General features: G+C 47.0%; 2 protein-coding genes across 2 annotated transcripts; one reads left to right on the top strand and one right to left on the bottom strand.

Annotated features, from left to right (window-relative positions):
• Window positions 1-2,156: 2,156 nt before the first annotated feature.
• Window positions 2,157-44,870, top strand: LOC311099405 (neurocan core protein-like; the record flags this gene model as incomplete). The annotated part of the gene is made up of 17 exons (XM_084140103.1): window positions 2,157-2,163; window positions 4,610-4,681; window positions 5,400-5,825; window positions 7,833-8,007; window positions 8,189-8,316; window positions 8,429-8,722; window positions 14,833-15,858; window positions 22,092-22,270; window positions 22,433-23,200; window positions 29,008-29,656; window positions 29,866-29,979; window positions 30,073-30,186; window positions 35,142-35,300; window positions 35,969-36,051; window positions 42,288-42,432; window positions 42,551-42,733; window positions 42,846-44,870. The coding sequence occupies 17 exons, from the start codon at window positions 2,157-2,159 to the stop codon at window positions 43,022-43,024; spliced, it is 4,701 nt and encodes a 1,566-aa protein (XP_083996229.1). The 3' UTR covers window positions 43,025-44,870.
• Window positions 44,871-48,086: 3,216 nt separating this feature from the next.
• LOC311099677 (hyaluronan and proteoglycan link protein 1-like) lies at window positions 48,087-54,997 on the bottom strand (the record flags this gene model as incomplete). The annotated part of the gene is made up of 5 exons (XM_084140396.1): window positions 48,087-48,376; window positions 48,462-48,764; window positions 49,399-49,597; window positions 51,350-51,513; window positions 54,895-54,997. 5 exons carry the CDS (start codon window positions 54,995-54,997, stop codon window positions 48,087-48,089), a joined length of 1,059 nt encoding a protein of 352 aa, XP_083996522.1.
• Window positions 54,998-62,493: the final 7,496 nt, after the last annotated feature.

Raw genomic sequence — 62,493 nt, 5'->3', positions numbered from 1 at the left:
TTCCATTTCTACCGCAATGACCGGATCAGCAGGGAACCTGATAGATAGGGAGCTGGTCTCTGAATGGGGGTTGCCCACCGTGTCACTGCCATTTCCGCTACACGTCACCTCACTGGGCAATAAACCCCATGGATCAGGCACCATTACGTACGTCTCTCCCCATCACCATCACCATTCCCACACTACCGGAGCACCACGAGGAGCTGTCCTTCCACATCGTCACGTCACCCCTTCACCGGATCGTCTTGGGATTGCCCTGGCTCAGACTGCACAACCCCACCACCAATTAAAGCACCAAGAGGATCACAGCCTGGTCCACCTCATGCCGGAAGACCTGCCTGCCGGTGGTTTGTTGTTCCACGTCAGTGGAGAGTCCGGAGTCTGCCCTCCAGCCCAACATTCCACGTGAGTACGCAGATCTCTTAGATGTCTTCTCTTCATTAAAGGCTACGTGTCTCCCTCCTCACTGGCCCTGGGACTGCGCCATTGACCTGCTGGAGGGACACCCCCCCCCCCCCCCCCCCCCCCAAAGAGTCGCATTTACTCCCTTTCCATGGCGGAGACTGAGGGCATGGAGAAGTATGTGGCGGAGACCCTGAGACAGGGGTTCATCAGACGCTCTACCTCTCCTGCCTCCGCCAGCTTCTTCTTCGTGGCCAAAAAAGACGGAGGACTGAGACCATGCATTGACTACAGGAGGCTGAATGCAGTCACCACCAAGTACCTTTACCCCCTCCCTCTGGTTCCGTCGGCCATCGAGCAGCTACGAGGGGCCCGGTACTTTACCAAGTTGGACCTGAGGAGTGCCTACAACCTGATCCGAATGCTGGAAGGAGACGAGTGGAAGACAGCATTCAGCACTACCTCAGGCCACTATGAATACTGCGTCATGCCCTACGGCCTCGCCAACGCACCTTCTGTGTTCCAGTCCTTCTTCAATGACGTGTTCCGGGACATGCTGAGTAGACAGGTGGTGGTGTATATCGACGATATCCTGATCTACTCGGGTACGTTCGAGGAGCACGTCAGGGATGTCCGAGGTATCCTGCTCCACCTCCGGGAACACAGCCTGTTGGTGAAGGGGTAGAAATGCGAATTCCACCAACAGGCCATCTCCTTCCTGGGATACAGGATCAGTCCTCAGGGGGTGTTCATGGAAAGAGCGAAGACGGACGCCGTCAGGTCATGACCAGTTCCCACCACCATCAAGGGCCTACAGAGCTTCCTGGGCTTCGCTAATTTCTACCTGCGTTTTATCAGGTCCTTCAGCTCCATAGCCGCCCCGCTCACCTCTCTCCTTAAGGGTGGGCCTCAGAAGCTGGCCTGGAACCCTGAGGATGACGCTGCCTTCAAGAGGCTGAAGGAGAGGTTCACCACAGCGCCCATCCTAAAACACCCACATCCATATGTCACGTCTCCTCCCGTTGCTCCCCTCCGGCGCTCTGATTCGCCTTGTGTACTGAGCCACCGGTGTGAGCGCACCACCTCGGCAACACCGGAATGGAAAACCAACGCACCCTAATCACCTCCAGCGCACCTGCACCTCATCATATCATCACCACCCCTATTTAGCCCTGGACTGTTCTGGATGATGTTGTGTGTGATTGTTAAGCTTTGTGTCGTTTACTCTATCTTTGTTATTTCTCTTGCTCATTGTTAAGTAAACCTTGACCTTGTTCATTCCTGCGCCTGCATCCTGCCTCTTTGTACACTCAGTACGCGTCACAGTCTACTGTTGTGGAAGAATTAGGGTGAGCTGTTGTAACTTCTCAAGGGTTATGCTCTGTTCTGATCTGTGATGTTAGGCCTTTCATAGACTCCTGGTATGTCGGCACCCTAATACAAGGTCATTGTGTTCTGGAACTGTTGCTTGTATAAATAACTGTTGTGTAACAATATGATTGTATTATTACCTCCCATTATATAAGGGTCATGTGACCATTTACTCTTGGAGCTCCTTCCCTGACTGTGATCAGAGGGGGATCTACCTTGCAGCTGCTTCATTAAAAGATTCACTATTATACAATTACATTATTCTCTACCTTTTAATCTTTGGGTCGAGTTTTCCACAACACCACATAGGCCTACAGTATTTCACTTCCTCAGACTTGGTAAATACTTGTAAAAATGGATTGCATAGCTTTCCCAATAGGGTCATGCAAGGTGAGGCCCCTGGAGTCATACTAGGGGTGTCACGATCGTCTTGACGAGAAGGAGTAGACCAAGGCGCAGCGTGTGAAACGAACATGACTTTAATTAGTAAAGCACAAGTACAAAACAAAAACACGATCGTGAAGTCCACAGTAACACTGACTGAACACGGAACAAAAACCCACAACCCCAAGGTGAAAACAGACAGTATAAATATGGCTCCCAATCAGAGACAACGAGCCAACAGCTGACACTCGTTGCCTCTGATTGGGAGTCACTCATTCAAACAAAGAAATACAACCACATAGAACAACCCAACCAAACAGAACACCACGAAACGAACACACCCTGGCTCAACATACAAAGTCCCGGAGCCAGAGCGTGACAGTACCCCCCCCTAAAGGCGCGGACTGTGACCGCGCCTCAAAACCCCAAACAGGGGAGGGCTGGGTGGGCATTTCTCCTCGGAGGCGGCTCCGGCTCCGGGCTTGACCACCACCCTTCCACAATCCCCCCGTAGTGCCCCCGGTCCGGTCTGACCCCGCTGGCTGGATCTGGACCGGACATAGACGGAGCGGATTGCTCAAACTCCGTAGTGGAGTAGCTGACCTGATCAGGCACCGGACTGACGACGCGCACCCCTGGCTTGGCGCGTGAGGCAGGAACGGACCGGACCTGGCTGACGATACGCACCCTTGGCTTGGTGCGTGGAGCCGGAACGGACCTCACCAGGCTGACGACTCGCATCCTTGGCTTGGTGCGAGTAGCAGGAATGGGCTGGATCAGGCTGACGACTCGCACCCTTGGCTTGGTGCGAGTAGCAGGAACGAGCTGGACCAGGCCGACGACGCACCCCGTAGGCTTGGTGCGTGGAGCAGGAACAGGCCGGGCTGGGCTGGCGACGCACACCGTAGGCTTCGTGCGTGGAGCAGGAACAGGCCGGGCTGGGCTGGCAACGCACACCGTAGGTTTGGTGCGTGGAGCAGGAACAGGCCGGGCAGGGCTGGCGACGCACACCGTAGGTTTGGTGCGTGGAGCAGGGACAGGCCGGGCCGGGCTGACGACGCACCCCGTAGGCTTGGTGCGTGGAGCAGGGACAGGCCGAACAGGGCTGGCAACGCACACCGTAGGCTTCGTGCGTGGAGCAGGAACAGGCCGGACTGGGCTATGGAGACGGATAGGAGACCTGGAGTGAAGAGCTGCCACAACCCGTCCTGGCTGAATGCCTACCTTCACACACTCTGTGTGAGGCATCAGCACAGGACGTACAGGGCTGTGTACCCGTACTGGCATAACAGCACGTGACACTGGCGCAGGATATCCGGGACCGAGGAGAGGCACTGGAGGCCGCGAGCGCTGAGCCGGCACACTCCGTCCTGGCTGCATGCCCACCTTCGCACAACACGTGCGGGGTGCTCGCACAGGACGTACCGGACTATGCCGGACCACTCGCGGCACAGTGCGCATCTCCGCATACCGCGGAACCTGCCCAGTCTCATGCTGCCATGCCTGAGTACGGGGAGTTGGCTCTGCTCTCCATCCAGGCTCCGCCAACCTGCCTTCTGGCCCCCAAAAGCCGGTGGCCTCCTCTCTTAATCTCCCAATCCGCCCTGTGGCAGCCTCCTGCTGCCCAGTCGCCCATGCCGTGTGCCCCCCCCTAAAAAAGTATTGGGGGTGCCTCTCGCCTTTCCGACCACGGCCCGGTTGACGCCGCTTCTCCACTCCTGCCTGGGTCTCCCCCTTCATCGCCTTCCGGTACCGGACGGCCTCCTCCTCGGTAATCTGGCCCCAACCGAGGAGGACATCCACCAGCGTCACCTCCTGCGTGTGTTCCTGGACACGCTGCTTGGTCTTTGTATGGTGGGTTTTTCTGTCACGATCGTCTTGACGAGAAGGAGTAGACCAAGGCGCAGCGTGTGAAACGAACATGACTTTAATTAGTAAAGCACAAGTACAAAACAAAAACACGATCGTGAAGTCCACAGTAACACTGACTGAACACGGAACAAAAACCCACAACCCCAAGGTGAAAACAGACAGTATAAATATGGCTCCCAATCAGAGACAACGAGCCAACAGCTGACACTCGTTGCCTCTGATTGGGAGTCACTCATTCAAACAAAGAAATACAACCACATAGAACAACCCAACCAAACAGAACACCACGAAACGAACACACCCTGGCTCAACATACAAAGTCCCGGAGCCAGAGCGTGACAAGGGGTTTATGCGTGTGTGTGTGTGTACAGATAGAGCTTTCTCTATTCTCTGGGAATGTCTCTCCACTTCCATGAGGCTGAATTTGGCCCTGTGACCACAGAGTCGCTGGTTCAGGCCCCACTCTGGCTTCTCCCCCTTAATCGCTACAGTTTATGCTCAAATAATATATACACTTTATACCGGTATATAATTCATGATCATTTGGATGTAATGAACTCTGTGTGTGTTTGTTCCACAGGTTCTGTTGAGATGTTACATCTCAGGCACCTGCTCTGGCTTGTGCTTCTTTGTTGTGCTTTCGCTGAACAAGGTGAGTCTTGCTGTGTGTGTGTGTGTGTGTGTGTGTATGTGTGTGTGTGTGTGTGTGTTTCACTCTGGATAAGAGTCTAACAAACTGGAAACAGGTCATTAGTTTTACACAGGAAACGGAGAGAGGCATTCACTCAGCTCCATTCATTTTTCTCAATCCTCTAGAAAAGGGTTTCCCAAACTCGGTCCTGCACGTTTTGGTTTTTGCCCCAGCACTACACAGCTGATTCAAATAATAAACTTATCATCAAGCTTTAATTACTTGAATCAGATATGTAGTGCTAGGGCAAAAACCAAAAAACATGCACCCCTGGGAGGCTCCAGGACTGAGTTTGAGAAAGCCCTGCTCTAGACATGCGCGCACACACACACACACTTCCAGTTACCTACATCAGGGGTCAAGTTAATCACACCGTAAGCCATCCGGACCACATACAGCCCTCCACTAAACCCATCCACAAATTAAACCCATGCTCTGTGTATCTGTTTGTTCTGTCATTTGGTGTCCTGAATTAAACCCATCCCCCCTCTGGTGCCTTCTGTCCTGATTTAACTTTCCATGCCCACTCTGTAGTTTACACTATTAACCCCTCACCTTGACCCTCACTCAACCTTACCCCTAGCCCTGACCCCAAAGCTCATGTACTTGCTTTTGATAATATAGGCACTTTTGTCCTTACTAGCATGGCTAGATAGTAACACCCTCTATTTCTCTCTAGATCCATCATGGAGAATGAAGGTAGAGAAGGCTGCCCCCACTAGTGGCTCTCTGGCGGGCAGGGTGGTGCTACCATGCCACTTCTCCATCACCCCCACCTCCTCAAACACCCCCACCACACACACCCCAACACCCAGCCACATCCCCACACTCACCCGTAGCACACAGGGCCCAGAGGACCAGCTGAGGATTAAGTGGACAAAGCTGGAGGGAGATGGGGAGCGTGTGGTGCTGGTGTCCCAGGGAGGAGGGATCAAGGTGGAGCAGGGGTACAAAGGCAGGGTGTCGGTGCCCAACCACCCCCAGGAAGAAGGTGACGCCTCGCTGATCGTTGTGCACCTGAGGGCTAGCGACGCTGGGCTGTACCGCTGCGAGGTCATGCATGGCATGGAGGACACCCAGGATACTGTTCATCTCAATGTCAGCGGTGAGTGGACACACGCATGGTAGCAGACACACAGTAACACAGAAACGCACACAATTTCGCCCATTGGAATGTGCCCATCGGTCCATGCCCTATTGTCATCAGTTACAGGAGTTGTTGGGTAATATAAATATTGTGAAACTCTCTAATGCTACCTGTTTCGTGTCATTCCCACTCAGACATGCTATTCCATAGGGAGCCTTTAGTTCAGGATTCCCCAACTGGCGGCCCGCGGGCCAAATGCTTTTATTTGGCCCCCCAAGTTTTCTGTGCAAATTCATTGTTGGACATGAAAGACTTTAATATGATCCGTTTGGGCTTCTACAAATGATTTGCAATTATGGTCCGGCCCCCCGACCATCCGCACAATAAAAGATCGGCCCTTGGCCATTGATGATCCCTGCTTTAGTTACTATCTGTAGAGGTGCCATGATGTGGTCATGTATCTATGTTATTATGATGTAATAGTGCAGTTAGCTTTCCTGGACAGCAGAGCTGAGCAGCAGGCCAAGTCATCATCACTAGACTGAGGCACTAACTGGCAGACGGTGGTGTTGTAGGTTTCCAGGAGCTGGACTGTTATGTACATCTTGAGACTGACGTTAGTGACTCACCTGCATATATCATTACCCTTTCAGGGCATTACCTGCTCAGATGGCAGGAGATTCAGTCTGGGACTGAGATTGGGATGTGTGAGGCAGAGTAGATGTCTGGCTGGAACTTTTACCAGGTCTGCATACGTAGCTAGCTGATGGAGAAACATTCAGTATAACTATCTGGCGGTGCTGTGTTTCTCTGGTTGTAACACACTACCTCATGCTGGACCTGTGCAGACCTACAGGGCTGGTGTAGGTCATCTGAGGATAAGGTAGAGGTGGACTGCTCTTTGCTCTGCTCTGCCCAGAGACACTCAGAGAGACTTAGACACATTAAAGTACTCCTGAGAGATGAACTTAGATCTCCTGGCGGCCCCCTATCTAGGCGGCCCCCTATCTCCTGAGAGATGAACATAGAAATGTAGCCCTCATCTGACCAAGTCATCAGTAGATTCTACAGGGTAATGTATAGAATACACATGGTATACACCGTCCAAAGAACCTGCAAGTAAGCATTTCGTTGGACGGTGTATACCATGTGTATCCTGTACACACGACTAATAAAACTTAAAACAGTAGCTAGTTAAATCACCATATGTCACAGCATGACAGTCTAGTCACCAATAGCTGTGTCGGAGTAAACAAAACCATGGATTGTGTCCAGGTCTCGCTCTCTCTTTGAGTCTCTCTGGCTTGCATGCCGAGGAACACCTGGCTCTATATCTGTAGTATATAGTTAACTAAGCATACATTCCTGAGTTCCAAATTTGTCCTACCAAACTTTTACAATACATTGCCTTATGTAGCTCATGTTGGGGGGTGGGGGGTTACAGTATACTACTGTGTGACATTCAAGCTGGGTATCTTTCATAAGGAGAAACCCCCTAAATAGGCCAGATTATCACAGAGTCCACATTAGAGATGAACAACGGTCTGTTGATACAATAGTCTCTGTGTGTAGATACAACCACTGTTCACTAGGCTACAAATAGAAACAGACAGCGACAGCTCTATCAGACTATCAACTCTTTTAACGTTTTACTGCATGCCAGTCTATTCAGTGAACTCTACAACTGGAAACAGCCAGTTTCCTAGAGGGAAAAACAATTAACTCTCTTATGAACTTGGAAAATAGGGGTCTGATTGCCCAAGACAAACATTCTCAGATAGTTTCATGATGTCAGCGAGCTAAAGTATCGTAGCGCAGTCTTCTTATCTGTCCTCTCTGCAGTACGATGCTCGTGTTACTAGGTTGTCTCAGTTTTCTTATTGGATCTGGATTACAGTTTTTTCTAAATCGCTTGTAAAAGTGGGCTCGCTGGTTGTGTTCTTTCTGTAACCCTCTCAGTACTAAACACAGGCACTCACCACACAAACACACACACACTGACCTCCTGTCTCTGTCTCTCTCCAGGTGTGGTGTTCCACTACAGGTCTGGTTCCAGCCGCTACACCTTTTCCTTTCCTGGGGCCATTGAAGCGTGTCGCGCTAACGGGGCAACCATCGCTACGGCTGAACAGCTGACTGCCGCCTTCGAGGACGGACTGGACCAGTGTGACGCCGGCTGGATAGCCGACCAGACCGTCAGGTGTGTGTTTGTTTGTGTGTGTGTGCGTGTTACCTAAGCATCACAGCTCTCAACTGATGTGGCTGGTGATGACCAGGGCTGAAACAAAATATGTTTAATACCCATCTCAAGGATACCACTGTCCCTATCAGAGTTTGTAAGGAAGACTACAATTCCCATGCTCCCTCTCTCGTCCCTGTAGATACCCAATCACGAAGCCCCGTCCTGGTTGCATGGGCGATTTGAATCACAGGCCTGGGATCAGGACGTATGGGCTCAGAGACCCTAAAGAGACCTACGACGTCTACTGCTATGTAGACAAACTGCACGGTGAGTGAGTGTGTGTGTGTGCGCATGAGTGAGTTTGAGTATTTGTGTTTCCTGATGGTGAGTTAAAGCGTGTGACTATTTGGGTAAAGTGTGTGTATATCTCCCCCTGTAGGTGAGGTGTTCTATGCTCCTATCCGTTACAAGCTGACCCTTCGCCAGGCTAAGCGTGTGTGTGAGAGGCAGGGGGCAGTGCTCGCCTCCCCTGGTAACCTGTTCGCCGCGTGGCATGGAGGCCTGAATCGCTGTGACTACGGCTGGCTGTCAGACGGGAGCGCCCGCTACCCCATATCCGTCCCCAGGCCCCAGTGTGGAGGAGGACTGCTGGGGGTCCGGACTCTGTACCAATTCCCCGACCAGACTGGCTTCCCCAACCCTATTAACAGACATGGAGCTTTCTGTTTCAAGGGTAAGACTACTGTAATACTATTACCACCACTGTTACTAAAGCTGCTGTCGCTGCTACTATGAAGGCGATGACAATGATCACAATGATGATGATGGGGAGGAAGAGGAAGAGGAGGGGGAGGTGGAGCCAGACATTGAGAAATGGGAGAGAAAAGTAGTGAGAAGGGGGGAGAGAGTATACATGTTCTTAAGGAGGGAGGGGGTAGAAGGGTAGAGAGGAGCTGGTCCTCTATTGTACTAACAGACATTCAGACTTGGCAGGCCGGAGTATCATCAGGGATATTTCTGCACTTTCTCTCAGGCTCAATAAGTTAAGCCCCGTCCTGTGTGAGGATGAACTCTCACCCTGTTTTCACTTCCTGCTGAGGGTTGTCTAAACGGCCAAGCCTGGGGGGACAGATCACATCTAGGAGACAGAGAAAGGGTTGGAGGGTAGAGGGGGGCAGAGAGAGGGAGAGGGGAGGATGAAGAGGATGGTTTACGTGAAACTGTTATTTTACGGTAAAATGATGAATGCTAACTTGAGCAACGTACATAAACTCACAATTATACGTTCATCTTCCGTTGACATGATTTATGTAATAGTTCAAGTTACGGGGTGTTAGGATCTGGCCCACACAGTGTTTAAAGCTTTTAAATGACTTTTATTGTGATACTATGTTGGACACGTCTGTTTGCACAGTGAGCATTTACTTTATATCACATCTGGAAAGACAATGGCCCACTCGCTTCCACTTCTTGCATTACTGTATCACCCCATAATCCCTGCCTTATGCCTAACTGCAATCTCTAACCCATACATCAACTTCCTTTCCCTGCATTACTGCATTCCCCTAACTCCTTCACCTCTCCTTTACTGCTGTCTTTGAGTCTCCTACCTCCTCATCCTCTACCTGCCTTACTGCAGTCTTGAAGAGGGCAACATCCCTTACTTCTCTCTACCTTACTGCAGTCTCCAACCTCTCCTTCCTCTCTCGACCTTACTGCAGTCTCCAACCTCTCCTTCCTCTCTCTACCTTACTGCAGTCTCCAACCTCTCCTTCCTCTCTCTACCTTACTGCAGTCTCCAACCTCTCCTTCCTCTCTACCTTACTGCAGTCTCCAACCTCTCCTTCCTCTCTCTACCTTACTGCAGTCTCCAACCTCTCCTTCCTCTCTCTACCTTACTGCAGTCTCCAACCTCTCCTTCCTCTCTCTACCTTACTGCAGTCTCCAACCTCTCCTTCCTCTCTCTACCTTACTGCAGTCTCCAACCTCTCCTTCCTCTCTCTACCTTACTGCAGTCTCCAACCTCTCCTTCCTCTCTCTACCTTACTGCAGTCTGCAACCTCTCCTTCCTCTCTCTACCTTACTGCAGTCTCCAACCTCTCCTTCCTCTCTCTACCTTACTGCAGTCTCCAACCTCTCCTTCCTCTCTCTACCTTACTGCAGTCTCCAACCTCTCCTTCCTCTCTCTACCTTACTGCAGTCTGCAACCTCTCCATCCTCTCTACCTTACTGCAGTCTCCAACCTCTCCTTCCTCTCTCGACCTTACTGCAGTCTCCAACCTCTCCTTCCTCTCTCTACCTTACTGCAGTCTCCAACCTCTCCTTCCTCTCTACCTTACTGCAGTCTCCAACCTCTCCTTCCTCTCTCTACCTTACTGCAGTCTCCAACCTCTCCTTCCTCTCTACCTTACTGCAGTCTCCAACCTCTCCTTCCTCTCTCTACCTTACTGCAGTCTGCAACCTCTCCTTCCTCTCTCTACCTTACTGCAGTCTCCAACCTCTCCTTCCTCTCGACCTTACTGCAGTCTCCAACCTCTCCTTCCTCTCTCTACCTTACTGCAGTCTCCAACCTCTCCTTCCTCTCTCTACCTTACTGCAGTCTCCAACCTCTCCTTCCTCTCTCTACCTTACTGCAGTCTCCAACCTCTCCATCCTCTCTCTACCTTACTGCAGTCTGCAACCTCTCCTTCCTCTCTCTACCTTACTGCAGTCTCCAACCTCTCCTTCCTCTCTACCTTACTGCAGTCTCCAACCTCTCCTTCCTCTCTCGACCTTACTGCAGTCTCCAACCTCTCCTTCCTCTCTCTACCTTACTGCAGTCTCCAACCTCTCCTTCCTCTCTCTACCTTACTGCAGTCTCCAACCTCTCCTTCCTCTCTCTACCTTACTGCAGTCTCCAACCTCTCCTTCCTCTCTCTACCTTACTGCAGTCTGCAACCTCTCCTTCCTCTCTACCTTACTGCAGTCTCCAACCTCTCCAACCTCCCATTTCTCTTTACCTTACTGCAGTCTGCAACCTCTTCATCCTCTCTCTGCCTTCCAGTTTCCAACTTCTACTGACATAACCCAATGTCTCCCACATGGTTGGTTAAGGCCTATTCTTTCAGGGTCAGGGCTTAAGACTGCATCCTGACTCGAAACATGGCTCTGATTTGGTGGGTCATTAGAAAACGATATCTCTAGGGGGGTCACAGCAGAGACCCAGTTAGGAAACCAAAGCAGTTTATAGTGTGGTGTTGCAAGGGGAATGAGAATGAGTTCTGCAGAGAAACAGCACTCTGTTCAACTCTACCATGCTGAAGAATATCCTCCTGCTCCCTCCTCTCTCTCCTGTCTCTCCCGTTTATGGGCCTGTGTGTGTTTTTTACTAGGGGAAAACCCAACTCACGCTCTCTACACAGCAAGAAACACAGACAGAAACAGGACAGGTCCCTAATGCACTACAGCTGGCCCCTTCCCAGAAAGAGAGTGGAACAAGAGAGAAAGAGGACGGAGAGTAAGAGAGAGTCTGAGAAAGAGAGAGGGAAAGTCTTCGCAGAATAGATTTACACATTTGCGACCCTCTTTTTGCAGACACTAAATAATCTGTTGCAATCTAGTGGTTTCTAAAATACCATTTGATAAAATCCATAACATAATGCACATGAAACGGTAACGTCTACGACCATGTGTAGCTGATTTATACAGCTCCGAACGTATATGTGAGCCGCGTCTTGCATTTAGCCTATAGCGCATGCAGGCTAATGCATAGTGGAGGTGACATGGCTAAAGGGACTTGGCCTGGCCCAGCCAAACACATGACATCAAACCTGGGCTGGAGATGGAGCTAGTTTGGCTGGGCTGTCCAGGTCCCCTCTGAGTTTGAGTGAGCAGGCTAACTCCCCTGAGTGTCTTTGCTCAGAGTCCTGCCAGGTATACACGCCTCCAACACACAGAGAGAGAGGGAGGGATGGAGGGGGATGGAGAGAGAGGGAGAGAAAGAGGTGAAGAGTGGGAGTGAGAGAGAGAGAGCGAGAGGCAGAGAGAGAGAGAGAGGGAAAGAGAAGCGGCCAAAGAAAGGGATGAAACGAGAGAGAGGGAGTGAGGGGGGGAGGGAGAGAGGAGGAGGGGGGATCCCAGCTCCCAGCTCCTTCTATATATGCATTCAACATTTTGAGAGGGGGAGGGGGGCTGAAATGGAATATATACAGTACATTCGGAAAGTATTCAGACCCCTTGACCACATTTTGTTACGTTACAGCCTTATTCTAAAATGTATTAAATAGTTTTTTCCTCATCAATCTACACACAATACCCCATAATGACAAAGCAAAAACTGGTTTTTAGAAATTCTTGCAAATGTATAAAAAAAAAAAAAAGGAAATAATACATTTACATCAGTATTCAGACCCTTTACTCAGTACTTTGTTGAAGCACCTTTGGCAGCGATTACAGCCTCGAGTCTTCTTGGGTATGACGCTACAAGCTTGGCACACCTGTATTTGGGAAAGTTTCTCCCATTCTTCTCTGCAGATCATCTCCCGTGTAGCTCAGTTGGTAGAGCATGGCGTTTGCAACGCCAGGGTTGTGAGTTTCCCACGGGGGACCAGTATGAAAAAAAATTTAATAATAATAATTTATGCACTCACTTAACTGTAAGTCGCTCTGGATAAGAGTGTCTGCTAAATGACTAAAATGTAAATGTAAATCTCAAGCTCTGACAGGTTGGATGGGAGCGTCGCTCACGGCTGTTTTCAGGTCTCTCCAGAGATGTTCGATCGGGTTCAAGTCCGGGCTCTGGCTGGGCCACTCACGGACATTCAGAGACTTGTCCCGAAGCCACTCCTGTGTTGTCTTGGCTGTGTGCTTAGGGTCGTTGTCCTGTTGGAAGGTGAAGCTTCGCCCCAGTCTGAGGTCCTGAGCACTCTGGAGCAGGTTTTCATCAAGGATCTTCCTATACTTTGCTCCCAGTCCCTGCCACTGAAAAACATCCCCACAGCATGATGCTGCCACCACAATGCTTCACCGTACGGATGACGGCAGGTTTCCTCCTGACGGGACGCTTGGTATTCAGGCCAACGAGTTCAATCTTGGTTTCATCAGACCAGAGAATCGTGTTTCTCATGGTCTGTCCTTTAGGTGCATTTTGGCAAACTTCAAGCGGGCTGTCATGTGCCTACTGAGGAGTGGCTTCTGTCTGGCCACTCTACCATAAAAGCCTGATTGGTGGAGTGCTGCAGAGATGGTTGTCCTTCTGGAAGGTTCTCCCATCTCCACAGAGGCTCTCTGGAGCTCTGTCAGAGTGATCATCAGGTTCTTGGTCATCTCCCTGACCAAGGCCCTTCTCCCCTGATTGCCGAGCGGCCGGGCGGCCAGCTCTAGGAAGAGTCTTGGTGGTTCTAAACTTCTTCCATTTAAGAATGATGGAGGCCACTGTGTTCTTGGGGACCCTCAACGCTGTAGACATTTTTTTTGTACCCTTCCCCAGATCTGTGCCTCGACCACAATCTTGTCTCGGAGCTCTACGGACAATTCCTTTAACCTCATGGCTTGGTTTTTGCTCTGGCATGCACTGTCAACTGTGGGACCTTATATAGACAGGTGTGTGCTTTTCCAAATCATGTCCAATCAATTTAATTTACCACAGGTGGACTCCAATCAAGTTGTAGAAACATCTCAAGGATGATCAATGGAAACAATTTCGAGTCTCATAGCAAAGGGTCTGAATACTTATGTAAATAAGGTATTTCTGTTTGTTATTTGTTTATACATTTCCTAAAATGTATAAAAGATTGATGAGGAAAACGTTTATTTAATCAATTCTAGAATAAGGCTGTAACGTAAAAAAGTCAAGGGGTCTGAATACTTTCCGAATGCACTGTACATTAAACATAATTATGACATTACAGTGTGTCAGGAAGGTTAACGTGCATGCGTCAGCTGTCCATGAGACAAGCAGCGAGCACGTTACACAGGAGTATGGTGGTTGTGTGCGTGTGTGTATGTGCGATACAGAGAGTAAAGTTATGGGTCTGCGTGTATGTAGGCCTTCCCTTCCCTTTTCCTCTTATAGTAAAGATTTACTAGAGTTTTACTAATGTTGTTTGATGCCAAACTCATGTTTCTCTGTGGTTTACACAGACTATTATATTATTATAATTATTATATGGGCAGAAGACAATGTAATGAGTTTGGGTTAGGATTATAGGCTATTGTATACAGGAGGAAAAGAGAGGGCTAACATGTTGCCTAAAGATGTGCTCCAGTGTTGAAACATAGCAGGTTATGTGTAGCCAAAAGAAACGCTTCAGCACATCTAGGTGTGTGTTTGCGTGTGTGTGTCTGCCTGCATGTGTGTATGTATGCATACACGCTTATGCCAAAGAATCTCCCAGGGGAAAGGGAGGTTGGAGGTTTGCAGTTGGCCTAAAACAGCAATTTTTAACACAGTTCACACACCATGCAGCCTAAAAATACAGACATCCTGGCAGAGAGAGAGACATTCTGACAAACTGACACCACTGGCACTGACACTTCCACGGGTTTATTCTTAACGGCTGACGTCTCTCTTTAGAAATGTAACTCTCTGGGTTTGATGTCCTTTTACAGCTTGCTGCTGTGAGCTGATACCATTCTGATTCTGACAACACCATGTTTAGAATTATCCATTAGCATTCTGTTTCTTCTTTGTCTTTTATTTACTATGGCACAGCATGTTCCTTAGTCTTTCTCTTTACCTTTGAGTACATGACTGTACCTTGCCTGTTATCTCAGGTGATATAATCTGAGAGACTACTGTATATCAGCAATGTTACAAGTTTTGTGATGTCACCAGAGCTAAACCCCTCCTCTCTGTCTCTGCAGGTAAGGAACCAGAGATCACCACTCCTGGACCTGTGACGACCACAGCTACAGACAGACCTCACACTACCTACCACACAGGCAGACCAAACCTTCCAGGCACAACTCCCACAGACAGAACTGACCACACAGCAACAGACAGAACTCACACAGCTGTAGACAATCCTCACCACACAGACCGACCACACCAAACAACTGCAGACCAAGACAGAAGTCAACATACAGGTGGACCACACGACACAGCTTATACAGGCACAGACAGACGTTACACTGCTACTGACAGAACACACACCACCAAAGACAAGTATCACTCCACTGACCACAAGACAACAGACAAAGACAGAACTACCCAGATAGGAGACAGAACAACAGACAGAACGACAGACCAAAATACAGACTTCTCTGTTGGTACCACTCAGTTCCCTGAGTATGATGGGGATGCCTTTGTCCTAGACCTAACCAAGGTAGAGTCACTGCCCTCCGTGGGTGATAGCCTGTTACCTCTGCAGCTGCCCCCTCTCCCCACCATCCGCTCCAAGCCCACCCACCCCCACCTAGACATCATCCAGGGGGGAGACCTGGAGGGAGACAAGGAAGAGGGGGAGGTTCAGACAGGCTCAGGCAGGGGGGAGAGCAGTGGGAGTGGGGAGGGGAGCAGTAGTGATGGGGAAAGTGAGGGGAAGGACCAGGGAGTAGTGACTCCCACACATGGCTTCATGGTAGGCACAGGACTGGGTTCGGACCCCTCACGCCCAGGACAACCAGGGTACCCAGGGCGTCCAAGGGGGTATCCAGGGTCGGTCACCCCAGAGCATGGCCACCCAGGTGGGGACAGAGTGACAGAACAGCAGCCTGCTGTGGTCTACAAGGAGGAGGAGGGCAAGAGCTATAGAACAACAACCCACAGCCAACCAGGAGCCACGGAATCATACGGCATGGACCAATCGGTGGCCATCCATAAGAAGGCCTCGCCCACCAAACCACCATTCCACCTCATCATCGTCAATGTGCACGACAGGAACCAATCAGGTGAGAGTTTACTGTTGACTCTGATGACAAGGTGATGTTCAGTTTAATGCACAACCAAACAAACTCTTATCTCAACACTGCTAACTCCGTGTATGTGGACGTAACACCTCTGTTTCGAGGTATTTTCTCATAATTGTAGTGCCAAACTATGCACTATCTCAGCCACCTTGTGAAAGGACTGTAATAAGTCCTGTTTTATAAACTGGATGGTTCGAGCCCTGAATGCTGATTGGCTGACAGCCATGGTATATCAGACCCTATACCATGGGTGTGACAAAACATTTATTTTTACTGCTCTAATTACGTTGGTATCCAGTTTCTAATAGCAATAAGGCACCTCGGGGGTTTGTGATATATTGCCAATATACCACACCTCCTCGGCCCTTATTGCTTAAGTAAACTCTTACATTATGAGTCTCTGTGAGTGACTGCGTGTGCTGAATGACTCTGTACTCTCTGTGCTTCAGAGTGAGCAGCTTGTGTTGATGCTCTGTTGGATCTAGACAGATGTCCAGTGTAGGCAGACAGAATGGTCAGTCAGAGAGAGATAGTAGCATGGAAAGAGAGTATACAGTACACATTGTTAAAGTGTGTGTGGCATGGACAGGAAGGATACAGTGACCACTCTTAAACCAGGCAACTGCTGGACAACTGTGTCCTAAACTGATGTGATGCATCTCCATAATATATTAATATCTCCATTAAAACAGATTCCCAGCTGTCATGTCAGTAAGCATTCGCTACTGTAGGAGTTCAGGATCTGTGGGAACATTTTAGATTTAGGGATTACCTTATTTAGCTGTGTGTGTGTGCGTGCTTCCAGTGATGCATTATTGAAATGTGTGTGTGTAGTTGTGTTTGTGTGTGTGTTAGGGCAGGCATATGGGCTGGCCTTAGGGGATCTGGTCTGCCCTACTGTACCTCCTTACCCTTATTTGACCAAGACACGGCCAACAGAAAAATGCATCAATCTCAGTTAAAGCATCCGAGCGAAACAGCACCCCTCTGTCTCAGTATATGTAGACCATGTATCTGATCATGTCTGGACCAAAAGAGGATGGATTGTCATACTATTTCTGGCAAGACAGCATCAGATACATGGGCTACATATAGAGGGGCGTTGTTTCGCTCGCTCAGATGCTTTCTCCTGTGATATGCTTAGTTTCAGCAGAGAGGAAGAGGTGACGCAAGAGAGCTCAATCTCGCCAGATTCCATCCAGTATAAGCCCAATGCGTTTCTATGGAAATAATATGCAGACCTAAGCTTGTCCCCTGCCTTCCCGCCTTTGGGATAAAGACTCCCATTGTTAGGGCGGAGAAAGAGCTGCAAAAAACACTCACGCTGGACAGTTTTATCTCCATCTCTTCATTCAAAGACTCAATCATGGACACTCTTACTGACAGTTGTGGCTGCTTCCTGTGATGTATTGTTGTCTCTACCTTCTTGCCCTTTGTGCTGTTGTCTGTGCCCAATAATGTTTGTACCATGTTTTGTGTTGCTACCATGTTGTGCTGCTGCCATGTTGTGTTGCTACCATGTTGTTGTCATGTTGTGTTGCTACCATGCTGTGTTGTCATGTGTTGCTGCCATGCTATGTTGTTGTCTTAGGCCTCTCTTTATGTAGTGTTGTGGTGTCTCTCTTGTCTTGATGTGTGTTTTGTCCTATATTTTTATTTTGAATCCCAGCCCCCGTCCCCGCAGGAGGCCTTTTGCCTTTTGGTAGGCCATCATTGTAAATACGAATTTGTTCTTAACTGACTTGCCTAGTTAAATAAAGGTAAAAAATAAATAAACATGAGCATCTCGTCATTATATACAGATCTCTGGTTTCAGCCTCTTGCGAATTGGAAAGGAAAGTTGGCGGGTACACATTGCAATGTTAGGATGCTGGATTGCCCTAAAGTAAATTGATGTTTAACCAAAATTATATAATTACTCCTGTGTAAATGAAATCATTCAAAATACTTCACCAGGGAGCATTACTTAGCCACAGAGCATCATTCGTTTATTCATTTTTTAAATAGCTGTGGATTGTTTCAAATTACCAGTGTGTGTGGGTACTGGCCCCCGGTGGGAATCGAACCCACAATCCTGGCGTTGCAAGCGCCATGCTCTACCAACTGAGCTACACGGGGACTAAGTTTGTAAACGTAACTTAGTTGTAAAATACAATTTTAGTTTATAGAAGCTAGATAAACTTTCAACAACATGTAGGTTATACTGAAGACGTACAACGTCAGGCCGGACCAAGTGATGATTTGATACAATGTTGCACGTCACTAGGAATAGCTCAAGTCAAGACAGATAGAAAGGGAGGCAGACAGGCGCAGTAGATAGATTCATGTGATTTAAAGAACCAGAATTTTCATCAGGATATTTTCTACTGCTTTTATTTGTCTGCTTTAGGCCTATGTATTTTACTTAGTTGACGATGGAAGTTATAGGCCTACTGCTGCATCTCTGAGTTCTATGTTCGCATTTCTTTAGCCGCCAATGGATCACAATGTATCAACGGTCCATATGATAGTGCTCTCGGCAAAGTTGAATTTTAACTTTTAGATGTTCATCATTTTACTTCAGCTTTTTATGATTAACCATGTGACAATGATTTTGAGAAATGAAAACATTATTATTGAAATGAAACTGCTCCAAGAAAATGCCCATATCAAAAATAATCAGAACTGGCACGCAGATCGTGTCACGATCTTCATTCATAGAGGAGGACCAAGGCGCAGCGTTGAATGCAAACATTTTATTCATTAGAATGATCACACGATCAAAACAACAAAACGAAACGTGACGTCCCTGGTTACATAAACAAACCAACTAAGAACAAGGAACCACAAATAATGAATGCCTAACGGCTACCTAAGTATGACTCCCAATCAGAGACAACGAGCTACAGCCGTCTCTGATTGGGAGCCACCCTGGCCAACATAGATATACAACAACTAGAACATAAACAAATGAAAACTCACACCCTGGCTCAACATACTAGAGTCCCCGGAGCCAGGGCGTGACAGTACCCCCCCCCTAAAGGCGCGGACTCCGACCGCGCCAACCAAATACAACAGGGGAGGGACCGGGTGGGCACTCCGCCTCGGCGGCGGATCCGGCTCCGGACATGACCCCCACTCCTTCTCTAACCCCCCAAAGTACCCCTGGTCCGGTCTGGCCCTGCTGACCAGAGCTGAACTGAACACTGGTGGAGCGGATTGCTCTAGCTCCGGCGTGACGCAGCACCTGACCGGTGCCGGAACAGGCACGGGCCGTGCCGGACTGACGACGCACACCACTGGCTTGGTGTGGGGAGCAGGAGCGGGCCGAGCCGGGCTGACGAAACGCACCACTGACTTGGTGCGGGGAGCAGGAGCGGGCCGGACCGGGCTGACGAAGCGCACCACTGACTTGGTGCGGGGAGCAGGAACGGGCCGTGCCGGGCTGACGACGCGCACCACTGACTTGGTGCGGGGAGCAGGAACGGGCCGGACAGGGCTGACGAAACGCACCACTGACTTGGTGCGGGGAGCAGGAATGGGCCGGACTGGGCTGGCGACGCGCACCACAGACTTGGTGCGGAGAGCAGGAACGGGCCGGACAGGGCTGACGAAACGCACCACAGACTTGGTGTGGGGAGCAGGAATGGGCCGGACTGGGCTGGCGACGCGCACCACAGACTTGGTGCGGAGAGCAGGAACGGGCCGGGCCGAGCTGGCGATGCGCACCGTAGACTTGGTGCGAGTGGCAGGAACAGGCCGGACCGTACTGGGAACACACACCACTGGCCCTACGTGGGGATCAGGAACAGGCCGGACCGGACTGGCAACACACGCCAGTACCTCTCGCCGTGCCTCTACATCTTCCACCCCCTCTTCGACCAGTGGCCCCCGTAACCTGGCGGCCTCCTCTGCCAATCCGCTGGGCCGCTCTGCCGCGGTCTCCTGCTGGCCCGTCGTCCACGGCGTTAGCCCCCCCCTAAAAATTTTCTGGGCGTCTCCCCTACCCGTGGACCAGGTCTCCATGTCCCTCGCCAGCCTTTCGCCCTTCTGCCACAATGTCAAGCCCTTCTCTTCCTCACTCGGCTTGACCCAGTCGAGGAGGCGAAGGAGATCTGTTAGGGATCTCCCTGGCGATGGCTCCTGGACACGCTGCTTGGTCACATCTTGGTGGTTTCTTCTGTCACGATCTTCATTCATAGAGGAGGACCAAGGCGCAGCGTTGAATGCAAACATTTTATTCATTAGAATGATCACACGATCAAAACAACAAAACGAAACGTGACGTCCCTGGTTACATAAACAAACCAACTAAGAACAAGAAACCACAAATAATGAATGCCTAACGGCTACCTAAGTATGACTCCCAATCAGAGACAACGAGCTACAGCCGTCTCTGATTGGGAGCCACCCTGGCCAACATAGATATACAACAACTAGAACATAAACAAATGAAAACTCACACCCTGGCTCAACATACTAGAGTCCCCGGAGCCAGGGCGTGACAGATCGGTAGAAATGGTAGGATAAATTGTAAGCTTCCCCAAACTTGAAACTCACGAGCTGCCTATGTTCTTTACTATTACAGCCATTAAAAAAACATAGGAGGTCCCGTGAAAAAATGTGCCCCCCTATGGAAATCAAAGGCCCGTCCAACTGATTATTTCTGCCTCCGGGTCAAGTGTGTGTGTTTGTGCATGTGTGTGTCTGCTTGCGTGCTTCCAGTGATGCCTTAAGGAAATCTCTGGCTTGACGAGGATCAGCTCTGGATGCTTTCTAGCTGTTTGTTTTCTTGTTTTAATAGAGAAGTTGTATCGTTATCATCTCTGTCCATTTACAACCAGTTTACATGCAAACACATCTGCAGATTCTGCACAAACAAATGTTTGAAACACATTAACTCATTTTTCAGTTTTTAGCTTGGCAGTTGCATTTCAGAGAGAGAGAGAAGCACACACAACCCTGAGGTCAAATGGCAGAGCCTCTTTTAGATCAATCAGCATTGTAATCACGCTCAACTAATTACCCCCTCTAATTACTCCCTCGGTCTCCTCCCTTTATCTGCCTAACTTTCCCATCTCTCCCTTAATTCCTTCCCAACATACACCCCACCCCATGCCTCTCCTCCTTTCTCCTTTAATGTGTGTGAGTCTACCTGCTCCCCTACCACCATCCACGCCATAACATTTATGAATGGCTATTGTTTATTATTAAAGGGAGATATTGTATATTGGATCCTGTATTAGGTAATATTTCACCCAGTAACTCAATAAGAATTCACTTCCTCAGTGGGTTATAGTCCCACTATTTCTACACAACTAAAGGGAATTGAGAAATTGAAATATTGAGGATTACAGATGGATCTTAATTTGATCACCCTTTTGTTGCTGAGAATTTTCCTGTCTTTTAAAGTCTTCTAAAGTTTGTAATTTTGACTTTGACATTTCAGACTTAATTTGCCCTAACGAAAAATGTGTCAACCCCTACTAAAATGTCCATTAATTTTCATCCACATAATAATTAACATTTCCTATTGCCGCTGGATTATTTTCCTGCTGTGGCAAACTGGCTCAAATCAAGATCCTACATCTGTATGGTTAAATCTTCCTGTTTCGAATATAGTAGATGTATCTGATTCAGGGTCACAAAGGGACGGACACCTCTTTAGGTTGGGAGTGGGTTTTATTAACATGGTTAAGTCTGACACGTGCATGAAAGCACACACACACACACACACTTATTCAACGGCAGATTAAAAGTCTTTATTTCTACCATCCGCACGGTTTTATTTGTCCCCAGAGACATAACTAACCTCAGATTTAGTGCTGCCCCGTCCAAATGTGCTTCCCCTTGCACTCGTTCCCACGATATAGGTTCCATGTGTACCATAAAGACCTAATGAAGACACAAAAACCTGCATTGTTCAAGTAATACTTCTGGCTCTCATTGAGCCAGTCATAGCCAACACACAGCAGACACTATTAAGTCTTTGTGGATAGTATAACAGCATATTGGCATTTTGCAATGCTGAAACAATTATTATTTATCAACAATGTGCATTAGGGTTTCACTGTGGTGTGTTTCTGGTAGACCTTAATCTGTAGGATCTGCAGGTCCTGATGCACATGCGCGCACACACACACACACACAGACAGACAGACAGACAGACAGATGCACACACACCCTCACTCTTTCTCTGACCCCCTCCTCTCCCTGTATTGTTCCTGTGTTTCCAGTGGAACACATCCTGCAGATTCTGGGACAGCCTTTAGGGGGTAATGGAGATTTCCAGTCCCCTCTCATCCCAGCCTTCCCAGTTACCCAGAGTGAGGCCATTCACGGCAGCGAGGACTCTGATGGCATCCATCCCATCCCTCTCCCCCCAACGCTCAGCATTATCAACGGGAAACACCAGGTCAGATTTACTGAGGCTGTCTTAATGTGTGAGAAATATTCAGCGTCTCTTTCAAGGACAATGGAAGTAGAAAAGCATAATTGGGATGGTTTGCAAAAGTGATATGACACAACAATAAATATTAATTCATTCATTTACTCCTTCATTAATCCATTCATTCAGCAGGAGGCTAGAGGAGACCAGTTTGAGACGGCCACACCAGTCCATGGTGAACTGGGAGGAGAGATGGAGCAAGAAGAGGAGGAGAAGAGCCCCACTCCCTTTGACTATGACGCCATCCATACTGGAGAGACCAGCGAGTCCACTGCTATAGACACAGACAGAGATACAAAAAGACACACAGCTAAAGACACAGGCAGAGACAGGACAGGAAAGACAGAGAGCTCCAAAGGAACAACCACTACTTCCCGCGACACATCCCCAGTCTCTTCCCCAGTCTTAGCCTCATCCCCTGGTTCCCCCCATACTTCCCCAGATGGCATCGCCCCCTATGAGGACATGGAGGGGTCAGGCGGCCGTACCCAGGAGGGCTCAGCAGAAGACACCCGACCCACCCCTGCCTCAGACAGCCAATCAGGCGTGGTCACAGATGAGACGGAGATTGGAGGGGCGGAGAGTGTCACACGCACCCCATCTCACCCACTCTCCGCTCACACTAAGGACACAAACACTATTGACACTTACACCAAGGACACACACACTCCCTCACAGACAGAGGCGGGAGACTTCGAGGGGTCTACATCGGCAGAAGAGGAAGGCTCAGCACAGGAGGTGTACCCACCTGAAGACCCCAGATACACTAGCCCTGGCAGTCCTGGAGCCATCGAGGCTCCCCTGGTGGGGCCTGGGGTGGACGGACAGGTGACTGTTACACCCAAACTAGGAACCAGGCCAGGAGCCAGACCAGGAACCAGGCCAACCCAGGCAGGAGTGACTGTAGGAGACCACACTGGACATCACACAGACTCTTCTACACAGCCCAGAGACCACTCCCACCAACCTGCCACACAAGATAAAGATCTCTCCACTCATACTAAAGATCAAACCAGATACCCTTCTACAGATTGGATGGACCAAACCACTCAGCAAACCAAACAGGATAGGAATCACTCCACAGACACTAAGGATCATTCCAAATACCCTGCTACACAAACCACCCAGCGTCCAACACACGACAGGGATACCACCAAGAACCAAACCACACACGATAGAGATCACTCCACACACACTAAGGACCAAACCAAACAATCCTCTGACCCTAGATTCCCCACCACCCACCATAAGGACCAAACCAGTCACTCTACCACAGATCAGAAGACCCCACAGCACCTGAACCAAACGCATACACCCCCTGCACACCCCTCCACTTCACTTCCCGCCCACCCCTCCCACCCCATCCCCGACTGGGCCCTGACCCCCCAGGACCCCCTACCTGAGGGGGAGGAGTTTGTGGATTATGACCGTGTGATTGGTCCTCCTCTGCCGGAGGCCGGCCCCCCTGTTCCTGATGAACGTCAGTCCACATACCAGCCTGAAACAGGAACTGACTACTACATCGAGGCTCAGTTCGTCGATGTCAGGGGTAGGTGTAAATATCAGAGCCTATTCAATGTGTTTAACAAGGGGTGCATGACGTCATCATGGCCGCTGTCTTCTCTGCTCTCAGGGTTGTTGTTGAATGTTGATGATGATAATAATGTTCTTGATGCTGATGTTTCTGATGATGACGATGACAGCGATGACGATGTTGATCATGCTATTGATGGCTTTGCTATGATGATGATGATGATGATGATGATGATGATGATTATACAGTGGGGAAAAAAAGTATTTAGTCAGCCACCAATTGTGCAAGTTCTCCCACTTAAAAAGATGAGAGAGGCCTGTAATTCTCATCATAGGTACACGTCAACTATGACAGACAAAATGAGAAAAAAAAATCCAGAAAATCACATTGTAGGATTTTTTATGAATTTATTGGCATATGATGGTGGAAAATAAGTATTTGGTCAATAACAAAAGTTTCTCAATACTTTGTTATATACCCTTTGTTGGCAATGACACAGGTCAAACGTTTTCTGTAAGTCTTCACAAGGTTTTCACACACTGTTGCTGGTATTTTGGCCCATTCCTCCATGCAGATCTCCTCTAGAGCAGTGATGTTTTGGGGCTGTCGCTGGGCAACACAGACTTTCAACTCCCTCCAAAGATTTTCTATGGTGTTGAGATCTGGAGACTGGCTAGGCCACTCCAGGACCTTGAAATGCTTCTTACGAAGCCACTCCTTCGTTTTTCGGGCGGTGTGTTTGGGATCATTGTCATGCTGAAAGACCCAGCCACGTTTCATCTTCAATGCCCTTGCTGATGGAAGGAGGGTTTCACTCAAAATCTCACGATACATGGCACCATTCATTCTTTCCTTTACACGGATCAGTCGTCCTGGTCCCTTTGCAGAAAAACAGCCCCAAAGCATGATGTTTCCAACCCCACGCTTCACAGTAGGTATGGTGTTCTTTGGATGCAACTCAGCATTCTTTGTCCTCCAAACATGACGAGTTGAGTTTTTACCAAAAAGTTATATTTTGGTTTCATCTGACCATATGACATTCTCCCAATCCTCTTCTGGATCATCCAAATGCACTTCAGACGGGCCTGGACATGTACTGGCTTAAGCAGGGGGACACGTCTTGCACTGCAGGATTTGAGTCCCTGGCGGCGTAGTGTGTTACTGATGGTAGGCTTTGTTACTTTGGTCCCAGCTCTCTGCAGGTCATTCACTAGGTCCCTCCGTGTGGTTCTGGGATTTTTGCTCACCGTTCTTGTGATCATTTTGACCCCACGGGGTGAGATCTTGCGTGGAGCCCCAGATCGAGGGAGATTATCAGTGGTCTTGTATGTCTTCCATTTCCTAATAATTGCTCCCACAGTTGATTTCTTCAAACCAAGCTGCTTACCTATTGCAGATTCAGTCTGCCCAGCCTGGTGCAGGTCTACAATTTTGTTTTTGGTGTCCTTTGACAGCTCTTTGGTCTTGGCCATTGTGGAGTTTGGAGTGTGACTGTTTGAGGTTGTGGACAGGTGTCTTTTATACTGATAACAAGTTCAAACAGGTGCCATTAATACAGGTAACGAGTGGAGGACAGAGGAGCCTCTTAAAGAAGAAGTTACAGGTCTGTGAGAGCCAGAAATCTTGCTTGTTTGTAGGTGACCAAATACTTATTTTCCACCATAATTTGCAAATAAATTCATTAAAAATCCTACAATGGGATTTTCTGGATTTTTTTTCCTCAATTTGTCTGTCATAGTTGACGTGTACCTATGATGAAAATGACAGGCCTCTCTCATCTTTTTAAGTGGGAGAACTTGCACAATTGGTGGCTGACTAAATACTTTTTTTCCCCACTGTATATATGTGTGTGTCTCAGGACTGCAGCAGTGCACAGTGAATGTGTGTCTGAACGAAGCATCCTGCTACCAGAGAGGCAGCGCCAGCATCTGTGTGTGTGAACCTGGATACATCGGACAGCACTGTGAGACAGGTACACACACACACACACACACGCACACACACACACACACACACACACACACACACACACACAGAGATATCATATTGTCTCTGTTATTTGTGTAGATGTTGATGAGTGCCAGTCCAACCCATGTCGTAATGGAGCCACCTGTATAGACGGAGTCAACTCCTTCACCTGTGTGTGTCTGCCCAGCTACACAGGACAGCTCTGTGAACAAGGTAACACACATACACATGCGCACACACACAAACACACCTGTGCAGCTGCTTTAAAACCCTAATCAAGGCTTTTACAAAATAGAGACAGCCTTTCAAGCCTGACTGTTACACCCAAACCAGGAACCAGACCAGGAACCAGACCAGGAGCCAGACCAGGAACCAGGCCAACCCAGGCAGGAGTGACTGTAGGAGACCACACTGGACATCACACAGACTCTTCTACACAGCCCAGAGACCACTCCCACCAACCTGCCACACAAGATAAAGATCTCTCCACTCATACTAAAGATCAAACCAGATACCTTTCTACAGATTGGATGGACCAAACCACTCAGCAAACCATTCAGGATAGGAATCACTCCACAGACACTAAGGATCATTCCAAATACCCTGCTACACAAACCACCCAGCGTCCAACACACGACAGGGATACCACCAAGAACCAAACCACACACGATAGAGATCACTCCACACACACTAAGGACCAAACCAAACAACCCTCTGACCCTAGATTCCCCACCACCCACCATAAGGACCAAACCAGTCACTCTACCACAGATCAGAAGACCCCACAGCACCTGAACCAAACGCATACACCCCCTGCACACCCCTCCACTTCACTTCCCGCCCACCCCTCCCACCCCATCCCCGACTGGGCCCTGACCCCCCAGGACCCCCTACCTGAGGGGGAGGAGTTTGTGGATTATGACCGTGTGATTGGTCCTCCTCTGCCGGAGGCCGGCCCCCCTGTTCCTGATGAACGTCAGTCCACATACCAGCCTGAAACAGGAACTGACTACTACATCGAGGCTCAGTTCGTCGATGTCAGGGGTAGGTGTAAATATCAGAGCCTATTCAATGTGTTTAACAAGGGGTGCATGACGTCATCATGGCCGCTGTCTTCTCTGCTCTCAGGGTTGTAGTTGAATGTTGATGATGATAATAATGTTCTTGATGCTGATGTTTCTGATGATGACGATGACAGCGATGACGATGTTGATCATGCTATTGATGGCTTTGCTATGATGATGATGATGATGATGATGATGATGATGATGATTATATATATGTGTGTGTCTCAGGACTGCAGCAGTGCACAGTGAATGTGTGTCTGAATAAAGCATCCTGCTACCAGAGAGGCAGCGCCAGCATCTGTGTGTGTGAACCTGGATACATCGGACAGCACTGTGAGACAGGTACACACACACACACACACACACACACACACACACACAGAGATATCATATTGTCTCTGTTATTTGTGTAGATGTTGATGAGTGCCAGTCCAACCCATGTCGTAATGGAGCCACCTGTATAGACGGAGTCAACTCCTTCACCTGTGTGTGTCTGCCCAGCTACACAGGACAGCTCTGTGAACAAGGTAACACACATACACATGCGCACACACACAAACACACCTGTGCAGCTGCTTTAAAACCCTAATCAAGGCTTTTACAAAATAGAGACAGCCTTTCAAGCCTGACTGTTACACCCAAACCAGGAACCAGACCAGGAACCAGGCCAGGAACCAGACCAGGAACCAGACCAGGAACCAGACCAGGAGCCAGACCAGGAACCAGGCCAACCCAGGCAGGAGTGACTGTAGGAGACCACACTGGACATCACACAGACTCTTCTACACAGCCCAGAGACCACTCCCACCAACCTGCCACACAAGTTAAAGATCTCTCCACTCATACTAAAGATCAAACCAGATACCCTTCTACAGATTGGATGGACCAAACCACTCAGCAAACCAAACAGGATAGGAATCACTCCACAGACACTAAGGATCATTCCAAATACCCTGCTACACAAACCACCCAGCGTCCAACACACGACAGGGATCCCACCAAGAACCAAACCACATACGATAGAGATCACTCCACACACACTAAGGACCAAACCAAACAACCCTCTGACCCTAGATTCCCCACCACCCACCATAAGGACCAAACCAGTCACTCTACCACAGATCAGAAGACCCCACAGCACCTGAACCAAACGCATACACCCCCTGCACACCCCTCCACTTCACTTCCCGCCCACCCCTCCCACCCCATCCCCGACTGGACCCAGACCCCCCTACCTGAGGGGGAGGAGTTTGTGGATTATGACCGTGTGATTGGTCCTCCTCTGCCGGAGGCCGGCCCCCCTGTTCCTGATGAACGTCAGTCCACATACCAGCCTGAAACAGGAACTGACTACTACATCGAGGCTCAGTTCGTCGATGTCAGGGGTAGGTGTAAATATCAGAGCCTATTCAATGTGTTTAACAAGGGGTGCATGACGTCATCATGGCCGCTGTCTTCTCTGCTCTCAGGGTTGTAGTTGAATGTTGATGATGATAATAATGTTCTTGATGCTGATGTTTCTGATGATGACGATGACAGCGATGACGATGTTGATCATGCTATTGATGGCTTTGCTATGATGATGATGATGATGATGATGATGATTATATATATGTGTGTGTCTCAGGACTGCAGCAGTGCACAGTGAATGTGTGTCTGAACGAAGCATCCTGCTACCAGAGAGGCAGCGCCAGCATCTGTGTGTGTGAACCTGGATACATCGGACAGCACTGTGAGACAGGTACACACACACACACACACACACACACACACACACACACACACACACACACACACACACACACACACACACACAGAGATATCATATTGTCTCTGTTATTTGTGTAGATGTTGATGAGTGCCAGTCCAACCCATGTCGTAATGGAGCCACCTGTATAGACGGAGTCAACTCCTTCACCTGTGTGTGTCTGCCCAGCTACACAGGACAGCTCTGTGAACAAGGTAACACACATACACATGCGCACACACACAAACACACCTGTGCAGCTGCTTTAAAACCCTAATCAAGGCTTTTACAAAATAGAGACAGCCTTTCAAGCCTGACTGTTACACCCAAACCAGGAACCAGACCAGGAGCCAGACCAGGAACCAGGCCAGGAGCCAGACCAACCCAGGCAGGAGTGACTGTAGGAGACCACACTGGACATCACACAGACTCTTCTACACAGCCCAGAGACCACTCCCACCAACCTGCCACACAAGTTAAAGATCTCTCCACTCATACTAAAGATCAAACCAGATACCCTTCTACAGATTGGATGGACCAAACCACTCAGCAAACCATTCAGGATAGGAATCACTCCACAGACACTAAGGATCATTCCAAATACCCTGCTACACAAACCACCCAGCGTCCAACACACGACAGGGATACCACCAAGAACCAAACCACACACGATAGAGATCACTCCACACACACTAAGGACCAAACCAAACAACCCTCTGACCCTAGATTCCCCACCACCCACCATAAGGACCAAACCAGTCACTCTACCACAGATCAGAAGACCCCACAGCACCTGAACCAAACGCATACACCCCCTGCACACCCCTCCACTTCACTTCCCGCCCACCCCTCCCACCCCATCCCCGACTGGACCCAGACCCCCCTACCTGAGGGGGAGGAGTTTGTGGATAATGACGGTGCGATTGGTCCTCCTCTGCCGGAGGCCGGCCCTCCTGTTCCTGATGAACCTCAGTCCACATACCAGCCTGAAACAGGAACTGACTACTACATCGAGGCTCAGTTCGTCGATGTCAGGGGTAGGTGTAAATATCAGAGCCTATTCAAAGTGTTTAACAAGGGGTGCATGACGTCATCATGGCCGCTGTCTTCTCTGCTCTCAGGGTTGTAGTTGAATGTTGATGATGATAATAATGTTCTTGACGCTGATGACGATGTTGATCATGCTATTGATGGCTTTGCTATGATGATGATGATGATGATGATTATATATATGTGTGTGTCTCAGGTCTGCAGCACTGCACAGTGAATGTGTGTCTGAACGAAGCATCCTGCTACCAGAGAGGCAGCTCCAGCATCTGTGTGTGTGAACCTGGATACACCGGACAGCGCTGTGAGACAGGTACACACACATACACACGTGCGCACACACACACACACACACACACACACACACACACACACAGATATCATATTGTCTCTGTTATTTGTGTAGATGTTGATGAGTGCCAGTCCAACCCATGTCGTAATGGAGCCACCTGTATGGACGGAGTCAACTCCTTCACCTGTGTGTGTCTGCCCAGCTACACAGGACAGCTCTGTGAACAAGGTAACACACACACACAAACATGTGCAGCTGCTTTAATACTCTAATTAAGGCTTTTACAAATCAGAGACAGGCTTTCAAGCCAACTCACAGTTCTGTCCAAATGTGGTAAATCATTATAGTGGATCTGCCAGCTCTTGGTCATATTTAGTCAGTAGACAGACTACATTCTCTGGATCAGGCTGGGAAAGCCAATGTCTAAGGGTGGCTACGGCTGTGTCTGAGGGGAACACACACACACCACGCCACACACACACACACACACACACACACACACACACACACACACACACACACACACACACACACGCACACACACACAGTGAGTCATGTCTCTGCTCCCTGGATATCCCCTGACACTGGGCGTTAGATCCACAGTCCACAGTTGATTAGAACCAGCTCCATTGCCAGTATTTCTACTATTACTCAGTGACTAACCCACCCACACACATTGGCTCACGTGCACACACACATACTGTACATACGTGCATTGTGTACATTCACACTCTTACTGTCTGCACAGTGCATACACAAATATCATGCAAAACAAATAAACACACTGACACCCAAACCTGGAGAGCCACAGCTGTTTTCTCATGGTAGTGTGTCAGGGGAGAGAGAGAAAGGAGAGAATTAGTCCATTATTGTGTTAGAAAGATGTTGCAGCTGTGAGGAACTAGATCAATGCAGGCTGTACTAACCACTGGCATGGACCAAACCAACTATTTATCCAATACAGAGCTGCTCATTGACAGTGTGTGTGTGGGTGGGTGGACATGTTTAACTATTTTTGTGGGGACCAAACATTTTACCAACTGGGGACATTTTGATAGTCCCCACGAAGTCAGATGCTATTTCTAGGGGGTTTAGGATTAAGGTTAGAATTACGTTTAGGGTTAGGAGCTAGGGTTAGGTTTAGGGTTAAGGTTAGGTTTTTGGGTTAAGGTTAGGGTAAGAGTACGGGTAGGGTTAGCTTTAGGGGTTAGGGAAAATAGGATTTTGAATGGGACTGAATTGGAAAGGTTAGCTATACAAGACTTGTGTGTGTGTGTGTGCTTAGCGAGAGTGTATATTAAGTTAATAAAGTTGATCTGAAGTTTGCTGATGATAGACACAGCCTGAGGCCCTGGGTAAAGAGTTCATAACCCCCCACCTAACATACACACACACACACACACACAGAGAGACACAAACACACACACACAGAGAGACACACACACACACACAGAGAGACATACACAGGGACTGCCAGTCTTGGTTTAGCCCTTTATAAGGTTAAATACAGTAAAAGGGTTGTATGTTTCTCTAGACATTCTAACCCATTATAATCAATAACATCACAAAGACCTGCTTATTCAGCCCGTATGGTATGAATGGGACTGGTCATTCCCTAGCAACGAACATAGCAACAATACTTGTGTGAAACAAGCAAAACATACCAGAGAAATTAACATTGTTTTTTTACAGATTGGCATTCGCCGTATCATTTGTCTCATCATTAAATTATGTAAACACATGAAGTGTTGTTTTTCGTAACCTATTGAACTTCAACATTCAAGAGTAGAACACTCAGAATAAACTTCTAGAATGATGGAACTACTCTAAACAACTATTCAGAATTATTGTTCTATGAGAACAGCTCACCAGAGAATCATGTTGTGAATGGTTATCTCATCCAAGCCAGCAGCGCGCCGGATCATGGTGTTCTGACATACACTACATGTACAGTGGGGAGAACAAGTATTTGATACACTGCCGATTTTGCAGGTTTTCCTACTTACAAAGCATGTAGAGGTCTGTAATTTTTATCATAGGTACACTTCAACTGTGAGAGACGGAATCTAAAACAAAAATCCAGAAAATCACATTGTATGATTTTAAAGTAATTAATTAGCATTTTATTGCATGACATAAGTATTTGATACATCAGAAAAGCAGAACTTAATATTTGGTACAGAAACCTCTGTTTGCAATTACAGAGATCATACGTTTCCTGTAGGTCTTGACCAGGTTTGCACACACTGCAGCAGGGATTTTGATCCACTCCTCCATACAGACCTTCTCCAGATCCTTCAGGTTTCGGGGCTGTCGCTGGGCAATACAGACTTTCAGCTCCCTCCATAGATTTTCTATTGGGTTCAGGTCTGGAGACTGGCTAGGCCACTCCAGGACCTTGAGATGCTTCTTACGGAGCCACTCCTTAGTTGCCCTGGCTGTGTGTTTCGGGTCGTTGTCATGCTGGAAGACCCAGCCACGACCCATCTTTAATGCTCTTACTGAGGGAAGGAGGTTGTTGGCCAAGATCTTGCGATACATGGCCCCATCCATCCTCCCCTCAATACGGTGCAGTCGTCCTGTCCCCTTTGCAGAAAAGCATCCCCAAAGAATGATGTTTCCACCTCCATGCTTCACGGTTGGGATGGTGTTCTTGGGGTTGTACTCATCCTTCTTCTTCCTCCAAACACGGCGAGTGGAGTTTAGACCAAAAAGCTCTATTTTTGTCTCATCAGACCACATGACCTTCTCCCATTCCTCCTCTGGATCATCCAGATGGTCATTGGCAAACTTCAGACGGGCCTGGACATGCGCTGGCTTGAGCAGGGGGATTTTAATCCATGACGGCATAGTGTGTTACTAATAGTTTTCTTTGAGACTGTGGTCCCAGCTCTCTTCAGGTCATTGACCAGGTCCTGCCGTGTAGTTCTGGGCTGATCCCTCACCTTCCTCATTGATGCCCCACGAGGTGAGATCTTGCATGGAGCCCCAGACCGAGGGTGATTGACCGTCATCTTGAACTTCTTCCATTTTCTAATAATTGCGCCAACAGTTGTTGCCTTCTCACCAAGCTGCTTGCCTTTTGTCCTGTAGCCCATCCCAGCCTTGTGCAGGTCTATAATTTTATCCCTGATGTCCTTACACAGCTCTCTGGTCTTGGCCATTGTGGAGAGGTTGGAGTCTGTTTGATTGAGTGTGTGGACAGGTTTCTTTTATACAGGTAACGAGTTCAAACAGGTGCAGTTAATACAGGTAATGAGTGGAGAACAGGAGGGCTTCTTAAAGAAAAACTAACAGGTCTGTGAGAGCCGGAATTCTTACTGGTTGGTAGGTGATCAAAGACGTATGTCATGCAATAAAATGCAAATTAATTACTTAAAAATCATACAATGTGATTTTCTGGATTTTTGTTTTAGATTCCGTCTCTCACAGTTGAAGTATACCTATGATAAAAATGACAGACCTCTACATGCTTTGTAAGTAGGAAAACCTGCAAAATCGGCAGTGTATGAAATACTTGTTCTCCCCACTGTATGTGGACACCTGCTCAGCGAACATCTCATTCCAAAATCATAGCCATTAATATGGAGTTGGTCCCCCTTTGCTGCTATAACAGCCTCCACTCTTCTGGGAAGGCTTTCCACTAGATGTTGGAACATTGCTGCGGGGACTTGCTTCTATTCAGCCACAAGAGCATTAGTGAGGTCAGGCACTGATGTTAGGCGATTAGGCCTGGCTCGCAGTCAGCATTCCAATTCATCCAAAAGGTGTTCGATGGGGTTGAGGTCAGGACTCTGTGCAGGCCAGTCAAGTTCTTCCACACTGATCTCGACAAACCATTTCTGTATGGACCTCGCTTTGTGCACGGGGGCATTGTCAGGCTGAAACAGGAAAGGGCCTTCACCAAACTGTTGCCACAAAGTTGGAAGCACAGAATCGTCTAGAATGTCATTTTATGCTGTAGCGTTAAGATTTCCCTTCACTGGAACTAAGGGGCCTAGCCCAAACCATGAAAAATAGCCCCAGACCATTATTCCTCCTCCACCAAACTTTACAGTTGGCACTATGCATTGGGGCAGGTAGCGTTCTCCTGGCATCCACCAAACCCAGATCGTCCGTCGGACTGCCAGAGGGTGAAGCGTGATTAATCACTCCAGAGAACGCGTTTCCACTGCTCCAGTGTCCAATGGCGGCAAACTTTACACCACTCCAGCCGACGCTTGGCATTGCGCATGGTGATCTTAGGCTTGTGTGCGGCTGCTCGGCCATAGAAGCCCATTTCATGAAGCTCCCGACGAACAGTTCTTGCGCTGACGTTGCTTCCAGAGGCAGCTTGGAACTCGGTAGTGAGTGTTGCAACCGAGGACAGACGACTTTTACATGCTACGCGGTTCAGCACTCGGCGGTCCTGTTCTGTGAGCTTGTGTGGCCTAGACATTTCCACTTCACAATAACAGCACGTACAGTTGACCGGGGCAGCTCTAGCAGGGCTGACTTGTTGGAAAGGTGGCATCCTATGACAGTGCCACGTTGAAAGTCACTTCAGTACGGGCCATTCTACTGCCAATGTTTGTCTATGGAGATTGCATGGCGGTGTGCTCGATTTTATACACCTGTCAGCAACGGGTGTGGCTGAAATAGCCGAATCCACTAAATGGGTGTCCACATACTTTTGCACACCAGCATGCGTTTCATGACCAAATCTAACAAAGTCCAACATCAACAAAGAGGGTTCACTATGGAGCTACAGTCCCTTTTTTGTCATTTTAGCAGACGCTCTTATCCAGAGCGACTTACAGTTAGTACTCATCTATTGACTGGGCTTATGCAGGCGGATTCAATGTGTGTGCGGGCATGACAGCGAGCAAGCTTGCGTGTTTGGCCTAGAGAATAGGGGAACTTGTGAGGGTTTCCAAACAGGCTAATGAGTTTCAATTGTGAGCCTATGAGTTTGTAAGCTCATTCAGCCAGCTGGAGCGCTCTCTCCCTCTTACAGTCCACCCTTCATTTTAGTTTCTCTCTCTTTCACTCTCTCACTCTGTTTTACTCTCTTTCGCTCTCTGTTTCTCTCTCTCTCTTCACCTCCAAGTTTGTGCAATTTGTTTAATCTCTGTAGATATTGTTAGTCATTGATTTATTCTCTTCGTCATTGATTCCTCTCGCTCTCCCTGTCTCTCCCCCAGACACGGAGGTGTGTGAGTATGGCTGGCAGAAGTTCCAGAGCCAGTGTTATAAGTACATCACCCACCGTCGCACCTGGGATGCTGCCGAGAGGGAGTGTCGTCTCCAAGGAGCCCACCTCGTCAGTGTCCTGTCACAGGAGGAGCAGCTGTATGTCAACGGTAAGTCCGCCTCCTTTAGGTTATCATAGGTCACGGGTCACAGGTCACAGGCCCAGGTTAGGGTCAGAGGGTAGAGATTATGGGCTATAGAGATCATGTGTGTCGCATGTAGCACTCAATTGTCCATATGAAACTGTTTTTATGAGTCTGTACACCAACACAGAAAACAAACTGTAAAAGACTGGTGTTTGTGCAACAAGCAGCTCAGAAGGCTGGCTGGGGTAATAACATGACCCAGTTTCTGACTTGTTTATGGGGGACAGTTGATGGTGCAAGGGGGGTGGGGGGTTTTGTATACAAGATGGACTCATTTCATGCTCTAGGGATGATTACCTACTCTACAGTAAGTATCCCCTCTGCTTTTGTCTGTATTGTTTCTCTCTCACACACACACACACACACACACACACACACTGCAATCTGTAATCTAGTCTGTAAACATGCAAGCTTTATTGTGTTAGACAGATAAGATGGGAACAGGGAAAGGGAGAGGAGAGAAATAGGGAGAGGAGAAGGGAGGTACAGGGTTTAGGAAAGTGGGAGAGAGAAGGAGAGGTTGGCAGTGTTTCGGGGCTCAGAAAGCAGGCTTTGGGAACAGGAAACTGGTTATTTCCTGTTGTAGAGCTAAAGAGAATCAGGCTAATCTAACTGTTGTTTCTAACCCCTAGGTCTGGGCCATGACTACCAGTGGATCGGTCTAAACGACAAGATGTTTGAGAGAGACTTCCGCTGGACTGACGGCAACATCATGGTAAGACAGGAGAAAATCACCCTGATAAGATATTATATGATATGGGTGTTACTACTTATTATATATATATACACACACACACACACACACACACACACACACACACGCACGCACACACTGTCCAGCTGTTTTCTCTGTATGACGTCTGGGGAGTTATCGCTCAGTACAACAAGACACACCCTTGTTCACTTCTAAGTGTTCCAGTGTGCGTTTGGGTGTGTATTCAAGTTAACATGCATCACTGCATGGTTGAAGCCGTTTGGACCAGGGACACTGCGACAAAAAGAACCCAGGGAAGAGAGAGGTCATCGGCGGGTAGAGTTGGGGAGAACTCTCCCTGTCCCCATGTCCATCTGCCTGTTGGTGGTGGTGGTGGGAGGTTGGCTAAACAGTTGGGTCAGCTACAGATAGAGATTATGGGGCTGGCTCACTTAGATGGAGCCATCGCGCCCCATATAGCCTCTCTGTATATTACAGCCACAGACTAAGATCTCTTCAGCAAAAAACATCAAAATTAATGACAGATTTCTTAAATGATCTTAGATTAATTCTGACTATTTTGAGGAAGTGCATACGGGCTACGGCGTCCCAAAATGGACAAACAGTACTATTGCCGTTTTTTTCTATTTTAAGGGAGTATGCGCAAGCACACTCTTTCAGCCAGCTGAAGCATGCTGGCACCTTTACTCCACCTCAGCACCATTCAAATCCAATCCAATTACATTTGTCACATGATTTGTAAACAACAGGTGTAGACTAACAGTGAAATGCTTACTTACGGGCCCTTCCCAACAATGCAGAGAGAAAGAAAAGTAAAACACGTGTCACGGTATACTTGTGGATGTGGTGGTGAAGTCAGGCGCAGGAAACAGCGGATAAGTCAAAATGACTTTACTTGACTCAATGACACAATACAAAAATAATTGGCCTCGAAAACACAGGAGGCGAAAACCTACGCGCAACTCGTAAAACACTAATGCACAACATATACCAAAAAGACAAACGACAGGCGGACAAGTACACTATTAAAGAGATGTACGCATATCACGCTGCGCCTTGGTCCACTCATTATGACGACCGTGACAGAAGATCTCACCAAAACAGGACCAAGCAGCGTGTCCAGGAGCAGACAGCCTGGACTTGGGAGGAGATCTTGGACGGGCAGGGGTCCTGGACTTGGGAGGAAATCCAGGCCGGAATGGATCGCCGTCCGTGGGAGGAGACGGTGGAGGCGCGCCATAGAGAGGAGCAGCGGCGCCAATCGGGTCGACGTCGGACACGCAAGAGGCAACCCCAATAATTTTTTTGGGGGGGGCACACGGCATGGACGACGGGGCTGCTGGAGGCAGCTACAGGGCGAGTTTGGGGATTAGGAGAGGCCACAGGGTTTGGGGGGCTGAAAGGGAGGTTGGCGGAGCCTAGAGGTAGAGCAGACCCAACTCCCGGTACTCAGGCTAGGCAGCGTGAGACTGGGCAGGTTCCGAGGTATGCGGAGCTGCGTACTGTGCCGCGAGTGGTCCGGCACAGTCCGGTACGTCCTGTGCGAGCACCACGCACGTGTCGTGCTAAGGTGGGCATGCAGCCTTGACGGAGTGTGCCGGCTCAACGCTCGTGGCCTCCAGTACCCCTCCTCGGTCCCGGATATCCTGCGCCAGTGTCACGTGCTGTAGTGCCAGTACGAGTACACAGCCCTGTACGTCCTGTGCTGATGCCTCACACAGAGTGTGTAAAAATAGGCATTCAGCCAGGACGGGTTGTGTCAACTCTTCGCTCCAGACCTCCAGTCCGTCTCGACAGCCCGGTCCGGCCTGTTCCTGCTCCCCGCACCAAGCCTGTGGTGCGCGTCGCCAGCCCGGCCCGGCCTGTTCCTGCTCCCCGCACCAAGCCTGTGGTGCGCGTCGCCAGCCCGGTCCGGCCTGTTCCTGCCCCTCGCACCAAGCCTGTGGTGCGCGTCGCCAGCCCGGCCCGGCCTGTTCCTGCCCCTCGCACCAAGCCTGTGGTGCACGTCGCCAGCCCGGCCCGGCCTGTTCCTGTCCCTCGCACCAAGCCTGTGGTGCGCGTAGCCAGCCCGGTCCGGCCTGTTCCTGCTCCCCGCACCATGCCTGTGGTGCGCGTCGCCAGCCCGGTCCGGCCTGTTCCTGCCCCTCGCACCAAGCCTGTGGTGCGCGTCGCCAGCCCGGCCCGGCCTGTTCCTGCCCCTCGCACCAAGCCTGTGGTGCGCGTCGCCAGCCCGGTCCGGCCTGTTCCTGCCCCTCGCACCAAGCCTGTGGTGCGCGTCGCCAGCCCGGCCCGGCCTGTTCCTGCCCCTCGCACCAAGCCTGTGGTGCACGTCGCCAGCCCGGCCCGGCCTGTTCCTGTCCCTCGCACCAAGCCTGTGGTGCGCGTAGCCAGCCCGGTCCGGCCTGTTCCTGCTCCCCGCACCAAGCCTGTGGTGCGCGTCGCCAGCCCGGTCCGGCCTGTTCCTGCCCCTCGCACCAAGCCTGTGGTGCGCGTCGCCAGCCCGGCCCGGCCTGTTCCTGCCCCTCGCACCAAGCCTGTGGTGCACGTCGCCAGCCCGGCCCGGCCTGTTCCTGTCCCTCGCACCAAGCCTGTGGTGCGCGTAGCCAGCCCGGTCCGGCCTGTTCCTGCTCCCCGCACCATGCCTGTGGTGCGCGTCGCCAGCCCAGCCCGGCCTGTTCCTGCTCCCCGCACCAAGCCAGTGGTGCGCATCGTCAGCCCGGTCCGGCCCGTTCCTGCCCCCCGCACCAAGCAAGTGGTGCGCGTCGTCAGCCCGGTCCGGCCCGTTCCTGCTCCCCGCACCAAGTCAGTGGTGCGCGTCGTCAGCCCGGTCCGGCCCATTCCTGCTCCCCGCACCAAGCCTGTGGTGCGCGTCGTCAGTCCGGCACAGCCCGTGCCTGTTTCACCGGTGCCTGGTCAGGTACCGGTCAGCTGCTCCACACCGGAACCTAAGCAATCCGCTCCACCGATGTCCAGTCCAGCTCCAGCCAGCGGGGCCAGACCAGACCAGGGGCGCTACGGGGGGGTTGTTAGAGGGTGGTGGTCACGCCCGGAGCCGGATCCGCCTCCGAGGTGGAATGCCCACCCGGCCCCTCCCCTGTTGGGTTTATGTTGGCGCGGTCGCAGTCCGCGCCTTTGGGGGTGGGGGGGGTACTGTCACGCCCTGGCTCTGGGGACTCTTGTATGTTGAGCCAGGGTGTTAGTTTCTTTGTGTAGTGTCTATGTTTCGTTTCCTATGTTCTGTTCTAGGTTATGTGTTTCTATGTTGGCCGGGGTGGTTCTCAATCAGAGGCAACAAGAATCAGCTGTTGCTTGTTGTCTCTGATTGGGAACCATACTTAGGCAGCCTTTTGTGCACTTGTGATTCGTGGGATCTTGTTCCGTGTAGGTTTGTGTATGACCGAGGACTTCACGTTTCGTTTTGTTGTTTTGTTATTTGTATCGTGTTGCTAAGTACACTATTAAAGAGATGTATGCATATCACGCTGCGCCTTGGTCCACTCATTATGACGACCGTGACAACACGTAATAATAGATACACAATGAGTAACGATAACTTGGCTATATACAAGGGGTACCAATACCAAGTTGATGTGCAGGGGTACGAGGTAATTGAGGTAGATACACTGCATTCGGAAAGTATTCAGACCCCTTCCCTTTTTCCACATTTTGTTATGTTACAACTTTATTCTAAAATTGATACAATTATATATTTTTCCTCATCAATCCACACACAATACCCCATAATGACAGAGCGAAAACACGTTTTTATAAACTTTTGCAAATTTAGTAAAAATAAAAAACGGAAATACCTTATTTACATATGTATTCAGACCCTTTGCTATGAGACTAGAAATTTAGCTCAGGTGCATCCTGTTTCCATTGATCATCCTTGAGATGTTTCTACAACCTGATTGGAGTCCACCTGTGGTTGATTTGGAAAGGCACACACCTGTCTATATAAGGTCCCACAGTTGACAGTGCATGTCAGAGCAAAAAGCAAGCCATGAGGTCAAAGGAATTGTCTGTAGAGCTCCGAGACAGGATTGTGTCAAGGCACAGATCTGGGGAAGGGTACCAAAAAATGTCTGCAGCATTGAAGGTCCCCAAGAACACAGTGGCCTCCATCATTCTTAAATGGAAGAAGTTTGGAACCACCAAGACTCTTCCTAGAGCTTGCCGCCTGGCCAAACTGAGCAATCGGGGGAGAAGGGCCTTGATCAGGGAGATGACCACGAACCCGATGGTCACTCTGACAGAGCTCCAGCGGTCCTCTGTGGAGATGGGAGAACCTTCCAGAAGGACAACCATCTCTGCAGCACTCCACCAATCAGGCCTTTATGATAGTGGCCAGACGGAAGCCACTCCTCAGTAAAAGGCACATGACAGCCTGCTTGGAATTTGCCAAAAGGCACCTAAAGGACTCTCAGACCATGAGAAACAAGATTCTCTGGTCTGATGAAACCAAGATTGAACTCTTTGGCCTGAATGCCAAGCTTTACGTCTGGAGGAAATCTGACACCATCCCTACGGTGATGCATGGTGGTGGCAGCATCATGGTGTGGGGATGTTTTTCAGAGGCAGGGACTGGGAGACTAGTCAGGATTGAGGGAAACATGAATGGAGCAAAGTACAGAGAGATCCTTGATGAAAACCTGCTCCAGAGCACTCAGGACCTCAGACTGGGGCGAAGGTTCACCTTCCAACAGGACAACGACCCTAAGCACACAGCCAAGACAACGCAGGAGTGGCTTCGGGACAAGTCTCTGAATGTCCTTGAGTGGCCCAGCCAGAGCCCGGACTTGAACCCGATCTCTGGAGAGACCTGAAAATAGCTGTGCAGCGACACTCCCCATCCAACCTGACAGAGATTGAGAGGATCTGCAGAGAATAATGGGAGAAACTCCCCAAATACAGGTGTGCCAAGCTTGTAGCATCATACCCAAGAAGACTCAAGGCTGTAATCGCTGCCAAAGGTGCTTCAACAAAGTACTGAGTGCATGGTCTGAATAATTATGTAAATGTGATATTTCTGGGTTTTTGTGTGGGTTTTTTTAGTAGAAAAAATATATAAAAACCTGTTTTTGCTTTTTCATTATGGGGTATTGTGTGTAGATTGATGAGGGAAAAAAACAATTTAATCAATTTTAGAATAAGGATGTAACATAACAAAATGTGGAAAAAGTCAAGGGGTCTGAATACTTTCTGAATGCACTGTACATATAACTTGTAATAAAGTGACAGATAGTAAGTAGCAACACCGTATGTTATGAGTAAAAAAAGTTAGTTCAAAAAGGGTCAATGCAGATAATCTGTGTAACTATTTGGTTAACTATTTAACTAACTATTTAGCAGTCTTATGGCTTGGGGGTAGAAGCTGTTCAGGGTCCTGTAGGTTTCAGACTTGGTGTATCGGTACCGCTTGCCATGCGGTAGCAGAGAGAACAGTCGATGACTTGGGTGGCTGGAGTCTTTGACAATTTTTTGGGCCTTCCTCTGACCGCCTGGTATAGAGTTCCTGGATGGCAGGGAGCTTGCCCCCAGTGATGTACTTGGCCCTACGCAGTACCCTCTGTAGCGCCTTGCGGTCGGATGCCAAGCGGTTGCCATTCCAGGCAGTGATGCAGCCAGTCAGGATGCTCTCAATGGTGCAGCTGTAGATCTTTTTCAGGATCTATAGGGCCCATGTACCAGCAACCCTTGGGGCACTTGGCATACCCACAGGGGGTACTTGAGAAGACTCATGAGACCATAGGCTTACTGGTAAAATCCACATTAGGGGGTACTTCAGGGGTACCCCGGGCAGAGCAAAGTTCAGTTGGTGGTACAGTAATAGAAAAAGATTGGGAACCACTGCAGTAGGAGTCTCCATCAGTGGAGGCTCCTCTGAGGATGAAGGAGAGAACCATCATCCTCAGTGAATTACATAAAAATAAAAATGGTGAAACATGAGGAGCAGGGTTAACAAAGGAACTGTGTGTAATATCCCAATAAGCTTGTTAAAAGGTATTGTCATCTGGTGCCTATAGTAGCTAGTGATTAATGAGATTTGTAAAGAAGTTACGTTAAAGATTCCTCCACTGTGTTATACAGTGACTAGCTTATAGGCCAGGTGTAGTCTGAGGATCCTATACTGTATAAGGGCTGTGTGAGCTATCAGAGTAGCTGTGATGCAGTAAAGGTGTTAGTGAATGTGACTAAACTTTGGTGATGATGACAGTGTGTGATTGTATTTGTAGCAATATGAGCACTGGCGTCCCAACCAGCCAGACAGTTTCTTCCAGTCTGGAGAGGACTGTGTGGTGATGATCTGGCACGAGGGAGGACAGTGGAATGACATACCCTGCAACTACCACCTCACCTTCACCTGCAAGAAGGGCACAGGTAACTCATGCACACACACACACACACACACACACACACACACACACACACACACACACACACACACACATAAACACATACATAGATACCTAACCCCTGTCCTCTCTCCTCCCTCCAGTCTCTTGCAGCCAGCCCCCAGTAGTGGAGGATGCTTGTGTGTTTGGTTCTATGAAGCCTCGTTATGAGATCAACACTCTGGTTCGTTACCACTGTAAAAACGGCTTCATACAGAGACACCCCCCCACCATCCGCTGCCGTGACAACGGCCAATGGGACAGCCCCAAGATCACCTGCATGAGCCGTGAGTACTGCCCACTTCTTCTGTCTCTGACTACCAGAACTAACTACACCCACCCAACTAATCAGGGCCTAGATCCAACGACATTAACAATCTCTCTTTTTGTTTTTTTCAGCCGCTACCTACCAGAAGTCTTTCGCTTCTAGGAAACGCACCGATAATCACAATCATAACCAGAATCAGTACAATCACAATACTCACAACCAAAACCATGACCAGTACAACTATCAAAACCAACAATACAACAGCCAAAACAATCAAGACCAACAGAAGAACTACAACCAGAAACTTTAGGGCAGCTGTAACCAAAAGCAAAAACAGCAGAGCGAGAGGAGTCATCAACACTAATCTGATCTCTGGTCAGTTCTTAAAAGCGCAGCTAAGGTTGCAACATTTCTGGGAAACGTGTACAGTTATTCTACATCCCTAATCCCAGACCAACTCTGATCAGATCTCATCCAACAGGCTTGATAGGACCCATAGATATACATATATATCTATTTATAAATATGTATAGCTATGGCTCTGAATACAGCCATGGGGGTATTTCACAAGGCACAGTCATAATCAGCAAGCTAACTCTGATAAACTCTGATAAAACACTTTTCTAGTTTAGAACCAGGTTTTATAAACAATGTTACATAGAGTATTGAGTCCATTTCAAATTCAGCAAGGACAAATTAATTTTCAGAATATTTATTTAAGTTAGCTGGCTAACTTGATTTTGATCTTGCTTAGTGAAATCCACCCCAGATCATGTCTAATTCTTCCTACAAACGTGACACACAGTGCCTTAATGGTTAATACAGCAACAATGTCCATCTCTAGAACAGGAGAGCTTGACCACTCCTGCTCTAGAGGGACACATCTCAATCCAGTGCCTTCTGAACGTTTCCACTTTACCCTGTTTCTTTACCCCATAGAAATAATCCACTGAAAATAACAGATATATTTGGCTTACCACCAAAATGTTTGCCTGTGTGTTGGTCACAAGTTTGTAATTATTGCTGTGAAAGAGCCCACTAAGTTAAATTAACATGAATTATTACAACGTTTCCAGTATTTGCAATGTTTTTGTGTGAGACGAAGAGTCACTCGTTTATCACAATCTTTGGTCAATCAATTTATTTAAAAGTCACTATGAAGTTAAATTTGTCTTATTAATGACTGTTACCATATGGTGCATAGAACTGATATGAGGAAAGAGCTATATCAGTTCCTTATAGGAGAGGAGATGAGGAGAGGTATACGTCAAACAATATCTGTGATAGTCACCTCCTTCAGTGGCTCTCCAGCATATTCAGAAATGTCAGTGATATCTTAATCTTAAAGACAATGGTTTTAAAAGGGATTGGGTTTCTTACGTTTAACCAATTTGTTATTGTTATGTATGCAATGATAAATAGGAAAAGAGAGAGTATAATGAATGTCCGGTGCGTAGGTGGGAAAAGTTATATAAGAAGCCGTAGCCGTTTAATTTATTGCATATGTTACACCTATAAATGGACTGTGATACTGTTTAAGGTAATTAGAACTGAAGTGATTGTTATAACGATGACTTATTTTGCTGTTTACAGAAATCTGCCTTGTTGTACCTTGCAGAGAAAGTACCTTATCTTACATTATGTTGCCTTTGTGTACTTTATGTTGCACAGAGTCTGTTTAGTAAAGTTCTACAATCCAGATATCTGAGCTGTTATCGCGCTGTTCAGGGGGATGACTTGTACCTGAGAGTCACCACAAACTGCTCTCAACAGAACCGACTTTGAGAAACATTCAAAGACACTTGACCATTTCTTCAGAAATACTACAAATAATTATTTTCCCCTAAGGACAGAAATGACTGGGTGAAGAAACAGCATTGAAAGTTTGTAGCCTTTGTCTTCTTGGTTTTCTGCTTTCATCCATTCTGTTTGCTCTCCATGTATGTGTTTTATCATAGTGTTTTATCATAGTGTTTTATCATCCAAATATGTGTGTTTCTAACCCAGAGAGTGTGGGGTATGCTGTATTGGGGAAGGCAAAGCGAATGTGAATACTTTGTCTGTTTTTATGTTCTTGTATCTGTTGTGTATGTCACCAAAAACTCACTAATACTGTACCTATACACCATCCTGTGCTCCATCTCACCTTCCGCTGACTGTGCAATAAAAATAAATACGATAACAGATTTGATCCAGTGTGTATCAATATTCTCACACTTCACATCTCAATGCAGAAGATTATTCAATAAAATCACTTGAGTTTATTGAACAATTATATGATTTTCTTTACCTGTCAGAGGTACTGACTACCAACAGAGGGAGCCACTGTACTTACTTTACAAAGTCTGGTGACGCAGTCAAAAGTTTAATGGTGTGAGTGATGACTGATGGTGCATACTCTCCCCCAGTGAATAAACAAATGAATGAATGAATGAATGGATGGATGAATGAATGAAATGATTGAAGTGAATAAATGACTCTTTCCTGTCTGTCAGTCAGTGCAGCCCTGCTGTGTGTCCAGGCAACAGATGCCTGCAGGCTAGGTGGGGGATCCTAAAATAGTGCTCTGCTCTGGAAACCAGCATGAATATATGAACCACTACCAGTAAACCAACATCTCAACCTCATGCCGTCATCCAGCTCCTAAAACAATCTGCTGCTTTGACAGACATTTTTCACTTACAAGATCAACGAACAGAACAGGAATACCATGAAAAGACCTCTGTGTACTTCTGTAATTCCCCAAACTGGCAGGAAAACCCTTATGCAAACGTCCCCACCCTTTGGAAACATGTACATTACAGAGGGCCTGTGTGTGTGTGCATCCGTGAATTACTGAAGGCCTGTGTCTTTACACCTGGCAGTCACAGCGTGCTTCAGTCCCAAATCAGCCCCTATCCTCTACCAATAGATACTGCACCTTGGCTCCTACTAAAGCCCTTATTCCTACATCACTCAGCAGTGATATACACACAGCTGCAATTCCAGGTATTTTGGTTGTTTCCATTGGAACAATAAGAAGCAAAGTCAGGTGTAATTATTTTAATTGTTTTATTTTCCTCTTGACTTTGGGTCCAAAAAGTTCCTAACATAGTTACAAACAATACTGCAACTGAGTAATGTTGTACGTACACAAAACAGTGTAGGGATAGAAATGACTGCCTGGTTGTAGTTTTTTTCTTAAACTTTTGAATTAATTGATACATTACGTAGTTCATTCTTAAAATAAATCATGGACAGTTCTTGAACCAGCCAAAAGGGTTTTGTTAGTAAAGGTTCACAATGGGCATGTTACTACAGTTGAAGAAAAGCATTGGTGATGCTTTCTGACAGATTTGTAAAGTTCTCTGACAGAAGCGCTCGTGTGTTCATCATCATCGTTGTGGCTCATGATTCCTGTTTCAACATTGTTAATCACTGTGCTTTGCTGACTGGGGAAACAAGTAAGATACATATTTTTTTTACTAACATAATTTCTGAGGCTAATTTCAATATAAATATGTGTCTGTCCAGCAGGTCTTTGTGATAACGGTCAATGTTTTTTGCTCCTTCCACTGGCGTTCCTGTACTCACCTCTGAGTACGGTTGTGATAGGACACGGTAGAGCCAAGTCTAGCTAACTCAACAATAAGCTAACTATGTAAGGTTGAGCCAAGTATAGCTAACCTAACACTCCAGGAATGACCTAACATTCTCTTGGACCCAGCTAGCGTTGAGTGCTGTAAGCTCTTGTGCTAGTGTATGTCAGCCCTTCACAGTGTGTTGTTCTTACATGGGAGTCTCTTATAACCTACTGTACCTGCAGGAACCAATGGTGTTTTTAAATGGGATGATTATCTGGCCAATTCGCTGGGCTAGTCTAGAGTCGGCTGCACTGCTAGTGGTGTGCGAGGGTATTGCAGGCTCTGTGTTCATGCAGATAAATATATATGCCTGAGCTGTTGGCCTGAGCTTAGCTTAGCCATGCAGACTAACGTGGCATCGTTAGATAGCTAACAGCCTGTCACTGCTCAAACAACCAGTTTCACAGATATCACTGGGTCTACTCGTTCACTCTAAGAAACTATTTGTGTCAAAAATAGCACACCAAAAAATATTTAGAAGAAATTGGGATTTACACTGCAAGTGTTGCTTTTGGCTTTCTGCTGTGTATAAAAGCTCAGAGGCATGCCTTGTGTTTCTAGACTAAAGGCTAAGCTGTACATAGAGGCACAGCAACTAGTGTCTAACGTACATATTATACTGCAGGTCTGCATGTCACAATACTACTCAGTAAGACAACTATTGCCAGGCATTTTGTGTTGCTGCTGAGGACTAAATGCTGTTAACCTTGTCCCTTCTAGGCCACTGTAAGTCTTCTGACATAAACACAGTGTTTAGTGCAACATTTTGTATTTTGGTTTCATTATTTGTATGTTTCTGGGGTTAGTTTCAACACTTTAGCCCTGTGACTGAACACAGAACTCTGGGATAGCGTAGCGCAGAAAATTAAACAATATTTCTATATCAAAAGACATCCATAAACAGAAATACAATTCTAGATACTCACATTCTACATATTCATAGTAAAAAAAGAAAACTAAACAATGCTAATGGTTGGCTTCTCCTTTTTTATCCGTTTCTATGTTGAGACTGATGTTTGGTCCACACACAATATTAAATAAACTACTCAAAAATATGATGAAGTACATGACACTGTCGTAGCACCCTGCAAAGATGGACAGCAGACAGGATTTTAATTGTGCTATAGTTGCATTCTATAATATCATAATAATAGCTTGATCTATGCCATCTTTGCTTTTTGTGTTTGTGTAAATATTGTTGCTCTTTTGTTGTCCTAGGTTTAATTGAACAGAAAAGGTAAGTGCCCAAAGGTATCAGTCCAGTTATCAGAAGCTTTACTGTGTTGTTCTCAGTCCAAGCACGTCCTTCAAGCTATGGCATGCCTCGTCCACTTACAATGTCACTTTTGGACAATGTGACATCATCTTTATCTCCACCCCCACTCCCTCCCATTCCCTCCCTCCCACCACCCCCTTCCCCAAATCCATCCTCCCTTTCTGTTCCTGTGTAGAAATAACAGATTAAATAACATGAACCTTAAATATGCGTAAACTATCCCCAGTACAATATCAGGTCCCAGATTACAAAAAAACATGGATTGTTAAAATGACTCACACCTCTCGTTTTACTGTATCTGAAAAGAAAAAAATCACAGTTTGAACGTTTTTTTGTTTTGTTTTTTTATATCAGTAATTTCCCCTATATGACCTCCCTCTCTCGTAACTCCTCTTCCCATCCTCCTCTCCCTCCTACTCTGTAAATGTATTAGCTTCTCTAGTATGTGTGTGTGTGTGAGCATATTGGGGTTCTCAGTTGTGGCCCTTGAAGCAGTAGACTCCGTACAGCTTGTGTTTCTTGTCAGGGTAGCCGTTGAACCTCACGGCAGCTTCCGTTGGGCTGCATCGCCTACGGGGGCGGGTGATGGGGTAACGGACGCTCCCGTCAGCCAACCAGCCGGCGTCACAGCGGTCGTAGCCCAATAGCTTCCAGGCAGCATACATCTGGCCCACCTTGGCGATCTGAGCTCCGTCCTTCTGACACGCACGCACAGCCTCGTCATATGTCAGCTTGGAGGGGTGGATCAGGTAGTAGAACCGCCCTAAGAGAGGGAGGGAGCGGGTTAGATACACATGTACACACACACACGCAAACACACACACACACACCCCCACACATACTCTCACCTTTGTAGTTGGAGGTGAAACAGAACACGTCGTATCTGTTCTTCTCCTTGTCTCTGAGGCCGTAGTTGCGTACCCCGGGGACAGTGTTCTTGCCCCCACAGGGTTCCCTGGGGGTGGTGATGGGATACTGGACAGATCCATCACTCAGCCACCCCGCGTTGCACCAGTCCAAACCCCCACGCCATGCCTCATACAGCTGGTCAAATGACGCCACGATGGAGTCCTGCTCGCGACACGCCCGCTCAGCATCAAAGAAGTTCAGGTTGTAACGACCCAGCCGAGGGAAGTATGGGTAGACGATACCTGGGAGAGTGGGGGAGAGAGAGAGAGAGGAGAGAGTCAACACCTTAACAGCAATTCATAAAACATCCATTTGCTTTGGGTTTTATATACTCACTTAATCTTAAACAGGTGGAAAACAAAACATAAGTTGTAAAAAATATATATACTGTATATAATAATAGCTAAACCCCATTAGCTTATAGCATTTGATCAAATCCTACAATTTTTATTCCATTGTTATGTGCTGTAGCTCTGATGATGGCAGTAATAGTTGATCATTCTCATATTTAATGGAGCAGGTCTAGCTGGGTGATGCATGGAGTTATACCCTGTTCCTTGGAGGAGTGCCAGGAATGGAAACCTAAATGATGAACTGCATTACTCCGGCCTGACTGTGTGTGTGTGTGTGTGCCCCTGAAAGTCCTCCTGGGTAGTCTCAGCTAGCGGTGCTATATATAGCCAGAACCATGGGCCATTTAGACAAGGACAGGCTGCTACGGAGTTTACACAGTAAATAGACTTTACCAAAGGACGGTTCTCTCAAAAACTTTTGTCAAACAGAGTCCATATTGAATACTAGCTGTTGTGTAGTCAGACTGCAGTGAGGACACACTGTGAAATTGTGTGTTTGTGTGTGTTGAAATGTGTGTGTTACCTTGCAGGTCCAGAGACACCACGGCCGTTCCATCTTCCAACCCGTCGATGACCTCACACTTATATCTCCCATAATCCTCCAGTGTGAGTTCTGTGATGACCAACGACGCATCCGCGGGGGCCGAGTCCAGTAGGTAGACACGTCCATGGAAATGTCCATAGCTCCGCTTGTGGAAACCCATGGCAACAAAGACATCCACCTGGAACAAGAAGAAGAAGGATTTGTAAGTGACGGCATCAGTTAGATCCTGGGTCATTCCACGAAATGAGTGCCTTTTGCATCTCTTTGATATTTTAAGTAGAAATTGTGCACCAATATTGAATTGTAAAAGCCTGTTACATTAAATGAAGTCCCTCTTAATATAGACCACATGGGGAATTCAATAAATCAGATTTTCAATATGAATAATTCAGCATTTTGACATCCCTCCTTGCACCCTGTGTGACTTCTAGAAAGATTTTAACCCACTTAACTTTAACATTTCTCCAAGTTTTCACCATAATTGTAAAGCCCTAGTTATTTTGTCGCTTTGACAAGTCCATTTAGAAGATTATTATTTAATGTGATTAGTCTACATTTACGTCTGTCCCTCATTTTAAGGTCAACCCTGTTACGTGAACTGAACTGTCATTTTAATATGGTAAAAATATTCCTTTTTAAATATTTTTGTTCAAAATTAATATTGAACATCTAATAGTCAAATCATAGTGTAAAAGTAGGTGAGCTGGTTCTACTCTTTTTGGCCATTTTCTGGTGTTGTGTTGTGGAAAATTGTGTGGACCAAGCATAACACTTCAACCCTGTTACCCATAGATAGACAGGCTAGAAATGTTTAAATATATATATATATATATATATATATATATATATATATTTTTTTTTTTTTTTGTGAAGCTTCCATTCAATTGCCCCTTCCTTTTGCACACAACAAGCTTCCATTCCCCCTGTCACATGGGGATTTACGGCTGATTTAAAATGAAATCGTCAACCCTGTTACAGTCAACCTGCTACGGTCAACCCTGTTACTTTATTTGGCACTTAATAGGTACTTACTATAGTAATGTTTTTTATTTAACCTCTTGAGATGGAAAAATGAAGTGTTTTATGAAGTTGAACATTTGTGCTCTTTATGATAGAATGTAAACATTTGGTGAAATCTTTTTTTGGGGCCAAGTTACACTTCCCAAAATGTACCGAATTGGTGGAATGACACTCCTATTGATACTTTGGCCCCACAAAGTTTTAGTAAAAAAACAACGTTTCTATGATTTATAGTAAAAAAGATAGAGGAAGATAAGTGTCTCCAATGACATCATCAACCAATTAGTAGACATTTAGTATTCAATTAGTAGGCAATGCTTACTCATAATTGGTTAAAATCACACGATACACACCGATGATGTCATTGGAAACTTATCTTCATCTGTCTTTTTTACTACAAAACATAGAAAAGCTCAATTTTCACATATGTTGATGTTGGAGTGGTGCTGAAGATGTACAGTATATATATTTTGGGGGGAATTACATTTTCTGGGCAAAGAAAACATTAAAATCACCAGGAATTCAGCAAAAATGTGTTTAATTCAGGAAATCTGTTCACAAGTACACCCACGAATAAAAAAAATAGTTTGTGTCTCAATGTAATCAAGGTATGAAATGATTGTTATTTTCAAATACAATCTCTTTTTGGGCTTAGTTGTGGTCAATTTGCAGTGAACAAATGATTATAATTATGTTCCGGCCCCCCGACCATCAACCGACAAAAATCAGCCTGCGGCTGAATCTAGTTGCCTACCCCTGTCCTAGTCTCTTTTATAACATAGGCTATTCCACATAGTGCACTATTGTTGACCAGACCTGTACAGTATCTGACTCTGATCAAAAGTAGTGCATTATATAGAAAAGGGGTTTTGATTACAGTTTTATGACATTGATTCGAGTGGAAACCCACCTCTTTGAGGTAGTCTGATGTCAGCTTGGTCCATTTGATCCTCAGTTTGGGGTTGGCTGGCAGTGACACATCCCTGTGGAACTTACAGGGCAGGGTGGCATTACCTCCCCGCCTCGACACCACCTTGGACTGCTCCGTCACCACAGAGAGCTGAGGGCCATTCTCTGTAATAAAGGAATGGGTTAAACCATTAGTATTTATTTCTCTCTCATACAGTATCTCTCTCACTCTCTATTCCTAACTTCAACAACAACACTAACCCATTGTTTGGTTCTCTGTATCTTATCAACAAACGGGCTGGTTTATTTTCTCTGAATGGTATTTAACCTGTTTGTTATCACATTATGCCATATGAAATTGACTAGCAAGATCTAGGCATGGAAGCAGAGGCTTGCTCAATAGCTAAATAGTTCCCATCTCTTTTTATCCCAAGTGAAGCACAAAAGCTAGGTTGTTCATCCCTGTCACATACACCATGTTGGTGTAATTTTGATTTAAACAATATAGTTCTGCATTGTATTTTTGTAGCATGTTGTGTAATGCTGATGTAAGTGACCAGTGTATTAGGAGAACCCCTGTAGTCAAACATCAGGTTCCAGAAATCTGTCTATGAGATAATGATGTAGTTATAATGATGCTTATAGATATAATAATAATATGAACTACTGCCAGTCAACCACACATAATAACATTCTGCTAAGGGACTCATTAACATGTATTTACACTTCAAACACATTTACATCCACACGCAAACAAATCTGTTTCCAAAACCATGTATAAAAATCACTCCAAACCAGGGAGATCGTTCAAGATTAACGTCGAAATTGGACGTTTATCCATGTCCTGAAGATGTCGGGAAATACCTTCAAAACCGGCCACCAGGGGAAACAGTGAGCACTAGTACCATCAAGTAGACTTGGGTTTTCCTAGGGCGTTGTGGATGGGGGTGGTGGATAGGCGTAATCAGTGGTGTAAAAATACTTTAAAGTACTACTTAAGTAGTTTTTTGGGGTATCTGTACTTTACTTTACTATTTATATTTTTGACAACTTTTACTTTTAGTTCACTACATTCCTAAAGAAAATAATGTACTTTTTACTCCGTACATTTTCCCTGACACCCAAAAGTACTAGTAAAAAAATGTATGCTTAGCGGGACAGAAAATAGTCATCCCTACTGCCTCTGATCTGGCGGACTCACTAAACACAAATGTTTCATTTGTAAATTATATCTGAGTGTTGGAGTGTGCCCCAAGACAATTGTGCCGTCTGGTTTGCTTAATTTAAGGAATTTGAAATGATTCATACTTTTACTTTTGATACTTAAGTATTTTTTAGCAATTACATTTACTTTTGATACTTAAGTATATTTAAAACCAAATAGTTTTAGACTTTTACTCAAGTAGTATTTTACTGGGTGACTTTCACTTTTACTTGAGTCATTTTCTATTAAGGTATCTTTACTTTTACACAAGTATGACAGTTAGGTACTTTTTCCACCACTGGGCGTAATCCCATGATTTCTGGCTCAGAAGGTTGATCCCAGTCGTGGACACTAGTTTTACATTTTTTGTTTGAACCCTATCCCAAACCTTAACCCTTACTTGACCCATTTGGAATGAGTGCCTAAACTTAACCCTTAACTTTGAAATTTGACGTTTGGAGAAATAGAACGATACAGAGCAGCAGGAGCGACAAAAACACTTTGAAATTTGACGTTTGGAGAACGTAGATGAACGTCTAAATCTGCATTGAGACTGTGAGACCTTGTTGCTCCAAACACCCCCACCCCCTTAAACAGAATCTGGTTACAGGGTTTTCTCTAATACAGCTTGACTGTGCATTCCATCACTACCTCATCTTGTGTTTGATGTTGATGTAATCCTCTCTTCCTGGTGTGGAGCGAATTGATAAGTATAATATGTCAGGAGGCACTATGTAATGCACACAATGGAGCGTCCTCAGTCAATGCTGTGACCATCCTCTGTAGTATGATCCTCAGATGTCCCCCCCCCCAACCCCTTGCTCCAACCCCCAATCCTCTGACTGCACTCTGGGAATTGTCTACCCTACCATGGTTACACACAAGTTATGAATTGTGTTTATCAGTTCCACTAGGATCTTAAAGAAGAAAAAAAGAAATAATTGCTTCATATTCATCACCTCCAGCACCACCCAAACATCAACATATGTGAAAATGGCGCGTTTCTATGATTTATAGTAAAAAAGATAGAGGAAGATAAGTGTTTCCAATGACATCATCAACCAATTAGTAGACATTTAGTAGGCAATTAGTAGGCAATGCCTACTCATAATTGGTTAAAATCACACGATGCACACCGATGATGTCATTGGAAACTTATCTTCCTCTATCTTTTTTACTACAAAACCTAGAAAGCGCAAATTTTCACAAATGTTGATGTTGGAGTGGTGCTGAAGATTTTTAGAAATGTCGTTAAATTTTTGCCAGTTTGCTACAGAAGGAAAATAATCCTGCAGCAACAAGAAATGTGGATTATAATTCATGAAAATAGTAGGGAATTATACATTTTTCGTTAGGGCAAATCAAGTCTGACATTTTCAAATGGAAATTACAAACTTTAGAAACCTTTTAAAACCTTGAATACACTACAAGTTTACATTTCCTGCTGTGCAGGAAAACTCTCAGCAATAAAACAGTGATCAAATTAAGATCCTACATCTGTATATCCCTGTTAGGACCATAGGGACCCATGCTACACTGACTGACTGATTGATCCTATAGGAGTCCTATACTGACTATAGGAGTGAGTTAGCGCTTCCTCTCTCCAGCCAAGTCAGTGAATCTGCCTCCTGAAACTACGATCGATGCTGAAGCTAATTTCTACACAATAGTTCAACAGAACTGCTTACCACACACACAGTACAGTATACTGTTTTAGTTGGAGAGCTGCGCTACACATGCTACTGCTGGTACCACACTCTACCATAGTACTGTATGTGGTAAAACCTCCTTTATATTGTCACTGCAGAAAGAGTGCAGTAGCCAATACACATTCACTGCACCTGCTTTCTAAACATGACACCAACAGTGACATATCTGACCTGCAATCTGACTCTACAGCCCAAATAAAAAGAGATAGCAGATAGGTTATCACACAGAGAAAACAAGACCCCACATAGCTGCCCTATCTCTCTCATTCAACAGTTGCAGTGCGTGAGGATACACACACACAGGCGTGCGCAAACAAACACACACGCTCACACACACACACACACACACACACACACACACACACACACACACACACACACACACACACACACACACACACACACACACACACACACACACACACATACACACACACAGAGAGATAAGATGATACTATGAAACTACAGGAGACATTCCAGGAGTGTGTGTCATAAACAAAACACAGAGACAGGTACATTTACATTTCGGTAATTTAGCAGACACTCTTAACCAGGGCGACTTTCAATTAGAGGTGTTAGACTATCAATGCAGATGGATGTCATACACACACACACACACACACTGGTGTCTACCTTGTACATAGATGGTTCTGTAGTGCTCCAGTTCAGGGTATGCTGTGTCAAAGTTGTCGGCCAAGCTCAGAGAGACCAGGGCACAGATCAGCACAGGAAGCATCTTCTGTCACTACACCGGGGGTCTGCTCACTGCATAAAGAGAGAGGGGGAGAGAGAGCGGGTCAGAACATCCTCACATACCAGCACAACACCTTCCTCCATAAAGTGTGTATGTGTGTGTATGTGTGCGTGTCTGTTGTGTGTGTGTGTGTGCGTGTGTGTGTGTGTGTGTGACCTGAGAATATCCCTCTGTACAGAATATATATCTGCAGTGCTGTACATTCCCTCTAGAGCAGTCTGATTGCAATAGGAATGCAGCACTCTCTGTGTCCTTGTCACAGAAAGCCCCCCCCCCACCCCCATACACCCCCCACCACCACCACAGACAGACACACACACACACATATATGCACACACATGCAGGTAGATGTACACACACAGACACACACCAGAGATATATAGGGCAGTAGCAGAAAGATTTATAGCATGGCATGAGTAAGCAAAACTAGCTATTCTCACGATCATCACCTTCATCATCATGATAATTACAGTAGACATTATCAACATTATCATCATCAATGTCATTATCACTCATCATCTCAATCATTATCATCATCAGCATCATTCTCACTATTACACTCTTTCAATATCATCATCAGCATCTCTCTATCACAACCATGATCAATATAACCTATTCATAAAAATATCAATCTCACATAATCACTATCCTTATCACTAATCCACAGAGCAAGAATACCTATTCCTGTAGAACACTGAAGAAGCTCTAGACTATGTAAGAAGATCGAATACACATAGAGTACTACACACACAGAGAGAGAGGATCATATCGCGTTCCAGGGAGCCAGCCGGAGGGGAAACTTTGCCAAACACACTTTTCTCACCAGCGCCATCACACACTATCCATCTTCAGCCCTGTCCACACACACACACATCCCAAAATGAGAATAGAAGGACTCACCATCTCAAAGTAGAGAGTATACACACACTCCTTTCCCTACTCCTAAAGAGTGTGTGTGAGCACCGACATGCAAAACACAGTGTGTGTGAGCAGTGTGTGAGAGCGGTGTGTGTGTGAGCGGTGTGTGGTGAGTGGTGTGTGGGTTCTCCGCAGTCACTCTGATTGATCCTCAATTATTTTTTCTCTTCCTTCATTCACTCCCTCCATCCCCTAGTGCTGACGCACTGGCTGACACTGCCAGGTAGGGCTTCTGCAGTCAGCAGAACACTACTCTGCAGAGCACACACACACACACACACTGATACAGTATGCACTAACGCACGGACGCACGCCACCCTCTTCCCCCTCCCAGCCTGAAAATAGTAATTAAGCAGACCAAGATGTGGGGAGTGATAAGAGAGAGGAGAAATAGAGAGAGTAGAGAGAAAGAGAGAAATGAGAGAAAAGGGAGAAAGAGTGCAGCGAGAGATAAATTGAGTGATAGAGGAGAGAGAGAGAGAGATATAGAGGCGAGAGAGAGAGAGAGAGAGAGAGAGAGAGAGAGAGAGAGAGAGAGAGAGAGAGAGAGAGAGAGAGAGGTGATGTCCTTTCCTCAGGGAAGGAGAGAGAAACAGCAAGAGAATCTCCTCAACTAAGTTCTCCTCTGCAGGAGAGAGAAATGAAGTGTAAAATAACTTAGAGAGAGAGAAAGGGGGGGGGGAGAGGGAGTGGGGAGATATAGAGTGGCAAAGAGAGAGAAAGGGGGGGAGAGAGGGAGTGGGGAGATATAGAGGGGCAAAGAGAGAGAAAGGGGGAGAGAGGGAGTGGGGAGATATAGAGGGGCAAAGAGAGAGAAAGGGGGGAGGGAGTGGGGAGATATAGAGGGGCAAAGAGAGAGAAAGGGGGGAGGGAGTGGGGAGATATAGAGGGGCAAATAGAGAGAAAAGGGGGAGGGAGTGGGGAGATATAGAGGGGCAAATAGAGAGAAAGGGGGGGAGAGGGAGTGGGGAGATATAGAGGGGCAAAGAGAGAGAAAGGGGGGAGAGGGAGTGGGGAGATATAGAGGGGCAAAGAGAGAGAAAGGGGGGGAGAGGGAGTGGGAGATATAGAGGGGCAAAGAGAGAGAAAGGGGGGGAGGGAGTGGGGAGATATAGAGGGGCAAAGAGAGAGAAATGGGGGAGGGAGTGGGGAGATATAGAGGGGCAAAGAGAGAGAAAGGGGGGGAGAGGGAGTGGGGAGATATAGAGGGGCAAAGAGAGAGAAAGGGGGGAGAGGGAGTGGGGAGATATAGAGGGGCAAAGAGAGAGAAAGGGGGGAGGGAGTGGGGAGATATAGAGGGGCAAATAGAGAGAAAGGGGGGAGGGAGTGGGGAGATATAGAGGGGCAAATAGAGAGAAAGGGGGGGGGGGAGGGAGTGGGGAAATATAGAGGGGGAAAAAAGAGAGAGAAAGGGGGGGGGGAGGGAGTGGGGAGATATAGAGGGACAAAGAGAGAGAAAGGGGGGGAGAGAGGGAGTGGGGAGATATAGAGGGGCAAAGAGAGAGAAAGGGGGGAGAGGGAGTGGGGAGATATAGAGGTGCAAAGAGAGAGAAAGGGAGGGGAGAGAGGGAGTGGGGAGATATAGAGGGGCAAAGAGAGAGAAAGGGGGGAGAGAGTGGGGAGATATAGAGGGGCAAAGAGAGAGAAAGGGGGGAGGGAGTGGGGAGATATAGAGGGGCCAAGAGAGAGAAACGACAGCTCTGCAGCAGTATAAGTGATGCAGAGGTTTAGTATCAATAAGACACGCTACATTAGCCAGCCTGTTAACCTTTAATACAGCTACTGTAGATTAAACACACATAGTCCACAAAGAAGGGAACAGGTGTGTATGTGTTCCCAATCACAGCCAATAACCCTGAGAACTCAAACACTCACTCATATACACACACATGACGTGTGTTTGTCACAATACCTGATGCCACCGGTGCAGACATTCCATTGGCCCATCTGTGTGGAGAGTAAACAGGCAGGAGTGTTTTACGGGCCAGTAGTGTGTGTGTGCATGTGTGTGTGTGTGGTTTGGTTTTACTATCCTTGTGGGGACCAGAAGTCCTCACAAGGATAGTAAACCAAGGAAAATTTGGACAAGTGGGGACATTTCACCGGTCCCAACATGGAAAAAGGCTATTTTAGGCTTAGGTTTAGGGTTAGGGTTACAATTAGGGTTAGAGTTAAAATGAAGGTTAGGGGTTAGGTTTAGTTTTAGGGTTAAGGTTAGGGTTAAGGTTAGGGTTAGGGGTTAGTGAAATATGATTTTTAATGGGAATAAATGTTTTGGTCCCCACAAGGATAGTAAAACAAACATGTGTGTGGATGCCCATCAGCTGTGATGCTCTGATGATGGAGTTGTATTGTGAATTTTCTTATGAAGAGTCTAAGTATCTCTAATGGAACTACTGACAACTATGACCATGATGTTATGTTTACATTAAAGAATGGACTGACAGGGTACCGATACAGCTGTAGAGGAATATAAGGAGGATGTGGTGGACAGGTCGTCATTGTAAAGAAGAATGTGGTCTTAATTGACTTAAAAGGCAACACACTGTGATACAGTCCAGAGTAAACATAGAGAGAACGAGACAGAAAGAGAGAGAGATTTGACTGGACATGAGTTGGAGTGTACGTATCAACAGCTAGAGGAATGATGGCGATACAATATCAAAGAACAGCTGGTGGTGAGACAGAGAGCAAGAGAAACACACAAACACACACACACACACACACACACACTTAAGGTGCTCATTGCCAAGTTCAAATATAAAGTATACAGATGATATCACAGTGCTGGGTGGGTTCTTATTTAAACACTCAAATCAGGCTGTCACACACACACACACACACACACACACACACACGGGCTGGCTAAAACATTGCAATCAGGCTATCGCAGTGAAAACCAGCTGGCGCCCTCACTTTATATTTCCATTCCTAATTTGGGAACAAAGTTCTGGGAACATGTCTATTAACCTCCATGTGACAATCACACACCGAGTAATGGTTAATGCATTAGAGAATGGTGTTTGCACTGTCGTCTTTACGAGAATTAAAGCACCCTTTAGCATTTAAATGGATAGTTCACCCAATGACCAAATGACTGGTGTGTTCCCTTGCCTGAAAGTAGCTGGGCAAAGGAAGACTACAATCCACACTATGGGCACAAATCACCTCAAAGTAACTATCCCTTTAAAGCTTTGACCCCTTTACCATATTGATGAATGAACGTGTGACAAGCTCTTTCACAAGACACTAAGGATAGTGGATATGAGATGACTAAAGCCCTATGTTGGGTTCACTCTAGGACACACACTTAGGTGCATCGGTGGAGGATTGCACAAACACTTTCCAGCACAAACTTAAAGTAGACTGCATGGGGGCTCCAAGACAAATCTTTCCAAGAAACACTGTGAGGTCTCCCACCTCTGTCTCTCCAGTCCCCTCCCACCCCACGGGCCCCTGGTTTTTGCCCTCTCCATCCCCCCTTTGGCCCCTGGGTCCATGCTCTGGCTCTGTGTCTGGCAACCCACAGCACTAGCAATAATATGATTTGGGGAGTCATTGTTTCTGTCCTTCCTGTTTTTCACTGAGTGGATTATAATGAAACAACAATAATACAGCTAGCAGCATGTTGGGAAACTCTACATTCATTCAATCCATCTTTGAATCAAATTAAATCAAACTCAAAGGGAAAATTCACTCAAAAACTATATTTTGGTATTTATTTCATTAGTCCACTGTTGATACAGTCCCAAAATGTTTTGCATGTCAGCAGTCAAGTTTTCAAGATATTGGACTTTCAAGAGCCAAAGTGTATCATGTATTTTACAGGACTGCCACTAAAAGGGTTTATGCTAATGAAGAATACACTGTGCCCACTGCCTGTTGGAAGGGATGAAGGATGTATTTCTATTAAGTATTCTAGCAGAACCCCATAGCTTTGTGTTGGGAAAGCCCCTTGATCTGTGGGGTCTTGAGGAATGCCCTGGATGGAGTGATGTCTGATGTCTATATTTTCACATTGTGTCACCTGTCTGAGAGTCCCGTACCCTTGTCCCTGCCGTAGCTAACACATATCAGGTTCTCTCCAGAGAACAGGACAACACAACCACTCCCAGTGTTTGTGTGCATGCGTGCATGCATGTTTTCATATTGACGGTGGGTAACCAGATAGCCAGTCGGTGACATAACATTATGACTGGGCACTGACTGACTGAGTGTCCTCCATTACTGGTCCTTTATGACCGTCATCAATATGTCACAATATGTCCACTTTCAGAGCTCCATACAACATTGTCTACATTCCATAGGTTGGAGGAGAAAGGAGGGTGACCATGACACACCCAGTGACCAATGCCTAGAGCTGACCTTACTTATGACCAAACACACATATCAGAGAGGACAATTAACCCTCACAAATCTTCTCTCTAGGCCAAGCATAAAACAGACTCTCTGGCTACAGTTATACACTCTGTGGAATCTTCCCCAGCACACATACTTCTTGGGAGTCTGCCCGAGCAGCACCAAGACTGAATCAGGGCTGCAGAATGACAGGCATGTCCCAACAGTAACCAGCTATAGTGACATCCTAATGGACTGTGACTGAGAGTGGGATCCTGCGGTTCATCACTGAGCTGATTTTTTGATGAGTCATCATGCCTCTGCGAGGAGTGACGGACAAACACACACAAACACAAACACAAACACAAACACAAACACAAAGAAATATGTCTACACGTGGTATTAAAATGTGTCTCATATCCGTCCACTGTGTCCGCATTGTGACTGGATTCCCTGTATGGAAATGATTTGACAGCTAATATTTCAAAATAACATTTATGTAGGCCCTTGGTTCAATTCCCCCCCCCCCCCCCCGCATTAACAGTTTTTATCTTGCTATGTCAGTCACTGACAGTCACTCAATTAGTCCATGTCAGCTGACATTTTCTAGATTGGTAAGTTAAGTCTAGTCAGCTATCACTCTCACTCAGATATCATATTAAAAACTGCAAACATTTTTCTCCACTCTATGGCAAAATGAGTGGAATTGCATGAAATTAGTTATAAAAATGATTAATCTTCTCTCTGCCCCATGGCAAAATGTGTAGAGTTGCAGCAAAATTGCAGCTAATTTTTTTTAGATGGGTAAATTAGTCTAGCCAGCTATCTAAACATGTAGTAATCATGGTCGAATTACAGACCGGGGGGCCCCCATTGATTTTGTTAGTCACTCTCACTCAAATAACATACAGTTTTAAAAAATGTAAACATCTCTCTCCCCCTTATGGCAAAATGTGTAAAATTGCAGGAAATTGCACTTAGGGCCCCCAAAAGCCTAGGGCCGGCTCTGACTGCATGTGTGGGTATGGATGTGGGTACGCAGACCCCCGAGCCACTGCGGCCCCTCATGATGAGTTCGGATTTTTTGTGGCCCCCACCCCCATCAAAGTTGCCCATCTCTGATTTAAATGGTTTCACTGTCTAGATCTGTTTACACTTGTAAGATATCCAGACACAATGCATGCCTGACTACTTCCGGGTTTGGTCAGGAAGATCTGATCACAATCAGATCACAATGCATCTTTTAATGTCTGAAAATGTGGGCACAATCAGAAGGTGGACAAGATCAGGACAAAGGATACATGTTAGCACCAGGTTTAAACGGGACTAGAGAGTCTGCAAAGAGCCTACACTCTTAGAAAAAAGGGTTCCAAAATGGTTATTTGGCTGTCCCCATAGGGGAACCCTTTTGGGTTCCAGGTAGAACCCATTTGGGTTCCATGTAGAACCCTCTGTAGAAAGGGTTCTATATCACAGGAGGTTGGTGGCACCTTCATCGGGGAGGACAGGCTCGTGGTAATGGCTGGAGTGGAATAGGTGGAATGGTATCAAATACATCAAACACATGGTTTCCCTTCGCTCCTTTACAGCCATTATTATGAGCTGTCTGCCCCTCAGCAGCCTCCACTGTGCTACATGGAACCCAAAAGGGTTCTACCTGGAACAAAAAGGGTTCTACCTGCAACCAAAAAGGGGTTTTTCAAAGGGTTCTCTTATTGGGAGAGCCGAAGAACCCTTTAAGGTTCTAGATGGCACCTTTGTTTTCTAAGCGTGTATTCCTTAGTCTCATGACATTATCAACTGATAAGGAGCAGAGCCATACTATAGATCTAGAGAGAGAAGCCAGAGAACGATGAAAGACACGATACAGAGAGAGAGAGATAGAGAGATACAGAGAGAGAGAGATAGAGAGATACAGAGAGAGAGAGATACGGAGAGAGAGAGAGAGAGAGAGAGAGATACAGAGATAGAGAGATAGAGACAGAGGAAGGGAGAATAGAGAAAGCCAGAGTAAGCTAGAGAGAGAAAACAAGAGAGAGGATGAAGCCTACAGACTTCAGAACTACCTTCACCTACTGCAGGGATGGCTACCATCTTCATCGAGAGCTACTGGGTGTGCACTGCGGGGCTTTCGTTCCAGCCCTGCTCTAGCACACTATTGCTCCAACCGTGCTCTAACACAATATGCAGCTGCTCATCAGGACCTTTATTAGCTTCAGGTG

This window comes from Coregonus lavaretus (assembly GCF_964263955.1).
Source record: "Coregonus lavaretus genome assembly, chromosome: 24".
Lineage (NCBI taxonomy): Eukaryota > Metazoa > Chordata > Actinopteri > Salmoniformes > Salmonidae > Coregonus > Coregonus lavaretus.
Note: the sequence above shows the minus strand (reverse complement) of the source record. Positions and strands in the feature narration are given on the sequence as shown.